Raw genomic sequence first — 71,252 nt, forward strand, 5'->3', positions numbered from 1 at the left:
GCGAATTGCATTAAAAATGGTCATCTGCACCGCTTACGAGAGCAGCAATCGAATATCCGCCGCTCTGTTAAGCCTAACGTCTGTAGGCGGACCTGTAGGCAGACCCGCCGGCTCCTCTCAGCGCGCGTCTCTCCACCCACTGTCTCGAGCGTCGCGCGTCGTTCTCTAGCCGCAGCAGCAATTTGCACTCGCGGCGCCTGCATCACGGCCACGGTCGCTTTTTAACTAAGCGGCTGACGAGATCACCACGTAGAGGCATTAGCAGAAACTGCAGCCGACGCGGAATCGAGAGTGCTACGGCAGCTCTGCTCTGTGATATCCGTCCGACGGCACGTGGACAGCTTTGTTTATACAAAATCCCACATTTGGCGGCACCTGCTGAAACCGAAACTGGCCGCATTAAAAAGTCTCTAATTAAACAACCGTCACACGCTGAAGCAAATGAGGTTTCTACACGTGATAAATAGGTCATCAGCTACCTATCGCAACAACAAAAAAAGCAGGATGGAAAATTTTTGTGAGTGCTCCTTCAAAAAAGATTGCATAATGCCTTAACATTCAATTTATGTGTTGAAAATAGTTATTAAACACAATAACAACAAAAGCATGTTTTCAGAACCAGTCTTTTTATTGTGGTTCTTGATTGTTTCGTCCCATGTATGAGTGTACAAAGTCTGAAAATGACCACTTTCAAGACACAAAGCTCAATTGTCGCAGTAGTTCAGTCTTCCCTGCAGTGCTGCAATTAGTCAAATTGGACATCATTTATGTCACATTCTGTACAAAACATCTGCTTAACGGTCACGTGATAACATGATCTGCTACCGCATTAGATCATCTACCCAAGGTACTCACAGAACATGGTTATAGAGGCCTTCTATAAAAATCAGTATTTGCACATCTGCAATAAATGATTTTTAGCCCAGACACTTAATAATTATGAGCCATTATGAACACCACAGCTCAGTTCACAAGTATGTGTCCACATGTATTGCAAAAATTAAACATAACCGCATATTTTAGCCCTGCTGGAAACACCAAAAAGGGTGTATTTTTGCACCTGAAAAATGAGAGAAAGAAATATCAGAAAAATAATTTCAGAAATTTAAGACTGTTGCAACACCTTATGAAGTACGCCTCCCACGTGAGCTGTCATAAATGTTACATGTAAAAGCAGGGCCCGCAAAGAACACAATTGCAGTGAGCATGGTGTGGGCAAACATGTATGGGCCAACAGATACCCAAGCGCTGTGATATCACTCAAGCAGCCTCACAGCATAGTCCGTGCCTTTCCTCGAGGTTTACCACCTACCCAATCATAAATTGCAAGGAGATTGAATAAATGTAAAAAGACAATTCCTAGAAGCTTGCAGGAAGGAAGACCTTTGGAGCCCTTGCAACAAGTGCATTCCAACCACAAGCACTCGACGATTCCTTCTAGCCTGATAAAAAATCTGTGTGCGGCCATTAACAATAATTTGAAACAAAAATTCGTTTTCTTGAACTGCAAGGTCTTCCACAGTTAGATGCCACAAAATAAAAATGATTATTTATAGCCTCCATTGTCAGGCATGACTTCCAAGTACATACATAATAAGGAAACAACTTTATATTAACTAAGGTAAGAGAATAGGTTTGGAATGAAACACTTTCTTTGAGAATAAGTGCTAAGAAAACATCACTGCGAACAAGAACCTGCTAAAATAGGACTTAGAATCTCTTGTCTTCACAGAGCCCATCAAAAAAAGGTTGACCGTTTCAAAACACCTACTTTAAAATACTAAACAACACCGAACAATGATGCAAAATGAGAAAAGTAACTACATAATGTACCATGTATGCGCTTGATACCAGCTGCTTCAAACTGAATCAAATTCACCTCGAAGTGCAACACTTAAAGGGGCACTGACACAAAATTTTGAAGGCGAGATAACTTCGGAGATAGATTGGTGGGAACACATATACATCATCTGCAAAATATCAGCGGTGAATACAGCCCAGAACATATTTAAAATCAATTTTGAAGTGAGCGAAACGCAACCGAGCGGCCAGCAGAGGACCACGCGCAAGTGTAAATAAACAACATCCAAACACGTCACGAGTTTGTGTTTGCCGCTTCCGTACTGCCGGCTCGCCGCTCCAATCGGAGGGCCGGAGGGCGGAGCTTCTGCTCTCGAGAACGAACGACCCGATCGTTGGCGGCGGAGGCGCCGTGATTTCGTCAGCTCATCGGGCAGCTGGCCACGACCAAAGTTCTACAGCGATTCCAGGCACTCTGTTTCTATTACTGTTTATTACCATTGGATGCGGAAACGCGCCGGAGGCACGGAAAGCCCACTGAGCAAGCCGCACGGTCGCTGTGCAGGCGGCGGCCACGGCCGCGAAGTGGCCCACGCCGGCGCAGGTAGCTCGAGTGATAGCTTGTTACCGCCGCACGAAATTGTCCCCAAGTCCCGACCATGGTGGCTTACATGAGAAAGGAGTTAATGATGCCATGCCGGGTTGCATTAAAAATTGTCATCTGCACCGCTTACGAGAGCGGCACTCGAATATCCGCCGCAGTGCTAAGCCGAACACATCTGTAGGCGGACCTGTAGGCAGACCGGCCGGCTGCTCCCAGCGCGCGTCTTGCCACCCACCGTCTCGAGCGGCGCGCGTCGTTCGTTAGCCGCGGTAGCATTTGCACTCGCAGCGCCTGCGTCACATCCATGGTCGCTTTTTAATTAGGCGCCTCACGAGATCAGTACGGGGGGGCATTCGCAGAAACTGCCGTCGATGCGGATTCGACAGTGCTACGGCGGCTCTGCTCTGTAACTGTGATATCCCTCCGACGGTCACGTGGTCAGCTTTGTTCACACAAAATCCACAAAATCCATCGTTTCGCGGCACTCGCTGAAACCGAAACTGCGACTGGCCGCATTGAAAATGCCTCTAATTAAACAACCGTCGCACGCTGAAGCAAATGAGGTTTCTACAGGTTATAAGTAGGTCACTAGCTACTTATCGCAACAAAAAAAACAAGATGCAAAATTTTTGTGTCAGTGCCCCTTTAAGTGAATTCCTATTGTACGCACTGTTCCATTAGCCCTGCTGCAATGTCATGACAATCTTAATTTAGACATCCAGGGGTATAGAGGCGATCGATTGCGAAACACAGCCAAAACGAGGAATCTCCACTGCCTGTGCGCGTGCGCTTGACTGAAGTTTCATCAACACTTTCATTATGGGGCAATAATGGGTAACAGATGGGTATGCCACCCAACACGGCTTCCAGGTTGGTGCACACCCCATGCCAGCAAAGATCAACCGTTCCTAATGGAGCTTGGCAGGTCGCTGAAGTACGGATGCTGCATGGCGTCATCTGCCGACACCCTCATGATGGGATTGCAGACTAGCAGTTTCTGAAATCAAGAAAAATAAACAAACTGAGAGGAGGTGGGGCCCACAAAAGCAGTGTGAGAACTTTTATATCCCACAAAAAGGACTGCAAAGGGACAAACGACTCAGTGTGACAAAATGGCAGCAGCGATAAATCGTGGCCTCATGCTGCCTCATGTTAAAAAAAAAAAAAAACGCAGAGGATGGGGCAGTTCGTTGACTAAAGTTGTATAAGCCAGTATTTTGTTTTTTTAGCAGACACTGGAGATAACATAAAACAAAGAAATGTGAAAATTAAAGTAGGCTCTCTTGGGTGGCTGAACACAACAAGAGTAGGAGTTCAAAAAGCAGCTAACTGGGCACACCACACTCCCACGCTCCCGTTTCAAGCACACGTACATTAATGATGTTGGCACTAAGGCCTCTACGAGGTTTTTCTATCAGGGAGAGTCTTGCAGGCAAGGTGTACCCAGAACTCTGGATTTGTAACTGTTGGCCATGAATGGTCCGACTTTAAGGAGACAGTGTAAAGTAACTTGTGGTTATATGAGCTGGCCGTAACTTGGCTGCAAAAAATGGCTTGAATGTCGCTACTTGTAGTGGTTCCCCCCTCACTGAGTCCTGACAGCCTAGCCTTGCTTTGTTGTTGCAATTCTTTTCCCACTTTTATGGGAAAAAAGGGAGGCAAAGAATGAACTTTCATGCTACTGCCCTTTCAAGGGTGAGACAAATGGCAGCAATGCAAACTACGGGAAACATTTAGTGCACCTTGTGTCAACAACACGAGATCCCTCGGTCTCTCTCCATTTCTGCTTTGCAAAGCCTCGCATCCAAAGGTATGGTGCACTTGGTAGGACTTGACTGCTGGCTAGTTGGTTCATGACGTACGAAGGAATAAGTTTGTGCAAAAGACAAGGATGAAGATAGAGAGGACAAGACGAGCGCGCCATGGTGCAACTATGAATGAAATCTAGTCGCTGCGAACACCAGTCAAACAAAATTCCCGAAACGTCAGAGGCATGAAACTGATGAGTAAGCTTTTAGGTTGTACCACTTTTTTTTCCACAACTGTCGAATAGTAACGGCCACACAGACTTGTCCCCGTTCACACAACCCATGTTGAACAGTGCCTTGAGACTGGACAGGGTGACTATCAAGCACCGGCCTAGCAAAGCATTGTAGTGATACACTGCTGCCTGGGAGAAGGCGTGGAAGATACGATGCAGTTGATGGAGAATAAAGCTGATGGCTGTCCCTGCAGCATAGTCAATTGGGCCCCGCACCACTGGCTGTTGTGCGCACATGCGCTGGTGGCAAGTAGGTAGTACAATATGCTTTTGCATTCACCCATAACAACCCTTTCACTGCACAGCACTCGTGCCGCAAAGTGGAACACTTCAGCAAAACCAGAACAAGTTACCTCCCTCGGTGAAATAACCTATTTTACAATATTTGGTAGCTAATGCTCGGTTCCTCTAAATAGAATGTGTGAGGCAAGTTTACATGTCCCTACTTCTGTGCCAAATCTAGAAAAATGTGTAGGCAAGCTCCACCAATCCTGTTTCACCATACACGATTTGATGATGATGATGGTTGGTTTTCTTTGGCGCAAGGCCGACTAACGGCAAACCAGAGAAGAAGTTATTTAATGGTTGATGAGACTGTAAATACTGAAACCTGTGAGTAGAAGTAAAAGTGACGCAAAACAAGACAATGGAGATGGCTGGTGTATAGGGCCAGGATGATTACACGTGATGACAAGAGCTGCAGAAATTTTACCTCAGCTAAAAACTTAAAAACACGTTGACTAGAAAACATTGGTTCGTCGGCTAAAAAGTATGATGGGTGCAGTGGAATGTGTCATCTATATAATTCAGGGAAATGTTTGTGCCGTGTTGTGTCAAGTGCCTTGCATGTGATTAGTATGTGGACTACGGATAGGCCCTTTCCACACCTGCTACACATGGGTCCCGAAGTTCCAGTGAGCAGGTGGGAGTGCGTTAGATGTGTGTGGCCTATCTGCAGCCTAGCCAGGGCGACTTCAGTGTATCTGTTGTGTGAGTCAGTTGTGTAGCATCCCAATTGTGGTTTGATTATATGTAGTTTGTTGTCTGTTTGTTGACTCCAGTGTAATTGCCATGTGTTACGAAGCTGTCATCTGATGTGTGTCTTCAGGTCGGTGTAAGGTACTGTTCTGTAGTCATTAGAGCAGCAGCACCAGACATTTGATCGGCGGCCTCATTGCCAGGGATTCCACGGTGCCCTGGTACCCAGCATGTAGTTATTTGAAGATTTGAGGCATATGCAGTCACTAGTACCTTGAAAAGAGCATTGATCACATAGTTTTTAGATGACTTTCCTGATGACAGTGCCTGTACAATGCTTAGGGAATTTTATGTTTTATGATGTGATTTGAAATGAGTAAGATGCCATATGCTTCTGCCGTGTAAATACTGTTATGAAAATTCATTGTTTTGCTAACTCTAAAACTTGGTCCGTGCGCTGCACAAGAGACAGTAGAAGCAGTTTTAGACACGTCGATGAAGAATTCTGCGCACCTGTACTTGTCCTGCAGGAACAGAAAGTGCTACAAAATCGCACTCCTGGGTACCCTATTTTTTTCTACTAGTGTGAATGACAGGTCGCATGATACAGGACGTAGATGCCATGGTGGAATTAAATTATGGATGGGTGTCTTGTGCGTGTCTAACAGAGGGACCTTGAGTGCAGAAGCCTCCTCCCTAACTCTGAGAGAGAAAGGTAAGGAGATAGATGGCCTGTTTAAAAAGAGTTGTAAATTTGATGCATCGTTCATAATAGGATTAAAAGGATGGTTGGTGAGAGATACGATCTTAGATGCATACAGCAAGTCAACATACTCCCACTGATGCCCTGCCACCATTTGTCACACTCGACATACAGACTCTCGACAGGGCTAGTGCGGAAAGCGCTGCATGAGAGGCGAAGGCCGAGATGAGGCACTGGGTTGAGCATTTTCAGTGCTGTTTTGTCGCCGACCCATACACGACACTGCCGTAGTCAAGCCGAAACCCTACGAGGGCCGTGTAGAGGCGCAGCAGGAGTTGTTTGTCGGCCCCATAGGATTGGTGTGAGAGGACCTTAAGAATGTTCATTGTTTTTAAGCATTTGCATTTGAGCTGCTTGATATGAGCAATGAATGTAAGCTTTTCATCAAATAAGATACCTAAAAACTTGTGCTCCTTGTTTACAGGAATCGACACGTTCTGAAGAGTGATGTCTGGGTCTAGGTGGACCCCATGCTTCCAGGAGAATACAACACAAGAGCTCTTTCCAGGTTTAATTTTAAAACCACTCTTATCTGCCCAGCCGGCAAGTTTCTTGACGCCGAGCTGGACTTGATGTTCGCAGATGGAGATATTACATGATTTAAAGGATATCTGGATGTCGCCTACATACATGGAATAAGAGATTGTAGGTGGCGATGCCTAGTCTGACCTAGTAGGTGGCAATGCCAAGTCTGACTCGCGGTACTGGGTCCTCGCCGAAACCAGACGCCACTCCGCCCCCCGGCGAGCTGCGTTGGCGTACCTCCCCAGGGGGAAAGAGGCGAACCTCTTTCGCGCCTCTGGGAAGGTGATGTTTTCAGTGACCTTCACATTTATGATCTTCTCCTGCTTAAACTTCTCGCATTTTCGAGAGTAGGCGGCGTGGGGTCCCTGCAGTTGGCACAGGTGAGGGTTTGTGATGGACAATTATCAGATGGGTGATCATGCTGGGCACACTTTGCGCAGGTAAGATGGCCACAGCAGGAGTTGGTTCCATGCCTGAACAGCTGGCACTCAAAGCAGCAGCGTGGGTTTGGAATGTAGGGCAGGATATTACAATGTACAAAACCTGCATTTACGTACTCTGGGAGTGCGGAACGGTCGAAAGTAAGGATAATGTGCTTGGTCTAGACTACTTTGTCATCCCTCCTCATAGTTATGCACCTCACAGCTGTCACGCCGTTTTCTCAGGACCTCCAGCAGGTCAGCATCTGTCTCATTCATGAGGTCTAATTCGGAAATGACACCTTGAGTACTGTTCAGGCTCCAGTGGGGTGTCACCCTGATTTCAAGATTGGCTATGCGAGTTCGTTCAAGGAGGATCTTGGCGTGCTGTTGGTTGTGCACTTCAACCAAGATTTCTCCAGTTCTTTGTTTTTTAGCCTTATATTTGTCACCAATGATGTCATCCAAAAATTTTGATATCAGGAACACGGACTGTGATGCAAGAGGCTTTTCTTGTTCAGTTGATTCCAACACCAAAAAACGGGGGTAGTTATCAAGCTTTGGAAAACTGAGGGCTGGGAGTGGCGGAAATGCACCTTCGGTGCGGCCCTTTTTCAGGGGCCGATCATGTTTGGGGGGGGGGGGAGAGGTTACGATTTACCATATGGCATGTAAAAGAAGCAGGGGACAGGGGTACTTTCTTCGTCAGCCTTACCCTGATAGCTGAAGAGGTCCCGGAGCTCCCTGCCTGGTAAACATACAGGGAGCCCATCCGCCGGAGCTTGACCTGGGCTCTCACGGCCACCGTTTGAGGTTTCTACCCTTCACTTTAAAACACATCGTCACAGTTGGTCACAACTTATGCATGGGGGCTCGGGGTCCGCGGTATCGCCAATACAGTCACCAAGATTGCTCAAGGTGCCCCGTGCGGGGACCATACAAGATTTGTGAAATGTCACAAATCCTGGCATGGAAAAGTGTACAAGGCGGCGATACCTGTTTTCACAGTTTTGGGCATTTTCCTCATTAATACACAACTGCTGTTGATGTGAGCGGTGTATTTGTATTCATGGCGCTCTAATCTACCGATTATGCCAACTTACTTTCGCACTTAATGTTCCTCTAATGTGTGAAAAAAATCTTGACAAATGGGGGTTTTGTTTTACGTTTCCACCAGAAAAGTGGCCACCGCAGCCGGGATCGAGCCTGCATCCTTGGCTCAGCAGCACAAGCTTGAGCCACTGAGTTGTGCAGCTACGAAAAGGAGAACAAACTGCTATTTCCAGATTAGCAGAACACAACGCAGCACCAACCTGCAACAGGTCTCGTCCTCTGCAGCTCAACTTTGGCACCACCTGTGCAAAGCTGGTCGTCGGGTGGTACAGCGGAAACGACTGCAGGCACACACGAGAGAGGGGAAAGAATAAAAGCTGGGTGAGTAAAAGCAAAAATACCCAAACATAGTCATCCCCTGTGTACCATTAATAACAACATTTAAATCTTCCATTTACAAAAAACAAATTTCAGCTTCGGGCTACATGTGAATTTTTTAACACAGTGCAACTAAAAAGATGGCGAAATAGTTGCAAGTGTTCCTGAATCCCTGATGGTTTTTTTTTGTTTTTTTTTTTCAACGAGAAAGCTTAGAAGTACCACATCTTTCTTAATTAAGCATTGTCTGGTGGCATAAACGGACATGGTGTTTGTAAACGAAAGAGACCGACACCAGCAACGGATGGCTGCAGGGAAAAGGTCTGGGCTCTAAGCTGTGCTGGCTCTGCAAAGGAGCTTGCACTCACACGTTTCCGAAGCTGTTGAACCATCAGGCTAGGATGCAACAGAAATCCCTGTTTGACGTTTTGAATGGCTGCTACTGGAGCCACTAAATAAGCTCATCGTCACAAACGCCAACATGGTTGTCTAAATAAGCTCAATGTCACCGAAGGGACATGGTCGTCTTTAGCAAAGAAGGGTCAAATGGCCTGTAATGACTGTGCGCTCCAATCCAATGGCACGTAAGGTATTAATTTCTGGCTGGAGATGGAAAAAAAGGGGGAGGGAGAATAAAGTAAAAGAAAAGGAAAAAAAAAATCCCGAAAGGGCCAAGACAAGATAAGACAAGACAAGAGGCAAGGCAGATTGAAACGAACAAATGGAGAGAAAAATGGAAGCTAAAACGTCGTTAGAGATGTACAGGGCTGAGAAATTGAACACCAGAAAGGAAAATTTCTACGTTAATTCCAAGGGCAGTGCTTTGCTTTTTGAGGCTAGAGCAGGTTGCTTGTGAACTAAGAGCTTTGTGGGGAAGTATTCACAAAATGATGGGGTATGCGTGGTCTGCGGAAAAGAAATAGAAACTATGCGGCACATAGTGTTAGAATGTGAGGGTATCCATCCAAATCTACATGAAGGGAATATTGGGCTTCCAGAAGCCCTAGGATTTACGGGTAGCACAGAGGAAGTTGAGGCGACGAAAAGAAGATTAGAATACTGGTGGACGAAAAGCAGAGCCGGTAATATTGCCTAGGAGAGTTACCACCTGTAACAGGAAAAAAGGTATTTTGTGCCTAACAAGCTTTTTGTGTCTGCCCTAAGCAGCGCTAGTATTAAACCAAGAGTATAAAACAAGTATATTAGTCCTTTTTGGTAAGATGACATGTCATCACCCCGCTACAAAGGGGACACCAATAGCACTCATCATCATCAAGAAACCAATTCCCTAAATACTTTACATGGCCTTTCTGCTGTTTTGTTCCCACTCCTCTTTCTTTTTCTCAAGGGCATAGCAAAATGGTTGCAATTCCATGTCTGCTCTGAGTGTTGTAGTGAGAGCAAAGATGAAAATGGCGTAAGCTTAGTGCACGGCTTGTGGCAGAGAAATAACGAACAGAGCTCTTTGCTTGGCGATTGCCAAGGTTCGTCGCCTCATCCAGTCCCCCCTCCCAATGAGTTTGAAAGCCCGTGGCCCTGCATGCGCCAGTAGCCAGATTTCATCGCGCAACAGCATTGGCCGATTGCGGCATGTTCCAACGACCTGTCGGCCTGTTCTCCCCCCCGCCCAGGTTGCACAGGGAATATCACGAGATGCAATGCATGCGCCTGGCTTCAGTGAGAAATTTGTCCACATGGACATCACCCCGTTCCTCCAGCTCAACTTAGTATGCCATCCATGCTGGCACCGCGGCTACCGTATTCCCTTGCAGCATGCCTCCCATCATACCTATTTTTGCTGAGACTTTTATGTGTCACTTCGTTTCTTATTAAGCATTGTTTTTTCTTCCCGCAGCCCCCCTCCTCCACAAGCACTGATGGCCAATTACTTTTGTCCACATCATGCTTGTCCAAACCAGCTGCTTTGAGATATGGCAGTAGTGCTGTTACTATTGCATTCAGAAACTATTCAGGAGCAGGACTGCATGTTTTACCACGTATTGTCGCGTGGATTGTGTGTTAAGCAGGGCAATCCCCTGTTTAAGGTATGTAAGGGTCATTGCACTTGGTACAATCTCCAAGTGATGGATACGTGCCGTGTTTCTAGGATAGCCATCTAGTACGAAGACGACTACACAAACGCGTGGCCCGGGCCCCCCGCGCGCTTCTTTCAGTCAGCCATTTTTGCTGAGACTTGACGTGCTCTCTCGCCTCCCCATTTTAGGCGCCCTGCCCCTAATAAATCGGTGCAACACCGTACAGCCGATTTTGCCTGCGTCTATCGGGACGCAACAGTATGCATGGCTCCGGGGCAAAAACTGGTCCCTCTCCTCAGCCAAGTGTCTTTCCCCTCGGTGTAGCCACCACAGCGGTGGTGTGTCTCAAGTCGAGAAACACAGCGGAGGACCGTTGCTGTGTTTTGAGGCTGCACAGGTCTCACGAATCCCACCCATATTTTCGGTACACATATTGGAGCATGCTGTAACAGTCACAATGCTTTGCTTTCCGACCAATTCCTTCCCGGGCAGGACTAACCCCGCTTTAAGCTTTTATTTCTCCCTTCATGCACTCCTCCCGGACAAACACTGCACTGCAACTTCCTTCCTTTTAAGATCTGCCAGAAGCTCTGGCAGAACAAAATCCCCATCCACGTCCCAACCTCAGTTCCCCTCTCTTCTGCACCCCTCTCCCTGCCACCACTGTCCAAAAGAACGTATCTTGCACATGCTTACCTTGTAGTCAGGCAACTGTGTCATTCCTGGCCACGTGTCTTCACTCGGTGTCCCCAGCAGCGTGAATAAAGGTTGTCAAGGGACATACTCAAAAAGTTTGAGCACGGTAGTTTTCGGCAGCAGAATGCACACGGTTTTCTTGGAAAGCCACTCTGCAGTAGCAGGTGAACAGTATAATAAGATCGACATGCATCCATACCTATCCAGTGTGCTAACGTGACTTGCCCCGAGAAAAGCTGCTCTAATGAGACGCCCCAATACTTTTGTGGGCATCACACCAATCCTCGTCATCTAAGTAGTTGTGAATGCGTGAGAATTACTGTCAGCATCTTCCCCACTACTAATGCGAAGTGCTTGCTAGAACTCGGCAAGGTAGGCCCACCCACAAGGTCCTCTTGAAACCACTCCCCATTGTAGTGCACTCTGCAACATGCCCCCTGTTGCAGGCAGGGCTTCTCCTACCACTGATTGCACTTGCCCTTTCTGGGCCTCCCCAAAACCGCTGATCTGGAGTTGTCAAGCTGCATGACTTAAAAAGCTCAAACCAGCTCCCGATATCACAAATCATCAACACAGAAGCAGGAATAGGCAAAGCTTATTTAAGTGCCTTCTTAAAACAAACAGCAAGGTAGGTGTATGCAAATGTAAAATACATGCACGCAGGAATTTCTGCTGAGCACGTGCCCTGTGAGGAGACAAAATTCAGCTCTCATTACGCAGGTACTGCATTGGTGCTTACACTAGAAACACTGGTAAAATTTGTTGGCTTCAATTTCAGTGAAACGTTTTGCAAAGTTGTACAAATACAGTCATGTCTCGTTAATATTGACCCCATTATTATGGACCCCCCGCAATATGGACGAAATTTTCGGTGACCGCTCTCTCGCCATGCAATTTTGCCCCGTTAATATAGAAACCCGCAGCCCTGACTATGGACGGCTATTTTGGGGACGAAACGGGCAAATGAATGCATTTTTGCCTCGTTATTATGGACACCGGTCCACAAAGCAAAAATTATAAAAAATGACTCGTGAGTCGTGACCACCAGAGGCCCCAGCACGTACCAGAATTCACTGTTGGCCGAAGCATACAAACCCGAGGCATGCATTTATCTCGGAGCGCTCTTCCCTCGAGTACCATCGAACTAGATCGAGAACATTCGTACACGGCGAGAACCACTCCAGGGTACGTAGGGTGTCACCCTTTCCCTATCAAATAAGATGTGCCAGCGCGGCATACGCCGGAAAGAGCCAGTCCTGTGGCTCAGGACAAGATAGCAGGACGACAATAGTTCGTGCCAATATTAGCTGCGCAGAATAGGGAATGCTGTACGCTTTTCTGGCTTTCTTTCTCTATTTCTCTGGTTCTGGTCAGTTCGGTGGACGCAATGGCTGCAGGTGTAAAACCTGAACAGACGGAGGTTTCCGCTCAGATGAAAAAAAAAGAAATGTGCCTATTCAAAAGTGAGACGCCTTAAGCATCTGTTCAGTGCGTGAAAGCTATCCTATGGAAGAGGGAGATCTGAAGGGAGGGAGCTGCTGCACAGTGCTAAAAAACAAGATGTAGAAGCATTAACCTTCTCCAACGATTATTCCTTGCTGTTTGTGTTTCTGACCTTGATTCGCTGATATGGACTCACATTATGGACCACTTTTCTGGGGAACGGAGGCATCCATACTAACGAGACACGACTGTACAGTCAGAAGATCCATGCAAATGAAGGTGGGCTCCGAGCTATTCCCACTCATCACTGTTGCTGTCCATTTATATGCGACAACCAGCAACCAAAGATAGAGATTACTAGTGTAACTGGCAACGCCACCTGTCCGGCAGTCAGCCACAATGCTGGGGAATTGCACAAATATTTTTTACTCATTCTTTAGGCAGCAGGATTTTACTTGCTTGAATAACTTTGTAGGCGACCCCTCTTCACGATGCTCTTTTGCATCGAGGAAAGATGGCAGGGAAACGAGTGATAAATGGCTACTTTATTTACTTCTTCCTAAGCAAAGCATCCTTTGCCACAGAGAGGAGGAGGCCGAAATGGCTCTGACGGGTGTGATCTTTAGGCTTAGTGCTCCTCTGAAATCTGGGCTTTCATCACTGTGCTCCCCCTCAAACATTGCACTGTGAGGTACTGCAAGTGTATTCTCCACTGGACTAGCTCACGGCCTGCCCTGACTTGTGCGACTGTTTCCTAACAACCGCCGTGGTTCGCCATTTGCGCCTCAATCCTTGACCTGCCACAAGCTTCTTGTGCCCAGCCTCTGTGACAGCAGACCGCCAACCCGGTTCCCCTGCTTCACGGCCACAGCCTGTGCGGGTTCCCACTCAGCCTGGCCCCACTACACCGAAGCACCTCTTGCTTTGCACCCCAGGTGCTGTTCCCAACGGATTTCACAGTTGGAGCAGAGAAGAAGAAGAAGAAAGAACACTGTTGATGCCCCCAAAGGATATTTGAATATCCGTTTCAGCTGGTCATCAACATCACTCCCTGGGAACAGTGGTCTCCCAGCATTTGCAAGCTCTGCAAGAAAAATTGCCACGCTGAGTGCATAATCTCACGATGCAAATCTCACAATGTGCCAGGAAGCAGAAATAGCAGCAAATGATCAAAAAATGGGAAGCCTTAAGGCAGTTGACGTTAATGTGGGCAGAACCATGCCAATAATGGAATCCGTACTAAAACTGGTCATTCATTGCAAGGTACAAGCAGAATCCATGGCACTCCTGTGCTCACAATTTAGTCCCCCTACTTTGAACAAAAACCACTCCTGCAATAAGCACAACCACAAATGTTTGACTAATTTCTTTGCCATTGGGGAAGGTGCTTGTGCGCAATGTGACATTTAAGTTTCTAGCTATTGATAAAATTACAGTACTGTAAAAGGTCAGTGCTTAGAATCATGAGAGGTTGGTACTTGTAGGAGGCAATACTAAATTGTTTGCTTGTTACAGTGCAGCCACAGCATTCTCCCACACACAGGCATGTGCACAAAGTACACTCATTTTCTTGTCACAGCTAATGCACATCACTGACGCGGGCCATGTGCTAGCCAGTGGGGAATAGACAGTGGGGAAGTCAAAGAAGCAGTAATGCAGCAGCCCCACCTGGTCCAAGCAGCAGACTTACCCGCAAAGATGCAGCCGGCCGACCACATGTCGATGGAGGTGGTGTACAGCTTGGCACCAAAGAGAACGTCAGGCGGCCGGTACCAAAGTGTAACAACCTGGGCATGGGAGAGGCCGACTGAGTGACCGGCTCAGTAGTAATGCAGCTGGGGGGCACTTGCCTCGGCTGAGTAGCACCGCACTGGAATCCCAAACGCCCTGGCCAGACCAAAGTCGGCAAGCTTGAGTTCCCCGTTCTGGAACGAGGGAGAACCAGCACCCATCATGGCTCCACTCGGGACGTGTTTGTGGAAAAGTTTGGGCATGGTTCATTGTACACAACACCCACGGTACTCATAGAGGCGGATCGGCCAAGGCCTGGAAAAATAGCTATTCAAATAAATGATTTCAATCAACCAATTACGATTAGTTGGACACCCTGCTCATTTGCTCATGGAATCAAGTTTAATCACCGCAGCTTGACGTCACTGTAATCCTCGGCCCCTGTATAGCTGTCCTAAAAATTTCTTTCAGTTACAATTACTGTTCATAATATTCAGGAACGGCAGATTTAGTATAACAAAAGTGACATAACCAGTAAGTGTAAGCCTTCTCAGGTACAGCAAAAACAATTTCAACGGCAACTTCAGTCAAAGCTGGCCCTGCTTAACACGCCAATCGAGCACTCCGCATGGGGCACTGGTGACAACCCGTACGTACCTTGTTGATGAGCAAATTTTGTGGCTTCAGATCACGATGGAGGATGTTGTTACTGTGGCAGAATGCAAGTCCACGGAGGAGTTGGAACATGAAGGACTGCAAAAGAGCAACCTATCAGCACCGAATGGCAGATAATGGCACAAGCTGGCCTAAGGCTTGTACTCTGCACTCGACAGTGTCAACGCTTTAAAGACCCTATTGTGTGACAATTGCTCGCGTCAACACCATCAGGCCAGACGGCAAAGTGTGGTTGGAGACTCTAGTTCACCGCTGACGAAGCACAAGGCCACTGCAATGCAGCAAGACGTGCAAAGTATTTGGTTCAGCGAAGCAACAGTCACCCCAACAAAAAAAGTAGAGCGAGGAAAAGTTTTGAAGGTGCCCCCGTCTTCTCTGTTTTTTTTTTTCCCACCTCGTCCTTGCAACGAAGGGGTGTCTTGACGGCAACACCGGCACGTGTGTGGAGGTGACGTCAAGAAGTGAGGGCCCACGGGGGCAGTGTGGCCGCTGGGCCTCTCTTCAGTCCGCTCATCGGGAATTCAGGGAGGCGTCTGATTGGTAGGTTTGGGGTGGCCCAACCAGCTTCATGGATTCGCTATCCTCTCGACCATCGTTGTGAACGTCAAGGCCACCCTGGCCCCAAAAGTGCTGCCTGGTGAAGCCAACACGTCTTTGCCACGATTTGTTCAGTTGTTATGGTGTGCATATTTGGCAGCGATCACTAACAACAAGTTGGTGGAGCATGCCTCTGTGCCAGAGCTGCTGTACCGAGGGTGGGTGAGTGGGTTTCCTGTGTTTGGCCAGAGCTCCAAGGGGAGCAACGGAGAACACCTTTTTGTTCTCCAGGGTTTCACTGCCAGTTGCTGGCACTGATACGTGACAGCCATTCAGAGCCCCTGCCGAGAGTGCATCGGGAGGTGTTCACGTAGGGTCACGGCCATGCCTAGGGTTAGCGTTTGAGTATTCCCTCTTAGACCTCAGTTCATGGAGGCTCTGCCCGGGAGGTAAGGCACCGTATTAATGGGTTGTAGAGCTCTGCACAGCGTATTTCTGGTAGTCCCCCACGTGCGTTAGCATATGCTTGGTGTGCCCGTGAGAGTGCATTAGCCACCTTGCGCACATGTTAAGTGTCTGTGTGCACAGACGGCTTTTTAGTGTAAAGCCTACTGCAAGTGTTTTCTTTCCTGCCTATGCGTTTCATGCATTTGTATTAGATGCTTCCTCTGTTCATCTGAACTCTGAGTAAGCGTGAATTCTACCTGACTCCAGCAACTCCGACACACGTGCCCACGCACAAGCCGACCGACCCCACAAAATGCTACGTAGTAACTGTCGTCCCGCCTCCCGGTTGCGCAAGCAAGCAAAAGGTGGTAACAGTAAACATTTCTCAATGCCCCCATAGTTTTGTCGTCAAATCTAAAGTTTGCTGTTCACCCTCGCTAAAGACTTAACCAGCACCATGTGGTATTCTCATGCCAATTCCACTGAGAGCCCCTATCCTCTTAAACGGAGTGCAGAATTAGTGCAAAGTGACGCGAGACTTGCCTTAACAACTTCGAGGTCAATTTCCCCATTGAGGCTGTCGAAATACTTCTTCAAATCTTGGTCACAGTGCTCAAAGACAAGGGTCAGCTTCTTTTCACTGTGAAGAACATCGTGTAACCTGCAAAAAAAGGACCGTGGGCATAAAGCTGCACACAAGCTCTGACCTCCATTAAAGGGACACTGAAACCTGAATGACTTTTAACTGAAAGACCACACCTTTAGTAGCTATTTCAGCTTTTGTTCGGAGACAAGCAATAGCTCATATGTTAAACAATTTAAGCTGGCAATTTTGTTTCTTTCAGTTCCCATTAGGACCACGTCACGCAGTGTTGAAAGCCTGCTCTGCTGGCCACAGCCAACCTGACCATGGTGCCAATAATATCAGACTCTGGCCACATGCTTTCCAACCGGTACCTAGTATACACTGAGTAGGGACGATAGCCATTGTATTCACTGCACAAACATTTTGACTTCCCTTGTACACCGAGGCAAAATCTTTGAAATAAAAACTTACACAAACTACAGAGCTGCAGGTGATAATGTGACAAGCTGTTTTATAATGCTTACCATCTAAAGTTTGTGCCTTTCTAACAAATGTGCTCAGCAGAGGTTCCTACATACTTGAATGTGCAAGTAGTTTCTTATCAATATAAGCACGCATTTTTTTCTTTCTCCTGGGAAACGCATAGATAAGCTTCGCCGATTGTGTGTCATCGTTCAAGCGCTGTGGCGTAGTGAACTGTGCTACAGAAAAAGATACCGGGCAGTGATACCTGTTTTTACTCTCTGAGCTTTTTCAGCATTAATAATTGACTGTTGCTGCTCATATTACTTGCACTCACAGCACTGTAATCTAGCAACTTAGGACAGCCGGTTTTCGCACTTTCACGGTCCTTTAAGTGTCGGTGTTTAGTAATAATGCACTGAAGCTACACTTACTACAAAAATACTGCACATCGGCAGTGCACAGAATATTTTTGTTCAGGGTCATTCCACGCGAAACGTCCCAGCCCAAAAATCGACCATCACCAATTTCATTGAAAAAAATTGTGCTAGGTGCCGATGAAGTGTAGGAAGTCGGCACGGAGTATTTCCCTTGAAAAAAATTTTTCGGTCGCGGGAGCGCTCCTTGAAATTTCTGCAAACACGGAAAATGTGGTTGGAGATAATAAATTTTAAATAAATAGTGAAACTATGTGTAATGACAAATATTATCTTGGATCATTCCCCTTGCATTGTTCTTTGATGTGGGACTGTGTCTGAAGCTGTGTAAGTATTTTCGGCGTTGTATTGGCTAAGTAAAACCACAAAAAATGGCACGTTTTTAGAAATTTTTTGCAAAGGCACCGTGAAAGTGTCACCCAAAATATTTCTATCGTGCATTGATGTGGCCTTTGAGTGTCGAGAAAAAATAATTTAAGCCGATTACAGAGCGTACTTTTCTATCAAATTGCTTACAAAGATGCAAGAAAATAAGTTTTTGCCGAACTTCACACCTAAAAAAAGCCCCAAGGCCCTCGAGGTAAAATTACATGTGATGGCTCATTATACGCACCAGCACCTTGCCTTTTAATTTAGAAAATTTGATTCGGGTAAATTTGTTTTGAGGCGAGAAAAAAATTTTTAAAGTTCACAATCAGCCGCACTTGTGTCCACTATGCAACTGCGCCCCCAACTCGGAACGCGTTCGTGCCGCCACCCCTTTTTGTGGCAGGCATGTGCACACGTGGCTCGATACTCAGTGAACATTGGTTGTGTCGCTTGACAACACAAAAAATACACCGTAAACAACATACTCCACTCTGCCACTTTTGTGGCGGGAGCTACACTACACTATCTCGGCAAGTCTTCGCAGGATGACCAGTTTTGACATTGAGCGCTAGAGGTCAACCCCCTTCCGCAAGTGCCCGGCACGGAGCAGCGGCCTTAGGGTAGGGACAGATAGACGGCAGGGGAGAGATAGGCGAGGAGGGAACGGGAATGTGCAAGCAAGCCGCCGCCGCCGCCGCTGTGATAAGCGCGCCAACGTTATATAAAAACGTTGAAGCGCGCAGCACGAATGGAGGCCAGGAGGCCACGTGCGGCGCAGAGCCGTGTGCGATGAAGGAAGATGAATATCCAGCTGTGGTCACTAATAAAGTGGTGAGGCTTAAACGACGCCGTGAGGTGGAAAAGAGGAAACACGCTGCTGTTGCGTACAGGTTCGCTACTTTCAAGTCTTGCGTGTTAGTGTGAGCTTCCGTCATTTTTATTTTTGGGTATTCGTACAGTGAACACAGCAAGTGAGTGTTTTGTAGTGGCAGTTATCAGCGAGCTGGACCTAATCTGTCTGATGCGGAGAAAGAACGATCGCAGAGTAATTTTGCTTGCGCACCACACTTCATATAGCCCCAGAAAATTCAACGCAGAATATTTTTCACTGCAAACATACCATTTCTTTCCACTTGTTTCTTTTGCCTACGGTTTTTTTTTGTTGTTGTTGTTCACAGATATTCATCGCTTCACCAGGTGAATAATCACCGTCAACGAAGTCTGCCTTGTTCTTCTTTTTTTTTTACCTTCATTTCTTTCTAGCTTGATTAGGATGCAATGGTAAAAAAAAGTGTTGAAAGAGTAGGTGGTCTGAAGTGATGAAATTGTCGCGCTCCTTTGACTGGGATTGCCATGGTGAATGTTGAACCAAGCTGTGCCCTTGTGTCTTGTATTTTAGAACTTGGAACCATTATTCCTTTGATATTGTTTTAGCCCCGGCATACAGGTCCTTTCGGGTCTCAATCTGATCTTGAGAAGGTGTCTGGAGAAATGATCTTTCCGTCAGACGTTTAAGTGCGCCGCCAACGCCGTGACATCCACTTTTGCCGTGTAAAGTGGCAAAGAAATTCTATTATGCCGACAGTTTATGGCGCCATCCTTGTGTAGAAGGGACTCACGAAGCTACTTTTTTTTTCTTGTATTGCGAAGAATCTCCGTCAAAGAAATAATGAATTTCTTCTTTTAGTTGAGGCTGATTTTGTTTCTGTATTCCGAGCACTGCGCTCTTAAATATGTAAACTGCAAGGATGGGAAGTGACTGGGCAAAGACTTTAAAATAAAAAAGTGGCAGAGTGGAGTATGTTGTTTACGGTGTATTTTTTGTGTTGTCAAGCGACACAACCAATGTTCATTCAGTATCGAGCCACGTGTGCACATGCCTGCCAAAAAAAGGGGTGGCGGCACGAACGCGTTCCGAGTTGGGGGCGCAGTTGCATAGTGGACACAAGTGCGGCTGATTGGGAACTTTAAAAATTTTTTTCTCGCCTCAAAACAAATTTACCCGAATCAAATTTTCTAAATTAAAAGGCAAGGTGCTGGTGCGTATAATGAGCCATCACATGTAATTTTACCTCGAGGGCCTTGGGGCTTTTTTTAGGTGTGAAGTTCGGCAAAAACTCATTTTCTTGCATCTTTGTAAGCAATTTGATAGAAAAGTACGCTCTGTAATCGGCTTAAATTATTTTTGCTCGACACTCAAAGGCCACATCAATGCACGATAGAAATATTTTGGGTGACACTTTTACGGTGCCTTCGCAAAAAATTCCTAAAAACGTGCCATTTTTTGTGGTTTTACTTAGCCAATACAACGCCGAAAATACTTACACAGCTTCAGACACAGTCCCACATCAAAGAACAATGCAAGGGGAATGATCCAAGTTAATATTTGTCATTACACATAGTTTCACTATTTATTTAAAATTTATTATCTCCAACCATATTTTGCGTGTTTGCAGAAATTTCAAGGAGCGCTCCCACGACCGAAAAATTTTTTTCAAGGGAAATACTCCGTGCCGACCTCCTACACTTCATCGGCACCTAGCACAAATTTTTTCAATGAAATTGGTGATGGTCAATTTTTGGGCTGGGACGTTTCGCGTGGAATGACCCTTCACTAAATCCCATTCTCTCTACTTACATGCACACTTTGGTGTGCAGTACAGTAAAAGCTCGTTACAAGAGACACTTGGTTATAAGAGACATTTGACTGAAGCCAGTTTGGTCGGTTTTCCTATGTTTCCCATGTTAGCAACATTGCTTCCAAGAGACCTCGGTTACAAGACACGTTTCCTGGGTCCCTTGAGTGTCTCGTGTAACGAGTTTTTACTGTATGGCTACTCGAGTTGTGCTTCTGAGCCACGCAATGTGCAATCCCTATTGGCTCTTGCAACCTTCCAGGCCTCTCTGTTTTCGCAATACCTTTCAAGAAAATACAAAACACATTTTTTTTCAAAACCTGTCTCTACTTTTAAGATATCTCAACCTCTAAGGCAATCTTTATTGTATAATTCCAAATGGCATTGCTACATTGCTATACTGGGGACAGTGTTGCAAAATCGACACGCAGAAAACAAAGAAACAAACTGCACACGGGTGAGAATGAAGGTGGCACTCTCGGATTGTGATAATTACCCTTCGGTGGACACCAAAAGCAGCAGTAAATATAACCACTGAGCGATAAAGAAAAAAAATCTCTGGTTGTTAAATTTTCATATAAATTGTCGTTTTGATGGCCTCTTAAAAATTGTCCAAACTCCACTGGGCCAGTCACTGCACCAGCACTATGCGAAATTTTTCCCCCTTCTGCTTGGGGAAAAACTTGAAACTGATGGCGCAGGTTGACACAAGAATAAAGTTTGCGGGTGAAAAAAAAAAACTTTTACGGCAAAGACCCTGGTTCTCGTGCTAGGCCGAGATTAGGGGTGCAAAGCCACCATCCTTGACTGAACATACCCAAGTCACAACCCTGTCTGAGCATTATACCGATACTGTGTGCACTTACAGTAAAGGTGGGGAAGATTAAAGGGACACTGAACAGAATTTCTGTTCTTGTTTGCAATGCATAGACTGGCTCAAAGGAACACACATTTCATCGTTTATGCAGTCGATAAAGCAGTGTTTAATTCACAAAGTCTGGAAGAAGAACGGCCGCAGAAACTAACAGCAGTGACACGTATTCGAGTAGCGCTGTGATTGGACAATGTCTTGGAATTCAAACCAGTTTCGGTTTCGGTTCTGTGCAACAAAACATTTGGAATGCAACGTTATTGTTGGCTGGGCATTCTCGATATCTCAGGGATCAACATACCGTGCTCCTGCCATGTTGTCAGCTGTGTAGAATGCGTCAGATAAGCCTACCGGCACCGCTTAAAATTGTAACGTTCACTAGCTAAGGCGTACGCAGTGGCTGAGCACCCTCCATGCCATCGGAGACGCTAAACTGCACGGCACTTTGCCCCCACCTTTGGAGATTGCTTGGCTCATCCCCGTGTCATTAAAAGGCATGTTCATACCAGGCCGAGAGTCAGCTGATTCGGCACTGTGCCGCCCACAAGCAGTCGGTGCATATTAAGGCAACACGAGGCCAACGAGAACTCGCCAGCGCGCCAGTGTCACTCTGCATGCAGTCTGCTAACTCCATCGTGGAGCAAGGAATGTTGCAGCACAAAATGGAGAATGCAGCAGAAAAAAGAACCTGCCTAAGCACAACCCCCCCTTCCAAAATCCAACTGGCCACTTGTGACATACAGCCCCAGTGCTTCAGACCACTCGGCCATGCCGCAAAAAGCGCAGTCAAGCGGAGCCTGCCTGGGTAACCGTCATACAGAACGTCACAGGAAATTGGCAAGGAGGATGCAGAGATGAGGACAGCCCTTTTGAATCTATTTTTCCACTAAATAAAGTCTCGTAAATGTACCAAGAGCGGTTGAAACATGGCCTAGGGACTCCAGACTACAAAATTCAGATGCCAGTCCAGACAAAAAGCTCCGGCCTCAATAGACACTGCTTTCTTTACAAACGCTGACGAATGCTTGCTGAACGTTAACAACTTTGCATCATTCAAAGCACTGCAGCTAACATTCAAGGCAATCTTAGAAGCGCTACTCCGAGTTTTGGGGGGTAGGAAGAAAGTCACCCACCCAGTGCAGGGGCCAACGGCAAGCTGAAGAGCGAGAAAAGCAGCGGAACCAATATGTTGCCCACATGAATGATGAGGAGCATAAGAATAAGGACTTCTGCTTTCCTCACGATATGTGTGAAGGAAGGTGATGAGAACCAGTGGCATTTCCCTCTTGATGCTTGTGAGGGACCCCAGAAGGTGAGATAAAGTGCCTTTGCCCCATTCGCATGTTTCCCAAGCTCCTCGTTGCCCCCTTGTGACGAGTGATGTCTTCTCGAATGCTAGTCACCTGAGCAAGTGCTAAAAGGAGACTGCCATTCGGCCTCTGTGGTCTCGAGGCACAGTTCTGGGTATTGGTGTGGATCACCTAGGTTCGAGCACCAGAAAGCCTAGCCATTTTTTTCATTCTTCATTGCATTTTAAGATCACCTCTACGCGATGTTTTCGTTAATAATAGCGATTTGGTTCCCCTTAAGTTGGCTTACGTTCAGAGCGCAGCCTATGACCTCGTTTAATCAATGTTCAGCATTGCGCAAAATGACATCACTCATTCTTTGCACAGCAAAGCGTTTGAAAACACGCGTCTCATTATTAGGATCCCCCAAGTAACGGGAAAATGCCCACAAGCACACAAAAATACAAGCCTTTAAAAAAGGGCACTGCAATACTTTTGGCACTAAATGAACAAAAAAAAAAAAAAAAAACTGCTGGCCGACAACAAGTATCCAAGACCACAACAGGACAGCATGGCCAGCAATGAGGCCAGCAACGAGCCTGCGTCACTACTACGTAGCTCTGACCTGCGCGGAATGTCCCACCATAACCAACAGTTAATGCCTTATTCTAGGGAAATTCACTAAGACAACTGCGTAAGACACACATTTCAGGTGACACCTGAGAACAATGCCCAATTCCATTCTGACCGGCGCGAGCAGTGGCAACTAAACAACTTGCGACAGAATCACAGCCTTGCCCTGTGCAATGAGACTGCACCATCTATCGCAGAGACCCAAACACTGACACTGAGGCACACAACAACACACCAGCTGCTAAGGCAGTTAAGGCATAAAGTTGGGCTAGTCAGTTATCTGACTGCATTTTACTAGCAAAAAATAGACACAGACAAAAAAGAAGTACACAGGACACTCGCTAGCGAGTGTCCTGTGTACTTTTTTTTGTGTGTGTCTATTTTTCGCTAGTAAAATGCAGGCACACCAGCTGCACCTGGCAATTTCTGTAAAGCTTTCTGTAGGCACAGACCTTGGGGAAATTTCTACGCAGCACGCAAGGTTTCAAATGAGCAGCACACACACCTCACAATGTTCTTGTGTTTCAGCTCCTTCAAGAGGCAGATCTCCCGCAACGCGGAGCTTGGCACGCCCTGGAATGCGAGGCAAAATTCAGATCAAAATGCACAAAGAAATTTCTTCTCACAGCACACACTCTCAAGCTGATTTCCCCTATGGTAGCACCTTGGCCTAATGACCTAAATTTCCTGTCCTCCATGGTCTACCAATGGACTGAACCCCATCCAATCTTGGAAAATACAAACCCACACTGAACCCACTGTTTTTGCAATTTATTACATAGCAACATGGAAGACATGGACTAACATCAGCCCATATAGTTACATAATTGACTGGCCGTCTCCAATAGGAAAAGAAAGCACACAACTGAAAGAAAGGTAAAAGATTATGCTTATCTGTTGTATTCCTGCTATTGTGATAACTACTCACTAAGTAATCTGCTCTGTGTCCACTAGAAGTATATAAGCTTTACACCGGAAACAGTGTAAAGTTCTACGTATTTCTGTGCAGTTCCGTCAAGTCTCACTCAAAAAATTACTTGATGTATTTTGGTCCTTTAAGTTCTTAAATCATAGCATATAAATAGTTTCAAGGTTTGAAGCATTTTTTGCAAGCACAAGTATATGAAGGAAAGTTGATACCCAAACTGGTAGTAACACAGTGCCCGTAAACCACTCGCCTAACACATGCTGAGCACGAGGTCGCGGGTTCGATTTCCGGCCGCGGCGGCCGCTTTTCTGATGGAGGCAAAAAGCAAAAACGCCCGTGTGTTCGAGATTTCGGCGCACGTTAAAGATCCCCAGGTGGTCAAAATTAATCCGGAGCCCTCCACTACGGCGCGCCTCATCGCCTGCGTTGCGTTGGCGCGTTAAACCCTACAATCAATCAATCACTCGTCTAACACAGAACAAGCAGCCAATTCTAAAATGATGTAATTAGAAAGTGAAAAAAAATAGCCACTCTTACACAAGCAGCGATAGACGGTTAGTGTGACTCCAGATGGGAAGATGGCTGTCAGGTGCAAAAATGCCAGCAGCTGTTTATTGCATGCCAATATATTTGGCACAACAGCAAATGCTGAAATGACAATCATTCCTATTGCACCTCTAGTTCTTATTAACTGCAAATGCCGAGTTTGTCAAAACCAGCTCAGAAAAAGCCCGGGCAGTTTGCTTTAGGTGCGTCTGTGGCACCAACACCACAGTAGTACAGTGGCGTCGAACGGAAATGCGCTGTTTTGATTTGCAATAACTGCATTATAACTCATCACTTTAACAAATTCTTGAAGGAGGCGATTACCTGAACATTGATTTATCCGAAAATGCGAACATGTATCGGCAAAACCTTTTTCAGTACCCCTTGGAAGTGTTTCAGGCAATGCAACACTTTCATAGCATTCTCCGCACCATTACGTAGGAAGATCCACAACAGGAACACACAAGTTGCCTTTGCATACTCTCAAAAAACCAGGGGCAGTGCACTGCAGGGAATGCATGATAACTGCTCGGTTGGTTGCCTTGAAAAAAATGGCCACATATCTGCTACTTTCGCTGCAAATGTCGACAAAAGACGACAGTCGACTGGGGCCGCTGGCAAGTAAATGCCTCCCTTCTCTTTCCCGCTCACCTCTCACGCTGTTCCTCTCCCATGTTGTTCCTCTCAAAATAACACGCTAGAGCTTTGCTCAAGTCAATTTAAATTTACCGCATTCCACTGCTCCGAGTCGGGTGCCTCAATGCCAGTGCTGCAGTAAGGTGGAGACGCGTGTGAGTCGAGGCATCCTACTACAACATTTACAGAACCACGTTGCCCCACTCCACGAGTGTTCCAGGCAGAACGTGGAACCTTTCGTTGCTGTTGCCGTTTGATTAAAAGCCGCAAGGAGCTATATAGTGACGCGGGCGACAGAAAACGATGGAGTGAATTTTTTTTCTGTAGTGCATGTAGTATTCATTTGCTATCCCAAAAATAAAGCATCCAATAATTGTTTTAACGAAGGAACACTGCAAATATCACTTATGTATTGACTTTTTCCCTAATATTTGCGCAATGTCTTGTTTTTGTTTAACAATGTTGACAAGCATGAACATTGACAGCGGACTGATTTAGACGTTTGGCTGTGGTATACAGGCTGCTGCGCAGCTTCTGTCTCTCTTTGGCCGCGTGGTTGAATCGAGTCACAGACAGACAGACACAAAAATTTCTGCGTTTGAGGTACTTAAGATGATTAAAATTTTTACCTCGTCGTCGTCGTCGAGTCTCACTCGCTTTAGTGCCACAATCTCTTGAGTTTCCCTATTTTTCGCTTTGAATACCGTGCCATAAGTGCCTGAAAAAAAAGATTATGCAGCGCGAAACGATTCACACTTCAGACACTTCAACGTCAACCGCTATCACAGACTACACCAAAACAAGAGCCCCAAGTAGTATTTCGAAGGAAATTTGCGGGTGTGAACGTACGTGCACTGTCCACAACCACCACAGAAAATCAGGTTTTAACGCGCACATTTTGTCGCTAAAAATGAAACGATGTGCAGAAACATTGTAGGGTATCATACCTTCTCCTATCTTTTCAAGTTTTTCATACTTCTGCATGGCACCTTCAGAATTACCGGGACATAAGGCCCGACTCGCCGATTACTGTTGACGCCGGCTTAGCGTCAGTCGAGATCGCAAGGCAGCGGCCATACCTGCAAAAAAAACAACAAAACTTAACAAGATTAGACTACGCTAGCCTTCACTTTAACAAATAATTTTCACCTTTTAGTGTTTAAACCATTTTCAACTATGCAATGATAGCGATAGCGCAACACGATGAATTTTAAACTTAGTGGCCAACGTCAAACCATCTATGGCCAAGAGATGCCGCTAGTGTTGCCACCTTCCCTACCCTCTTCCATGCCACGTGGGCCTGCCCACACCTCTGGGCAGGGGCCGAACACCAAAAGAACCCGCCACTGACTTCCCGTGAATCATGGGAGGCCGCCCTCGCCAGCCCCGACTTACAGATCCAAAAGGACCTAATCAGCCGGGCGAAGACGGGAGCAGAAGCCACTGGAGCCCTGGACAAAGGGTTCCACCTATGATTCTTTCATCTTTTTCTCCCCTTCCCCTTTCCTCCATCTTTCCTTCAATAAAGTTTATTCAGTCAGTCAGTCAGTCCCGGTTTAGGACCGGCCCGACCACAGCGGGCCGGTTGCCGGTCCATATCTAAAACCGGCCGTCATCAGCCGGTTTTTTGGCTTTTGTGCCGTGATTATGTCCGTTTTGGCGTTTTATAAGCGTCAATTCAACAACTAAGACGATAAGTACGTGTCGACAAGCTGCGCAAAGACACGCGAGCAGAGAAAATACGCGGGCGAGCGCGCTGCCTCAGATGGAGGGGGACCTAAGGGAAGAACAAAATAACGAAATTCTACCGCCGCGGTCAGCAATTGCGGTTACTTTTCACTGAAGCACATGCAGAGCGATTAACCAAGCTCTCAATCACTTTCAGTGCAAACGTTATGTTGATTTCTCTCTAAGAAAACACTACAATAAATGGCACTGCATGTTAAAAAAACATGGCGTCTTTTTTCAACACATATCCCCCCTTCCCCCCCCCCCCCCCCCCCGGAAGGCCCGTTTTTTTCTTCGGGGAAAGGTGGTAACCATGTGGTAACCCTAGATGCCGCTAACATACTTTTGTAGAGGGCAGCGTCTTCACAGTCAGTAGTATTAACTCCATGGAGGAAAGAAAAGGTTTCTTTCCTCCATGATTAACTCTATGGTCTTCACAGAACAGGGAGGCGTCTTGTGTTACAAGTGTGGTACAAGACACGCTTTCCTCGCGATGACTCCTGCCACATGTGACGTCATAATGACGTCATAAGAATTTTTTTGTGCTGTGTAGTACGAAATACACATTTTTTTTATTTGTAGTACAAATTAACGCGCCATTCAAATACAGGTAAAAATACGTTTAAAAATTACGCTGAAGCGTAAAGCTTACTAAGTGCACTCTATTGCTACTACGCGCTCAAGCTTTAGTGCAAAAAAAAGTGAACAAAAGAGCTACAAACTGCTAATTTTACAATTGTTCTCGTTAATACTATTTTTATTTTAGTTTGTTTCTAAAATACTCAATTTTTCTTTTGTTTTGTTCTTCAACTTTTCGCACTCCTTGCCATGGAGGAAAGAACCTCCTCATTCTCTTTTCTCCTGTTTTCTGGCTGCTTGTATGGACTGTGTCTGCCTTGCTCCCTTTAATTCTTGTTCCCGCTTTTCGACTTCGTTAGTTCTGGGTTTGTGCGCATTTGCAGTGCCTTGGTGAGCGTGCTCGCGATGGCGAAACTGTGTGCGTGATGCAGTCGTTTTCCCCCTGCGCTATCTGAAATGTGAACAATCGGCGTGAAGACTGCACCACACGCAAGAAATGATCCGAAACATCCTGAGGTAACGTAAGCGCCCCGCCTTCAAAGATGTCAGTTAGCGTACTGCTTTTCGACAGTGAACGGATTTGTGTATACTTGTGTCTGGTTGCAGCACGGTAAATGCTTAGCATCGCGTTTTCATACCGACATTTTCTTTTTCCGTCTTCCACCGTGGTGTGCATGTGCTGTACACGAAAGATCGGGCATGAGCTGTCGGCCCTTTCCTTGTTTCATTGATCACTGCCTGACAAGGAAATTTGGTTGTTCCGAGGAAGGTCTCCCTGGACGTCAAACATATAGTTTGCTTGACATCATGTCGTAAGCGGAAAAAACGGCCTCACGAGGAAAGGTGGCGACCCCCGCCCAGCCTTGTTAGATCACGTACAACGGTACAACTTCCACAGAACCGACTTATCCCCGGGCGGTCGACTGCTCAGGCGTTCGCATTCCACGCCTTCGAAACGGCGCTAACGGTACGAACAACTGCGTTGTGTGTCACGCAGCTTGGAAATAATTACTCATCCCCTCTGGGCTTTCGGCTGGAACCTGCAGAAAGTCGTTCTGTCTGCTCTTACATCTACACGGCCTGTGAGTAACGAGAAATGTTAATATTATTTCTTTTAAACAAGTCTCTGTGGCGAAACAAAAAAACGTGTACTATATGGAGTGGCAGTGAGCAAGTACAGGTGCCCCCAAAATTAAATGGAGCACGGGTTGGAGATTTTGAGGGGATATCTCCGCCATGCGCCTAGCACAGCAACCTCTAAGTGTCTTTTCAAAAATCGGGCCACACGTATTCTATTTATGCTGGCAGCCACATAAAATAGAAATTATTCAATTTTCACGAAACCAAGCTCCGTTTGCTTTTTGGGGCACCTGCTTGTCCTGCACGTTGAAGTTCAATTAGATCAGTGAGATGAGTAAACAAGGCGTTGCATGCCCCCGTCACATAGCACGTGGTAACGGCGCCACTGGGCTAGACCAACCGTTCTGACCTTTGAAAGAATTAGAGCTGGCAGGAAAAACTGATCGCTACACTTCAAGGGAAACCTTAAGTGCGCAGTTGTCCGCACACCTAGGTAGAGAATTCTGCTTCGCAGTTTCTGGACGGTGCTCACACAAACTGTTTAAACACTGAAGCAGTCCGCTTCTATTTCAAAGTGGTGCAGAAGTCGTGTCTTACCCCTGCCAATGCACAGAGGGAAGCACGATAAAGCTGGGCTTCTAAGCAAGTTTGTTGGTGGCGAATCAGCACTCATTTGTAGTTTAGGAGTGCCGTTGTATAACCTCGTGCCTTGCCAGTGCACGTATTGTGGATTCCTTCCCAACATTTTCATATGCCTTTGCGGCTTAATTTCTTTATATGACCTGCAGCATCCAGGCACAACTACATTGTGACCAATGGCCAACGTAGGGAATAGTACCCTGCGGAAGCTAGAGGTCAGGTTGGCTATGCCATTTAATTAGAGCTGCGCAAAAGCTCATTGCTAATCAAACAAAACCATCGCTTCCAGAGATGAGGTGCAGTCGATAACATTGTTTGTGGCGTGCGTAATTTTGTAGAGAAGCTGTGTGGGCCATGATTTCCCCATATAGCGTGCGTCCACAGAAGTCACCTCAACAAAGACTCACACACGTTTGCTCCCGAGTCCCGCGCTCGCTCCAAAGCTAGTGTAAAAAGCTCTGTAGCTCGTTAATATAATGCAGGTATCTTGAGAAACATTAAACTGAAATTGGCCGCTAAGGCAACTCTATCGTTACGCCGAGTTTCATCAGTTAGTTCACAGTGAAGTTGTGGCCGTTACAGAGTTCCTGTCTGCTGTCAATGCGTGGCCGTCCATGGAGGCAGAATCATTACAGAAAATGGCTGCAGCTTTATCCAAAGAACCCTGTGACAAATTGCATGAGGAATAGCTGCCGAGACGATGCTGTCATTACGCCGACGGGTCTCATCTACTTTTTATAATTATGTAGCTCACACGGTTGTAAATAACTGTCTACTGCCAATACATGGGCTTCTACGGGAGGGTAACATGCAGCACCATAATTGTCCGCTGCAACAAAACTAGCCCTTCCTCAGTTTTGCTCAGCTAACTGCTTGAACATATGTTAAATCGCAAATTACAAACAATTGTGTTTTGTTTCGTGCATTCTTCAAACATCACCCTGCTTCACTGGTCGTCCTTCACAGAATCAGAGGGCACTGAATTTCTTTTAGTTTGAGCAGATCTCTCTTTCTCTCTCTCTTTTTTAAAGAAAATATTGAGGTCAGAACAGTCAGTTCAATTTAATTTGATCATTTAAAAAGTCAATCCCGTGCCCAGTGGGACAAAAGGGTGCTCGCAATGTGACCAAAGCAGCAATTTTTTTTAACAGTGCAGCTCTTGTAGGTCGAGCCTTTTCATCCGTCTGCAGTCGGTCGTGCGTCACGCAGGGGCATGGAGGCAAAACAGCCCGTTGCGGCAAGCGCGGGCGAGTGACCAGGTAACATCACAGTGAAAACGAACATGGACTACAAAGCTTCGTAGCTGCGATAGCGAAGGAGAGGGCAGCGGCATCTGATAGACGAAATGATAGTGGCTGCAATTTATTCCAGGGCTGGGCAGTGAAATGCTGATCGCAGCAGCGGCACAGTTTCTTCTCCCGCGACAGATGCTGCTAGTTTAACCTGGGCCAAGCATTTGTGGCGTTATCTGGCCGCTCTCGGAAGCACTGTTTCCCCTCCTGTCTCGTCCTTTCTCTGCGCGCAGGGGTAGGAGCAGGTTCCCAGACCCACTGGTGGCCTCGCAGACACCGGTTCCCAGACCCTCCGATAGAGGGCGCAGTTGTCTCACAGGGGCCACTTACTCTCCCTCCTGCTAAGGGAGGAAGAGGAGAGGGAGCGTCCTGCCAGTTTCTTTGCACAAACCGTAGAATTTGCATGATGAGCGGCGTAGAATTTTCGATGCCACATCCCCACACCTGAACCACTAATTCATGGGTGTATACACAGCCGCCTGATGTGTTATGCGTGCAGAATACCTGGAAACGTTGCACGTTTGTACCGCTGCTAGCAAATTCTTTCGAGTGACCAGATCTCAGTCACATTTCGTACCCTGCTGACCAACTTCCCGTTTTGAGTCACTGCTCCCCTTGCATTGCTGCTGTTCCCTTTCTCCTGTGCCAGATGCCTAGCGCTGAGGGAAACCAACAGGGGCAGTTCCCAGGGAAAGAACTGCCGCAGCGTGAAATGCTCACCTGCCAGTGCTGTGCATGTGACTGTGCAAGCTGTAGCGCGCTTATCCGTACAGGAGCCGCTGTGTCAGTGCTGAGTGAACGCCTCTGCTGCTCATCGCAAGAAGTAATGACACCACTCTTTGGCACCACCACAAGGACATCACCATCGTGTTCGTTGACCTTCTGTCATGTTCTTGAAACATCATTCTTGGCTGGGACATTTTCAAAGACAATAGTCTTTCTTTGGCTACCTAAAGGCAAAAATTTTGGTCTGTCTGCCTGTCCCTCACTACAACTGCCAGGTAAAGGGAATCGTACATTGTACCAGAACATGTCTAGACCCGTTATTACTACATGGAATTTGAAGGAAAAATCAACGCCATGGTGTTCGAGCTGCTGCAAAGATAAGGGGATAAAACAAGGCTTGAACTGGCTCTGTCTCTTCTAATTCCCTTTTTATTTTTGTCGGGGCCAGATTGTCATGTACTTGATGGAGCGATGACCAATAGATACCATCGTTAAACTGTGCTGTCTGAAGTGCATGGATGTAAATGAATGCTAGGATAGGAAATAGGCTGCTGCTGAGCTTTGCAAAATGACGGGCCATTGTTGCACACCCTTTCTGTGCATTCTGCTTGGTGAGAACTTCTCTTTTTCTTTTTTTGTGTGTTTTCTTAGTTTCATTTTAGCTAGAGCTAGAGCCACAGCTAGACCTGCTAGAGCTTGCCCTGACCGCAAGAAGGGTCAAGCATCGTGACATCAGGCACAAGTGCCCTAACGGCTCACTATTAAAATGGCAAGAACCATCCATATTCTTGCAAATGAAGTGAGAATGTATTCAATGGGAGGGGCCTGCTTGTTTCTGTGCTGCAAAATTGCAGTTGGTGCGTGTGGAACACACTGTGTTCCCTAACATCAAACCTTTCAGGCCCTTTGGTCAAGGGCGGGTATCATCTTTGTTTATTATTGCCTCGAAGGCCCCTTGTGGGGTGTAACTTAGGGGTAGGGGGAATGGCAGCAATAAAAAAGCGTCAGAATGATGGTCGTATAAAAGGAAAAGGAGCAACAGCTGAAAACGACACTAAAAACAAGTGTACACAAAAAAAGAGGACAAGGAAAATAAAGCGAGAAACAGGCTATTGCATGATTGGTTGGGGATATGTGTAGTTATATATTTTCAGAATTTTGAGGGCTTTTGTTCTGCAGTAACGGAACAATAATGCAAACATTGAAAGAATGGTTGTATACAAAGTAACAACCGGAAAAGGCACTAAAGATATGCATAGAAAAACGTGGAAAAGAACAAGAAACAGGGTCTTGCATGATTAGTAAAGGATTCGGGCAGTTAGTAAATCTCGGAATTTTTAAAGGTTTATTTATTTATTTATTCATACTGTTAGCCCGTGAGGGCCGATACAGGGTGGAAAAAAAGGAAAAAAAAAACAACGCTGGGATATGCAGCTGACAAAATAAGTAACACTTCAAAACAGGCACTTCGAAAACACATACATTGAAGAAAAAAAGCACACATCGACATTTGGAAACACACAGTTCTTCATGCGCGAAACACTGATTGACAATACTCATAATGATGTCATATATATTCCCACCCGCTACGCGGAGACAGTGCTGCCAACTTGCAAGACAACGAAAAAAAGAAAACACTTCAAGGTACTCATTGATAGGCACCCGTTTAAGTGTACATTTACAGTATCCGTATGCACAAACCTTACCTAATTTTCAAGATTCACAGACAGGAAAGAAATAAAAAAAAACTCGAGGCTCACACTTAGACTGCGAAGGAAAGTACGGTGAAATTCCGTCCGTTCTGGGGAGCAGAGGGCTGGAAGGTGAACTTCAAAACTGTTGAGTTTTAAAGTTCACCTTCCAGGGATCGCTCTGCAAGGGCGGATTCCTGGTAGGGAGTCCCATTGATCTATTGCAACTGGAAGAAAATATTTGTTGAAAGCAGTGGTATATGCGTGAAGATGCTCGAAGAATTGAGCAACAATCCAGGAGAACAGGGACGGACGGCAGCACATTCACGGGGCCTCCTTCCCTTCGTTGCCCCTGTGCAGGAGGGTGGTGGGCCCCCTGCAGGAGGGCATGGCCTCGACGAGGGCCACGCAGCGAGCGGCTGCCAGCACGGCCGCCACCAGGGCCCTCAACCTGGAGCACTGCGACGCCACACAGGTCCAGCTGCTCGACGAGCAGTGCATCCTGGTCGACGAGCGGGACACCGCGCTGGGCTCGTGCAGCAAGAAGGACTGCCACCTCATGGAGAACATCAACAAGGGTACTACTCTGTGGGGAAAATACTGCGAGCGCAGTGGGAAAAAAAGAGAAAGATGGCGGATGCGGGCTCCCCTGAAATTCACTTTCCTTGCTTCTGAAGTGCTAAGCTCTTAAACCTCTAGCCCCCCATACTTTTTTTTTCTCAGTCTCTTTCTCATGCCGTTCAGATCTCGAGATTTTTCGGTTTGCGCAGTTGCCTGTGGTTACTTCATTCGAGTTAAGATGCGTGCAAGAACTCAAAAGGCCCTGAATTCTAACTTCATTATGGCAGTTCCACATGCAGAAATTTGGTGCTGTTCACCTTAATGTCATTAGTATTTGTGCAACTTGCCTGCGTACTGTCGAGCGCAATAGCAACGGGACAAAACCTTTGGCGTGACGGTGCCGATCAAAACTGTCACCCAGACAAGCCAAGTTTTTAGAATTTTGGAACGCGCTCTCTATCTTCCCATATTTTCTTCTCCCCTTTCTGCTCTTTGACATGCCGTTGGAATGGCACACCGTTCCCATGTGTTGGCAAATTTTCACCTTGTATGTGCAGCCAGCTGCTTTTGTGTGTGCATGTGTGTGTGCAAAGGTAGCCAGATGTGACCAAGGTAACAAGCGAATAATTGTTCCAGAAGTAGTCCTTAAATCACTGATCAGCTTTTGTGAAGTAGCCCAAAAATGAGTGGGATTTGTATAAATGCGCACACTGTTTAAACAAAGTTTCATAATTATAGTATGACAACAGACTCAATGAAACACAATTGGAAAGTAAGCATTAAATATTTTGTACCATGAAAATGTCCAGAAATATGATCAAAAGGGCTTATTGATTGATTGTAGGGTTTAACGCACGGCGCAATGCAGACGATGAGGCACGCCGTAGTGAAGGGCTGCGGATTAATTTTGACCACCTGGGGATCTTTAACGTGCACCGAAATCTCGTACATACGGGCATTTTTGCTTTTCTCTTCCATCAGAAAAGCGGCCGCCGCGGTCGGGAATCAAACCTACGACCTCGTGCTCAGCAGCGCAAAAAAAAGGCTTATTCAATTTTTATCGTAGTCTCCTTGGTAGTCTCCCTGCTCAGTTGGTCAGTAATGTGATCACGTCAGTGTGTGAATAACTTTGCGATTCCCGAACATGTTTCATTTCATACTTTGACTACAGCCACTCATGGTCGCATGCCTCCTATTCGTCGCGGAAATTCTCAGCCTCCGCTTCGGCTGAACCATGCACGTTTTTCGAATTGATCAGCTGGCATTTTGAAAGTTGGGGCCATAACTGTTTCGTTGTGGGTTTAGATATAGAACACTGGACTTTGGTTTTATTGGGTTAACTGGGTTTATTATAAAGTAGAAAGAGAAAGCTTATGCAAGCGACTACATGGCTGCAGCACAGAAGAGAAAGTGAAAGTGGCGGACCGGGCGCGGGCGTAACTCAATGCCGTCGTCTGCTCAAGGTTCACCGCGCTCCGCCGCTGGGAAGTAGAGAGGAATCAAACTCGTGGGGCCTCGTGTTGGGGGCTGTTCCCGCCGGCGGCTTTCATACACCGTGGGTTGGGTCCCACCGTCTACGCTCCTGGCTTGACTGCGTGGCGCCATCTGTTAGTTCCTCACGTAACAATAACGTATGTGCAGGATGCCGCTTAACGTGGGATAGCGCGACTTCACGACATTCACATGCGAGAACATGCACTCGAAGTTGGCATTGTGGATGGGGAGACCCAACGACAAAGCGGCTTCTGCTATTTCCATGAAGCAGTTTTCGCCAATTGCATCTGTGAAATCTAACTCTTCTACCCAGAATGTTTCCCGAGTTTCAAAGGTAAGGAACAGGCTAGGGAATGTGGCGAGCACTACAATGTTAATATGTATGGGTAAAACAGGAAGTTCGAAACAGGCAAAAAGCGACTGAAGAGATCTACAAGCAACTTGGTGGAAAAATAAACCCAAATCCCCTAATAATGAGCGGAGCGGGCCAGCCTGGTTTGTGCATGGGCCTCCTCGATTTTCCAGTCCTGGACAGTCCGTGGGCAGTCCAAGGACTGTGTTCGGACCGGAGGTCCCATAGGAATACGTGGGAAAATTGAGCGCCGGATCGCATCTCAGGCAGTCCGCGGACGATCCGGGACTGATAATCGAGGAGTCCCCATACTAGCGTGCATGTGTGCAAAGGACCAACGGACTATTTATTTATTTCGGAATAATGCTGGCCAGAATGGCCCTAGCAGGAGGGGCAAGGGAAGAATGCATAGATCATCAGTCAGTACAGTTAAACCTCGATATAACGAAGTCGTACTTGGGGGCGCAAATTTCGTAAAATTGAGGTTTCAATTTTACAGTTCTTAACCTGTTATTGAGGTTTCAAAACCTTGCCCATTGCCCAGAAACAACTGCTATGTAGTTAGCTCTCCACTTAAACCGAAATTTGTACTAAAACTGGCCGCGAAAATTGTGAATTAAGAGTTTCAGCACTTACGCAATGGAATTCGGATAGCCGGCGGTAGTTCACGCGTTGTCGTAAAACCGGTGCCTTTTCTGCAACGCCTCATTAAATATGATAGCACACTAGGTTTCCACTTTCTCTTCTTTTCATTTTGGTCACTACTAAAGGCCGCTGTTAGTCAATCGAACCCGCATCCATGCCCCGTGAACTTGACCCCGGCGAGGTGCTCGTTTGAAGTTACGCCTCTTTTCGTCCGTTAAGTGGTAGGCTTAGGCGCGGCATTGAGGGGTGCTGCCGGGCCAACAGCGGAAGGGTGCTATGAAACATTCAAAAGACTTTTTTTTATGTACAAAGGCTCTGCAGTATGACCGCGTGATGCAATCACGACACTCGAGACAAAGCCGTTATTGTGAGTTGAGCGGAGTGCACGCGGACCGCTTCACTGTGTGGAAGAGCGCTTACGTGCTCTCGCTAAAGTGGAAAGCTTACATTAAATATCTTCCGGCCAAATTCGATTAAGCAATTACTTTTATGCCCACTGAGCCCTAAAGAAACCGATTTCTCCACATCGCAGCTTTCTAATGAACACGGGTGAAACTAAGATGACAACGTTCAAAGAGCAATTTATTGCCACCAGAACTCGATGTTCAAGCTGTAGTGAAGTCCGTAAGCAGTGCTTGGCATTTCTTGACCAGGGTGGGCTTTACATGACGCTTGTATGCTGACAGCGCTGACAAGGCTTGCTTTTAAACATTCCCGTGCGCCTGCGTGCCTCCGCAGAACGTCGATGGCATCCATCACTTCGGTGGCCGTCGGTTTCACCGACTCTTCCTCTGGCTCTTGTTTGGAACATTTTTCTTTCCCTTGGAGTGCTCATGCTGCTTATAAGACTCACCTAATGATGCATGAACAAAACATTAATGTGGTTATCAGCGAGTACGAGTACTACCTAGAGCAGTAGCACCGTGAGCAAGGACGCATAGAAAAAAAAAAGCTTGAAGTAGGCTTCGGGAGCCTAAAAGCACAGAGGGCGTTGGCATAGGCAACAGTGGAGACGTCAAAATGGTGGATGCACTGTTAAACCGTCCATGACCGCTAGCGGTTTGAGCAGCTTCTTTCATCACTTTTAATTCATGTCAACCGCAGATTTCACCGCTTTTCTTTCATTTTAGCCTTTTAAGAATTAATGCGAGTACTGAATGTTTTCAATGTAGGCTCTGAGAGGCAAAATAAAACGTGCCTCGACCGGAATTTCGTTCTTCCTTTCTTGCCGTGACTTCGTTAAATTAGGAGCGCCGTACGAAATTACTTCGTAAAATTCAGATAAAAATACATGCATTTAGCAAAATTTTGATATAAAACGAAAAAATTCGTTATACCTCGAATTTTGTTATATCGAGGTTCGTTATATCGAGGTTAAACTGTATCAGCAAAAAAAAAAAACCTGCAACTGTATCTGGAAAACAACATAATTCAAAACAGCACGTGGACAATACAGATCACCTAGCCAAACAGATAGTAACGTCAATCTTACCAACACACTGATATGAAACTACCGTATAAACCGGATTATAGGTCGACCCGGTATATAGGTCGACCCCCTGCCTTGAGGTGGGAAAAGTTGACAAAAAAATAATTCGGCACAGAAGCGCACTCACAATGTCTATATTTATTTTCGACGCCCGTCCGTCACTGCCACTCACTATGCCTGCCGAAGTCACTAGTCCGAGCTCTCAGAGTCGTTCGAGGATGACTGCTTCGCACTGTCATCTTCCATGCCATCAGGCGCGTTGCTGATGGAGCACTTCCTGAACGCTCGTGTAACCATGTTGTCGGGCAGCGACTGCCCAGAGAAGGACACCCAGCTTGACACGGTCGCAACTGGCCCGTATAGGTCTTTTTGTTGTCGCCGGCTATCCACTCATTGTACAGTTCGCGGAGCCGGTCCGCGCATGGCCTCCGGAGCGATCGTGAGCGAAGTTCCCGGACGAAGTCCGCCACTTTGTTCTCCAACTCGGGTTGCACCGCTTGACGTCCACAGAACGATCGGTTTCGGGGGTTGCACGCGCACAGCTTAGCTTTCTGGCTCCGCCAGTACCGCACACTTTTCTCTGAAATGCCTAACTGGCGTTACGCCGCCATATTCCCATTCTGCTCGGTGACTCAATCGCCGTCAGCTTAAACGCCGCGGTGAGCTGGCGTCGACTGCCGCCACTCATCTCGGAACAGATACGTACAGAAATGTACCCACGCACGCGTAATAGACGAGTAAAAGACGAAAAACTACAGAAAAGTGAAATCAAATAAAGGCCTGATAGAGCGAGAGAGCAGTCCGACACGAATGCCGATGGTGATTGGCGACGGACTACGCTTTCACATTGTCGCCAGACAACGATTTACATTCTGCCAATGACCGCTATAAGACGAGGGGTGACTTTAGTGCGGATATTTTTGGAAAAAAACTCGACCTATATTCCGGTTTATACGGTAGATAACAAGCACTGTATTACATCAGTACTATCGGTTCAGCTAGACAAGGGCTGCTCCAGTACCCTAGCAAAATTTTCAGCTGCTGGAATTGACTCGGTAAGTAAATTCCAGTCTCCTATGGTACGCGGAAAAAAGCTATTTTGAAATGAACTAGTCCTTGCAAAAATAGGCTCTAAAGCATGTTCTCGTGTGTGACCTGTTCTTCTCGTGGTTAGTGGCTTGAGGAACAAAAGTATAGGGACCGGGCAGCTGGACGGGTGGCGCCACCACTCGGCGCTCCCCTCGTCAGTGGAATGAGCCGGTGCATTGGACTACACAGCCTCCCGTTGTTTTTGTCGTGTTTGCTTCGGTGCTTTGTATGTTTTGGTGGCGTTGTGAGCAGACATATGAGATTAAACGAAGTCTAAACAGATGTGTTGAGTTCTTAGATGCAGTAGTGACTACGTAAACTTGTCGGACGCGTCTAAAGTTGGGTATCGGCTGCAATGGCATGAGCGCTTTTTGCAGCGATCTGCGCTTGGCTCCAACCGTTCTGAGTACGAATAAAACTACTGTTATTAGTATTATTTTCTTCTTAAATGCACTAACGGCTACGCAAACTTATTGGATGCTTGTAAGGTTGGGGAAGGGCTACATTGACACGAGCGCTTTTTGCAGCGCTCTGCGCTTGGCTCCGCGCTATCTGAGTACGAATAAAATAAAACTATTAGCAATATTAGAATTCATTTCTACCCCTTTAAATTATCTTCACTGGTTTCAATGACTACGGTTTCCACGCCAGCCTTAGCGCTGGGATACCTCGATACGTGTGCTTTAAATAGAAAGGCACCTACATACGAGATGGATTACCGTGTAGCCGTAGAAATCTTGCGATAGTTTACACTTTCCGTAACCGTGAGCTTTGTACCTTCGATTTCGGTGAGCGACACTGTGACAGCATTGGAGCCTGAAAGCCGAAGTGGAAAACTCACGTTTCTGGTGGTCATTTTATCAAGAACCAAAGTTATTCACCAACTCAACAGCCCAAGCTAAAGACCATCCCTCCTCCCCCTCCCGCTTTACCCCCTGCGTAGAATAAAGGCTGGCACCGATAGTTAAAAGATGTGGCAGTGTTAACGTCAGCCGGTGTTTTTTAATGCTTAAGTATTCTTTACAGAGTACCTAAAAAATCGTGTAATGCCTGGTGAATTCACCGAAAACGCGCGATTAGTTGCCTCAAATATGGGTGCATGAGCCCGAGTCCTCCACCACAGACACATTTCCGACACACTGGAAAAAGTTTAGATTTGGAGAGGTGGCATGGAAGTTCAAAATTAAACAGCAAAATTGTCTAATGATTATGATGGTTGAACACAAAGCTTTCTTCGTGCGAAATCGAATGAGAAATGGTCAGTCAAAGACGCTGTGACCAAAAGACCAAACTGCGTGCTGGTCAAATTCGACGCTTAACTAGTCAAAGTTTAAATCCAGAAGGCAACCAAGGAAACCCATACGATAGAGCTTAGCGATAAACCATCGTCGTCGTTAGACGGAGGTGTGCATGATTTTTCAAGCGTAGGCGGCAGCTTGTAAACCGCCCGCAGCATACAGTTGTGAAGCTGAGTACAGGTTTCGGGCACCCACCTGTCTTGCGTCCTTCAGTCACGCAGGAATTGGTTTTTGAAAAACCATTTACCAACTAGCCAGAAACCATTGCAATTCTTGTAAAGCAATGCTTCTCCACGACAAGCAATAACATTCTACTATCATGCGGTATTTATTCCATCAACGATTCCCAATGGCTGTAGTAAGAGCATTTCTGTGAAATTAAACACATTTCAGCCGTAGGTAAGGAAGATACGGAAGCGTCATCCGTCACAATTTCTGTTTTGAGGTAAATCTTCGAAGGCACCCTCCAACTTTGTCGCTCGCTTGTGCACGACGTCGGCGCCGTTTCGTCATTAACTGCCAAGGGCCTTCGCCGCAGCATTCCTAGATCGGTTGCACACACCGGCTTTGTGTTCCCGGAACATTTAGCGGGAATATACTCCTCGATTCGCAAAACTGCATGCAGGCATTAAAAAATTGCATGAAGCAACGAACTTTCACTTCCAGCTTGACTGCCAGCTTGGCGCATTGAGCGTCGTCTGCTATTTGTAAATACTGAGTATGGGCGTAAATAACACTGATGGCATACCTTGTAAACGTCACATCCACACTCAAGATTTACCGATCTGAAAAATGCACGTGGGGTTACGTTCGCTTTGCAAGCTGCACCGCAGAAAAACGACAGAAAGCCATGCACAACTACGCTGCGCTGACCGCCACCGGCATTCCACTGACGAGCGGTTCGCCACAGGCGGCGCTGTTCGCTGAAACGACGGTGGTGCCATACAACGGCCGCCCGGTCCCTATAGGTAGCGAAACTTTTAGACAGTATATTGTGAAGAAGCAATAGATGATTCAGTTTCCTGTTTCTAGAGTGGGGTTATTATTATCCCTCACGAGCTGGGTGGGGGAGTCTTGTCTGTATTTGCCGTAAATGAAACGAACACATTTTCGTTAGAGCACCTCAAGTTTGTTGACATCTTTTTTTAGTTTGTGGGTCCCACACAACAGACGCATATTCAAGTTTTGATCTGACTAAAGGCTGATAAGCTAAGAGCTTAACATTACTCGCAACATGCTTAAGATTTTGCCTTAACAAACGTAGCTTTTTATATGCTGATCCGTATATGTCTGAATTATGCTGGGGCTGTGTCAAGTTATGAATAAAGGTGACGCCTAAATACTTGCAAGATAAAACTTCTAAAATTGTGGTGCCATGAAGGTGGTACTGGAAAACGCTGGGGTACTTTTTGCGGGTCATTCTTAAAAGTACTGTTCAAAAGTATCAGCATGTGTTGATTCGACTCCATAAACATAAAAGCATTGCTTCAAGTAACCACATGCTGGGATCACTAGTATAAAACTCCCTTCCTGTCGTCATTGCCAATGACTGGCTACATACGGGTGCCATAATATCCTTTTGTTCTTTGTCTTTTTATTTTTTTTTATGCGAGGACTGGTGTTTACGAAAGGTGACTTGAGTATACCATCACGGTGGCAGGATTGATACACTGGCTGCCGCAGAATAGGTGACCAGTAACAAGCGCAAAGGCTCATGGGTGCATTGTCTGCACCTGTGGAGCCCAGCCACTTCCGGTTCGAGAGCTTTCCTCGGCTCCCGTAGGTCGGCGGCTTTGATGCGCGTGTGTGCGTGTTTTTTATTTGTTTCCATCGAAAAAACAAACACTCATTCTTTGCACATTCAATGAATAACGATGATGAATCCTACTAGGGGCTCCTTTGAAAGGAAAGCACCCTGTGACAAATAAACAACACGCACACACTCGCGTGAAAGCCACCGGTGTGCGGGAGGCCAGGTGAGATCTCGAACCGGAAGTGGCTGGAGCAGACGACATACCCATGAGCCTTTGCGCTTTTTACCGGTCACCTATGTCAGGCTGGCATGTCTTCATTTTCACCGTTTAAGATTTGTTGCAGCTGGCACGTGACGACAGCAGCTGAATTCACTATTACAAATGGCATAGGTCATTCTGCAGAATATCTTCAACGTTGCTGTGGCACTTATTAATATTGTTACGAAAGGGATTTATTTGCTAGAGGTACAAGGTGTATGGCCAGTGACACACAAATGTGAGGGCGGTTCAAAAGTGGCCGATGCCACCTCATTCTCTTCTTCCAGCTCTGTAGGCCCATGGTTGCAATTCCTGGCTTGTAATATTTGCGTAAAAATATTTTATATATTCCCAGGGACACCTGTGTCAATGTTAAAGGCCGGCCAGGGCACTCAAATTTCTCCTCAGCCAAATTTACTTTGAACAAACAGTACGTAGCACCAAACCAACTGGCACATGACTGGTAGCCCTGTGAAATGCGTTGTTAATTAGTTAGACACTTAACGCTTTGAGGGTCAAATTTGTTCGCCAATGCGTGCGACCCCCTCAGGGTCGATTTTATTATTGCTGATTTAAATGGTTGAGAGGAATCTATTTTGAGAAAATATTGTAGTAATTCTTTTATGGTGACCATAAAGTAACAAAAATCGTTTGTGTTGTTACATACACATGGTTTATTCATGGGTAACCCAAGAATTCTAAAAAAACCTCATTCGACATCTAAATAATCATCAGTTTGGCGAGCGCAAGAAGCGAGAAGCGAAACCGAAACTAGCCACTGCGCGGCCGCACGTGACGCGATGCGCAAGCGATAGCTGGCGCACGCACCTCTGTAGTAAAGCATAGAAAAAGAAACGAAAAAATTTAAGGTATTTCCGCAGTGTGGCAGCACAAGTCCAGCGAGAGAAAAGATCAAAAAAGGCGCACTTTGTAAACATACAAGCAATGACGGACATGTACGTCATTTCCCCTTTTCAAGGTGTTTGCAGGAAACATACATGCATGTCATGGAACCTGAAAGGGTTAAAATAGCTCCGTTGGAGGCGATGATGCACCTGCCGGCGGATTGTGCGTGAAGCAGAAGTGACGTTGCGGCCGGCCGTGTACTTTTTCCTACGGCACGCTTCTCCTGGGACTGCAGCAAGGGCAGTGCGTTGCACCCAGATTTGTGACTGCACATATATTGTGACTGCACGTGCAGATGCAGAGATACTAGGGGCACATTAGACGGTGAGCTTTTTGTGAAAATGCTGAATCATAGTGAGCTTGCAGCTTGCCCAGACACCAGAAACACGGCAGCGTACCCCTCCTTTTGCTGCCCACCCGCTTGGGGTACTGCCCCTGAGCTCTGTGCAGTGTCAGCCTCGGCAGGGCTGCTTTCCTGCCTGGCCACTCGTGTGCGGTGCTTGCTTCCAGAGGCGGAGCAGCCGCCTTCCTCTGCTGACCCGGCTGTGCACTTGTGGGCCTCTCCCCACTCTCGCCCAGGTTTCCTGCACAGGGCCTTCAGTGTCTTCCTCTTCAACTCCAAAGACGAGCTCCTGCTGCAGCAACGCTCCGATGCCAAGATCACTTTCCCAGGTGCGGCTCTTGTGCCGGGTGCCACGAGCTCGTTCTCCCGTGCCCCTGTTACTGCACATCCCTGTGCGGGCTTGTCGTCTGCGCCTTAGGCCTCTCGAGCTGGAGGAAAGCTATATCGCTACGAGAAGGAAAGAAAAAGTAATGGTGCAAGAATGTGCGTGCACTAACGTTTGAGTATTTCTATCTCAGAAACCTAAACATTTGTGGAACTACCATATAGACTCATGCAATGTCCGCAGGCCTCATTTCTTTTTAATGATAGAATTAGTAGTTTTAGATGTGATGGGAAAATCAGGAGGGTAGGTTACTCTTTGGAAAATTATATTTTGTAGTCCATAATTGTCTTTTTGGTTAAAACTGCCTTTATTAAATGGAAGTGCTCTTGTATAATGGTTGCCTGCAACAAAAAGGAACCAGTTGTCGTCTTCTCTAGCATGAGCAGGGCAGGGCATTCATCCACATCTTCCTCCATTCTTCTGGTGTGGGTGGTCCCCAATTAGGCCTTTTTTCACCCTGTAGAAGTTGTTGCATTGCTCCCACTATCAGGCGCACTTTTAAACCCAATTTGTGACGTTCTATTTTACATTGTGAAAAGAAATGCTAAGCAAGGGAGAAAAACACTGGCTTTAATTATTGGGGTATGAATTAAGAAACAGCCAGAGGCGTCGGAACTATTTTTCGACTGGGGGAGCCAATGAAATTGTACCTACATCATCATCATCATCAATTGTCCTTGAGGACTCACGCATGTGCAATATTGCAGGTGAATAGGCTAAATAAATAAGCCTGATCACCGACATAAAACCAAATCCCGATAAAATTTTTATCCAACATTCCAGATGATGGAGAGCAGTAAATTTCTTAACACTCCGCGTTAGAACCAGAGCATCGAAAGCAAATTGAATATTTTCTGTAAATCTGAGGGCACCCCAGTGCTAACAGTTAATAGACATTATGAGGAGTCGTATTTACATTAAAGTGAAGCATAAGCAGTGATTTAGGAGCGAGTGAAAGAGACAGACACCCACTCTCGGAGTTCGCAATAGTGTGAAAGCGGCAGGTTGAACTGCAGAATTATTATATTTGTGCAAGCCACCATTTTCGGAATCGTTGGACTTTTAGCCAGCGAGCTCTTGTTTGATGAAGCATCAGCGGAAGTCTACGGGTGCCTTTTGGCAGGGGGAGCCGTGCTCCCCCATTTGTACACCAGGGGGAGCCATCGCTCCCCCTGCACCCCCTTATCCGACGCCCCTGGAAACAGCTATTTGTTGTCGAAGCAAGCAGAATGAGCAATGAAGAATGTGATCCTCCATTCAAAATAAGAAGTTATCGAGGCATTAGTGTCCCTCTTAGCCTGGAGTGGACACACTGAGTGGTAGCTAAAGAAGTTTTGGCAACAGTTTGTATCCGTTGTGGTGCACCTTCTTTCTGCCATTGTTTGTTTATGCAGCCCTGTACTACCAACCTTACAAACTACCAGGATATCTTGCAGGGTCATTGAATGTAAGGTGCACACTTCTGCTGAGGTTCTTTCTTTCTTTTTCTGTTTTTTTTTCCCTCTCCACCGTTTAGCCGTAGGTAGGCTGTAGAGAGGGGTGGGAGCAGTCAGTCTGTAGAATCACTTGGTAGGAAATGTTGCTTGTTGAAGTGACGTTAAAGCGCAGAAACAAATCGGCTTCTATAGGTAGATTGCAATGCCGTCGTGAATTGAAATACATATTCCACCCACATTGTTGGGGTGGTTGCTTGTCAACGCACAAAATGCCAAAAGGGAAGAAACATATATGGCTGCCCCACAGACTTGCCCACCTTATGGTTTGTGACGGCAGAAATTGTGAATGGTGAAATTGGATTCGTGGAGCTTGTCTGAACATTTTTTGAAACAAGTGGTAAGGCGGAGACTTGTGAATGCAAAATAAATACGTTGTTCCGTCTTGACAGGCAAGGCAGCATGGGCACTTGGAGAGAGAGAGAGAAAAGACTTTATTGAGCAAACAATGCTGGCGCCATTGGGCGCCAGAGGGAGTGGGGCCCTCTTCGCGGGCTCCATATCCTGCTCATGCCTCCAGGCCCCTGTCAACCAGTAGGGTCTGGTCCTCCAGGGCGGGGCTGAGCAGCAGTCTCCCATCGTTCAAGTGAGGCGTTGTTGGTCGGGGGGAGGGAAGGGGGACGGCGTGGGAAAAGTCGCACTCTCCAATTACGTGGCGGAGCGTGCCGAGTCGTTTGCAGAAAGGGCATTCCTCATCGTATCGCGGGGGGTAAATTTTGTTTTGAAGTACAGGGTGTGGAAAGGACCCTGGCGGCTCTCAGAAAAAACTCACTGGCCAGGTACACAAGCAAGGGGGCATGTGTCTTGGTGCTAGTGTCTTCGGCTTATTGGCTGTTCTTGATACAGGGCCGCATGTATCCCTCACTGGCAGATTGCACGAAGCATGGGGTCCTATTGCCGACATTTGTGGGCACACCTTATAAGGGTTTGCTCAGATTAATTGGTATCTACGGGAATATATGCAGGACTTGCTGCTCACCAGATAGGTGTGTTTTTTTTTTCTTCTTAAATTAAGGACACAAAATTGAACTTCTAAACATTATTAGGCGTGTTCTCACTACAGCTGGTGGCGAGTTTGGTTTCAGTTTAAACTTTGATCGCGTGTATCGCGTTGTTGTGCGAGTGTGGTGAGAACAATTTTTATGCGGGTTAACGTGCCAGATATTGCCCCTTGTTGCTGTCTAGTGTGTTTACCTATATAAGGCAGCAGCACAGATAAGGGGGAGATTACTGGCTCAGCCGCCATGCAGCCAGCCGCCATGCAAGGGATTGCAAAGGGGTTTTTTACACTTCCTTTTGGGGTGGCAGCACTGCCTTTTCTTGAATGGCTTTGTAGGCTGTGCTTCTTTTCAATGTGACTAGTGCTGCTCTGCATCACAGAAAGATGTACATGATACCAGGGAGAGAAATTCCAGCATTAATTAGTTATTAAACAAATTTCAAAGCATCATTTGTCGCCGAGCAAAAACCGAAAGTGATGTGATAGGTCTGAGATTTCACACAAAACAAGAAGTCAATCAATGCGTTGGTGTCCCTTTAAAAGCCTTGGGGTCATTTTTTTTGTCTGTCTGCCAAGGCGAAGATAGTTTGTATGCCCAAGCCCAACGTGTTTGGTGAGAGCAAAAAATTAGAATGACCAGGATTGCAGTGCAGTGGTGGCTGTTTGTACGGACACGTCCCTGCCTGTGGAAGCGGGTGCAGCAATTGCTGAAGTGCGCCCAGGGTGGCCACTCCTCCCCTGCCTAATTGGTGGATTGACACTGTGGGGTGCTGCCGCCTGGTGCAGGTCGCTTCACCAACACCTGCTGCAGCCACCCCCTGCACATCCCCGACGAGCTCGAGGAGACAGACGCCCTGGGCATCAAAAGGGCTGCGCGGAGGAGGCTCTTTGTGGAGCTGGGCATTGATCCCAAGGAGGTGGGTCACCATCACTCTTCGCCTCAACAGCTCGCAAGCGGAGGGGTGAAAATTGGCCCATGATTAATTGTGCTCGGCTGCTGAGATAAGTTGATTTGGGGCCTGACTCCACACCAGGAAAGGCACTACAACCATGGGTTCATCGGTGGGCATGAAGGGATGCTTGCTTTCAAATGGTGCAAGTCTGTAGAAAGCCTGTGGAAGATTACCCGTAGAGGGTCCTGTGTGAGCAGGGAAAGTGTGCGTGGACCAGCTTGTGCAACCGTGTCATGTGGACTGCGTCGTTTAGGCTGGTTGCATACTCACAAACGTTAGCATGGTGCAGGAAAGTTTCTTGGATTTGGTGGTGCTCTGGAATTGGGCTAAAGGCGCTTAATGGCACACAGTTAAATTGGGCAAAAGTGGGTTGGTGGCACACATTGTAGGGAAAGGCCCGTACATTTTCGAGCCAATGTTAGAGCACTCACTTGCTCCCACTGAAAGCATGTGCTGAGATCATACCAATCCTCCCCATCCTGTCCCACTTTGCACTCTGGGGAAAGGAGAGGTTGGCAAAATTTGGCAAAATTAAGGCTGCAAATCTTGGTGCTTGTCCTGTGAACTTCATTCCCTGTTCCAAATTTTCGGCAGCAAGAAGGGAGAGATAGATGAGGAGAGAAAAAGAATTGAGGATGTGAAGGGCCACGGAATGCCCTTTGTTGCTATTGTGAAAAAAATATACATATACCCGCTTCCTGCAGCACTTTGCCATTCACCTTCCCTTCCGTGGCAAAAAACTGCAGGTCCTCCACTGTGCGCCTTGCCTGCCATTGCATGTACAGCTGTTGTTGTGTTGAAGTGGTTGGTGCTCCTGCGACGCTGCTGGCCATGGGTACTTGTGCAGGTGTCCATCGACGACATTCGGTACCTGACGCGCATCCTTTACAAGGCCCCTTCGGATTCCACCTGGGGGGAGAATGAAATCGACTACATCCTCTTCGTGCGCAAGGATGTGGCCATCAAGCCCAACCCCAACGAAGTGAAGGAGTCCCTCTACGTGTCCAGGGGAGACATTCTGCCCTTCATATGTGAGTGGTCGTTGGGCCCGATGCAGCACTCCCGCAGGCACCCCAAGACTCTCGTCAAACTCCTCTGGTTTCGTTAACCTCATATTCCCACACAGTTCCCGATGCTTAAATTAAGTCGGCCTGTTTTGCTGGCACTGCCCTGTGGACGCCCCAACATCTACTGCGAGTCTTGGTTAATCGCGCTGCAGCGTGCACTGTTGTTCTTCTTCATTGGCCTCCACTGCAGACTCGTTAGAGCCCTCCTTGTTGCGCACCAAGTTGAGCTTGGACTGGGAGGAGGAATGCGATGAGCAGGAGCCCGCCAAAAGTGGGACCTCTCTTTCGAGCTGCTGCTCTGGAGGGAAGCAGAAGCACAGGTCACTTAATGGCATCCTATGACAAAGTGTGTGGGGAGACAGTTTTGCCACACCCTGTGTTAATGTTAAAGAAGTGGTGACACGATATTTCAAAGCTGCGATAACTGTAAAATGCTTCCTTTTTATAAGGGGATATCTCCAAGCGAGTTTCAGCAGTAACCGTTCAGCATAACATATTTTAAATTCATTTTAACCTTTTCCCGCATGAGAAAGCCCAGAATGGGGCAGCATGACATCATCTGCTCCTTGCCCCAAACTGCCGACGTCGGGGCGCCCGTGACGTCGCCGACGCACACTGGCTGCAGTTGGCATGGTTTTGGGACGGACGTCATGCTGCCCGTGCACATGGGTATGCTGAAAACCCTGGCCGGTCTGGGTGCGCGTGTGCACTCACTTGCGCGCGCATCCAGACCGGCAGCGGTGCAGCAAGAATGATGATGTCACGGGCGCCCTCCTGTCATGGCGACCGCTCGGCATTCGTTTTGTTGAAACCGAAACTGACACTTCGTCCCGTTGTCTTTCTGTGTCCGTGTTTTATTTCGCGCTGTAGCATCTTTTACAATGAACTACCAACTCGAGTTCCCAACAGTGCACTTTGTTAAACGAATAAATGACGCTGTAAATGATTGTTAACGCTGCAATCGACTGTCTAATCTGTCATTCTACGTGTAGCAGCGAAAAAAACGTAACACGAAAATTTCGTGTCAGTACTCCTTTAAGGAAAGGGTAAGGACAGCACTCAGTTGTAACTGGCAAAAAGGGTGAAATATAAACTGCATTTTTATTCTCCTTTGCAGAATTGCCGGGTGCGCATGTGCTTCATTCTTTCGTAGTGTCCTCATGGCCTTGCCATTGCGGACATCCGTAGCTGTCAGCAGGCCGAAGCAGCAGTAAATGATCTCTTGTTGCGTAGACCACCACCCTTGAGGTGGGAAGCAAGCAGTTTATCTGATGCTTCAGTAAGCGACAGTGGCCAGTCAAGGGTCCCCAAACACACGAGGCGTGCCTTTCTTTCCAGCTTCCTTAGAAGGGCAGGGCCAGGTGATCACGCCTTGGTTCAAGCTTGTGGTGGAGAACTTTCTCTTCGAGTGGTGGGCCAACCTGCACAACCTCAGCAAGTTTGAGGACCACACGACCATACACCGCCTGACCACCAAGAGCTCTTGAGAAGCCGTCTTCCTCCGACGTTTTTCTTTTTTTTAATTTTTTACCCAACTGATAATACCTCATGCTTTCTTGTTAATGTTTATATGGGAAATTTTTTGTTGTTGTTTATCTGTCGAAGCTGTAGTGCACGGTGGTTGTGTGCATTATGAGCCTCGGCCTGACATATACTTTGAGAATTGGATGCGAGCTGTGAGAAGGTGATCTGAGCCCCCGGTTCCGTAGCCAGATCTTACCCTGCTGTGATGCCGTTTTTTGCTTTGCTAGGGTGCCTGATTGTGGCATTTTTTCCCCCCACTGCCCATCTCCTAGATTTCGTGGTGCCTAAAGAGCAGTGGAACCCACCGAGACCATAGAGCAGAGAGGTGTCCACTTGTGCCTGATGAATGAGCAGGCAGTAAACGCTTCGAATGGTCGGTGCCATCCAAATCTATTTGGGGTGGCCCAGTGGCAGTGACGCTAGGCAGGGTGGAATCGCACCAGGGGAATCACGCCGGCTCAAAATTGTATTCAGGATGGGAGTGAAAATGACAAATGTACTGCACAATGTCTACAGTGGCAACATGGACTGCCGCACATTTTGAAATGTTTTTATTCGAGCATTCAGTTTTTTTTTTCCTGATGCTAGTCTTCACATAGTAAAATGGGATCAAGTGAGAATATGCAGCGTTATTATTCTGCTAATATTTGTAATTTTAGTGGGCAAGCAATGTACTAAGGTTGCGCTTACGCTTTGCAATTGACTTTCTCTTTAATTGTACGACGTTGACTAAGGTGTCTGAGTAGCAACTTGTGGAGCACAGCTCTTTCTAACCAAAGGAATATTTACCACCATTTTTTGGAGCATGCAGCCCCATAGCATTTGGCAGTCCCCATTGTACACTGGGGATGCCGTGCACATATTAATTTTTGTTTACTCGTGACAGGCAGTAGTGAGCTGCTGTTGCCAGCGTTGTGAAACCTTGACTGGTGCGGTCGTGTTTCAAGAAATAAATACTTGTTGATGCTCTGGTGCCCTCTCTTTTCCAACTACCCTTGCATCCATTTTTGAAATTTTGTGCATGTGAATGGACCAAGGAGTAAATATGATCACCAAACCCTTACAACTATGCTGCTTACCCAGTGGCAGCTCCTTACATGGATTGAACATAACTCTAAGCCTCGAGTCACACACAGTGGCTAAGTAAACCCATAGCGATGCACGAATGCAGAAGGTCCGCTTGGGGCATGTGTACATGTGAGTACAAGGCCATTTTGTTTAAGGGAGAGCTCAGGTCTGGGGTTTTCAACCTAAATATCAGTCTCAGTTTGCCCATGTGTGTGTGACACGTGGACCTGCCATATGATGTTCATGGTAAGTTTAAAACCCTGTTTGGATAAATGAGTGCGTGGGAAGTAAATAATTTACAGTGGTGTATGTGCATCTGGCTGCGTTTCATTGAAGGATGAAATGGTCCCTCCTGTCCAGAAGTGCAAGAAGTCTGCAATAATGTGATCACTGCCAAACTGCACTAAAAAGTAAATCCTTCAGCGTACTACTATATTTCCAGTAATCTGTGCCACACCTCGATTGTTGCAATGCATACAAATGAAAGTAAACCCACCAGTACTCAAAGCACCTTATTGGTCCAAATAAAGAGTGGCATCATTCATGGTGCACACGTCGATCTTCCTCGTGTGTACATGAAGGAAGGAAAGCCCTCCGAGGAAGTTAGCAGAAAATATGGAACAGAAAAGAGAACGTCGTAGTTGTGCCATGTGCCTCCTTTTTTGAATTGTCGCGTTCTTTCCACCAACTCAAAAAGTGCAATCAAATGCTGTGCATTACAAGAGAAGCTCCTAAACACCCTTCTCGCAGTTTCTGGCTGCAGAAAACTTGTCAAGTACACCAAACACACAAATGTGCTTATCAAACTAGACAAAAATTCCGAAGGCACTTTAGTGAGCCACTGCCCCCCCGCGGTGTCCAACTTGTGGGTAAACATCTGGAAGGGAGGTGACTGCATAAAGCTGAGGCCTGGAACTAGGACTTCTTTTCGTATTTAACATCTGGCCAAGTTCATGGCCTGTGCGAGAAGGGCTGAAGGACAAGGTTGCAGTGAGACGCAGATTTGCCGCTCACTTCGTCTGTGCCTGTTCGTGTTGTGCATTTCCCCTCCCTATTTTGCTCGTCCTGATTTTGAGCAGGTTCTGACATGCAGTGGAACCCGTGGTGCTGCACACGTTTGTGGCATAGTGACGTGGGGTGTCGTGTTAACTGCGGGCCATTCCGCATGAAACTTCCCGGGCCCAAAGGCAATCATCACTGATTCCGTTGAAAAAACTAGGCTAGTTGGCGACTGCACGAGTAAGGTCCCACCAAAGTGTTTTTTCACGAAAAGAGAAACATACAGGCACGGGAGTTACGAGAACAAACTTGCGAACTTAAACAGAGAGGAAGAGAGTGCAGACATACCCAATGACAACCCAAGGTAATTGCAGAATCAGCAGTAGCTGCAGGAGGGCGAAAACTTGGGAAAGAAACTGGTAGGCCAGCTTGGAAAACGAAGTAACTAATCAAGAAATGCAGCAGTATGGAAGTGTCAAGACTCAAGCAGAAAAGTAAATCGGCAGAGGTCTCAAAATTGATTCACAGAGCTAGAAAAAAAAAAGTATATACATAAGAGTTTACCGGCCAATTTCTTCCCTTGGCAACACTGAAAACCATCATGAGCGTGCCCACCATGTCTGCGGGCGCATCCGCATCTCGCAGGGAAAAAAAATACAGGCCCCGGCGTCTGCGCCGTTACCACCCGATTCTCGGCTGTGGCGTCAACAGATGGGAATAATTGCAGTGACATTGCGTGGTGATGCTCTACTCTCCCTTGAGAACTCCTCCCCACCACCAAAGAATGGAGCCGCTGTCTCGAAAGAAAGCGGGCACGACGCACGGAATGCGTACGCTGCGGCACAGTTTCCTGCGAATGCGGATATGGACACGTGCTCCCGCACCTTGCCCGCGGCAGATTCGTTCAATACAAAAACAAAATACTGCTTCTGAGGAAGTTGAGGTTCACGCTCACGGCGATTGATACGGCGGTAGCGTGAGTGCATTGTTAGCTGGGAGACCAGCGACAGCTGTCAGAAAGTGGCCGAAAGGGCAGAGAGAAAACTTTGATTGAGCCGAGCTAATTACGACGTCCTCTTACCCTGAATCCTTGCTCCTTGAAATTGATTTCCTCATGTATAAGCATTGCGGAATCCTCCCCTCAGTCGAGTGGAGGAGGGGCTCAGAATCGATGGAAGCGGTTCCCTGTTCACGGGACCCATATGCTTTCCTGACCCGGTGCGGACCATTGGGGCGGAAACTTGGGGGCTTACTAGTTGCCTTGAAATAAAATTAAGTTTGGCCCAGTGAGTCGTGGAGAGAATGACATGAGCAACGTCCAGAGTGTGGAATATCGTGGGGTTCTTAGGAGCGACCTAGCCAGTACTCAGGCGTCGGCCACCACGCTAGCTCCCGAACCTACGGCAGCCCAGCGAGGTTAGACAGTAGTGCCGAAGCACAGCCGTTTATTCGGGGACTCCCAAAGCATGCGACCACAAGGCTCTACGGCGTTCATGAATCACGCCGTCCGGGTCGTGATCGCGACCGGGAGGCAGGCACTCATGGCGCGCGACAAACAACAGTTCCCACCTGAGATGCACAGTATCCGCAGTATCCGCCACCGCCGCGGTGTTCCGCCGATGCTACCGGACCTCCGGCGAGACTCTCTCCGTCTTCCGCGCGCGCACGTTCGCGCCGCCCACACGCCTATGCCCCGCACGGACCGGTGGTGCCATCTCTCGGGGGGCGCCGACGAACCAGTGGAGCGCCGGACTGGTTTCAGCGCAATGCGTCTCCCGAAGCGCGCGCCGGCTCGTGATCGCGGGCCGCGGTTTTCCACGATTCCCACAAGAGGTAGAAAACGAGCCTGTTGGATTTGCGAGCAGCACACTTGGGTTGAAGACATACTAGCTGACATTAGGAGGACGATATGGAGTATGGCCGGGCACGTAATGTGCAGAACTGACAACCATGGACCACCAGGGTAACGGAAGGGATGCGGCACAATAAGTAGGACAATGCCGGAAGCTCGATGAAGGTTCGAAAGAAAAGAATTTGCCAAGAGGGTTTGGATGGCGCAGGATAGTTGAAGGTTAATGGGAGAGGCCTTTGTCCCGCGGCGGACAACCCAGGCCATCTCCACTAACGTGAAACCAGGGGAGGCGAAGCATGTAGTGTACAAGTGTATTCTTGGCACCTTGGCGTTTTTGCACACGGAGATTAAACCGTTGGCTGTAAGTTTCGTGTCTTTGAAGCACGAAGCGTTCTAGCACGTGGCGTTGAAAAGCGAGTGTTCCGGCGGGTGTTTTAGTACCGTGACTACATGAGACAACGACTCAGACGCCGACAGCCCGAGCTCCTAAGGGGCCTGGCCCCTAAAATAAGTAGCATTTGCTGCTGATGATGATGATGATAAACAAATTGCTCGGGGCACTTAATTGTGCTTACGTGGCTTAATTGGATGCAGAAACACAATTTACTGCATAATTACAGAAACATAATTTGTAAGGTATTGTACGCCTCCTGCGCGTCGGCCTTGTTGGCGTACGTGCATGGTAGAGCGCGCTTAGTCTGCGTAGAAGCTGGCAGTACAGTCGACGTTCCCTTCCCAGGAACGGCGCGAGAGACTCGGGGTAGGGTGGCTAGAATTCTAGCCACCATACTCGGGGGCTCCGCACGGAGCCCACCATACTAGCCACCATACTCGGGGGCCCCGCACGGAGCGCCGAGTCGCGCGATATCGTGCAGCCACAGAGGGCTTGCGCTTTTTTTATGTTATATTTCTTCTCTTGGCACCCCTTTGTTCGAGAGCCGTATTTCATGTGCGCACGTGGAATTGCGCGCGTGGAATTTTGAAGCCATCCGCTGCTTTCAACGCCGGTTACTCATATTTTCACCTTATGGGGCACATAAGGCTTGCGCCTTCATAATGAACATTTCCAAGCATAGGTCGGCAGGCTTACTCACGAGTGCACTCTCACACCCCCACTCACGAGTGAGTGGTGAGTGAGCCTCGCCATCGTTTTGGACTGGCGAGTGGAAGTGAGTGCGAGCGCCACTTGCGGGAAAGCTCCCTTCACCACTGGCAAGTGCGAGCGCCACTCACCGTGAGCCCCACTCACCGCTCGCAAGTGCTGAGCCCCGCTCACCAATCACGAGGGCCGTGTGCACTCGCGCTGCTCGCGCGATTTGCGGGGCTTACCGCGGTGAGCGCCGCTCTTGCGCTTGTACTCGCTGTTGGCTATTCGTTGCGGAAGCCGCTCGCTGTGATGATGGTCTTTCATGGCGCGATCGCGTTAACTTCGGGAATATGTCGCCACTACTGGGGCGCAGTGGAATTAACTGTTTGGCAGCGTGTTGATTTAGGAATACGGTTTGGACGGACTTCTGTCGCCGCAATACTTTGATACTTTTCCGTGTCGTAAGTCAAGTAGAAACTGCTGCGCACACTCGCGTGCGAGTGGTGATGACGAGTGGCGAGTGCGAGCGCAAGTGTGTGCGAGTGGTGAGGGCGAGTGGTGACGGTGAGTGGTGAGCGTGAGTGCGAGTGGTCACGGCTAGTGATGAGCGGTAGTGAGTACGAATGGTGACGGCGAGAGATGAGCGTGAGCGTAAGTGAGTGCGAGTTGCAAAGGCGACGGATCAGCGTGAGTGTGAGGGCGTGTGTGAGGAAAAATATTTTTTTCCTGCGTGTGTGTGAGTGAGCGGTGTCCAGTTTTGCCGAGGTATGTTTCTAAGTAAATTGTCGCGACCAGGGATACTTCCCCTCCAAGCCATGCTGTAGCTTTCCCTCAATGATGGTCTCCTTGCGGTGAAGCACGCTTTCGGTCTCCAAGAAATGCGTGTGTGGCGTGGAAAGAGGGTGGAATAACTTTTATTAACATGAAGGGTTAGGGCGCGGTGGGCACGACCCGGAGGGTCGCGACGACTTCAGCCGCTCGAGTCACAAGCTCCTTCTGGAGCTGGGGGTCCGAGCGGCCCAGCGCCTCCATCCACTGGGCAGGAGAATTAATTGGAGGGAATGGGACCTCTGCACAAGCCCACAATTGGTGCTGGACCGTGGCCTTTTCACCGCAGCGGGGGCAGAGTGAGGATTGGTAGAGTTGGTAGAGGGAGGGGTGGACATGATGAAGGACGGCTCTGCAGGGTAGAGATTCTGTTTGGAGTTGACGCCAGAGGCGTTCCTCCTCCAGAGTGAGGGATGAGTGAGCGGGGGTAAGCTTGCGGCGGGAGAGGCGGTAATGCTGTGTGACCGAGACGGTCCCGGGTCGATCTGGCTCCATGGAGGGAAGAGTCCACATCGTACGCCCGGGTGACAAGTGCTCGGGCTGCCGTGTGGGCCGTCTCTATCCCTCCAATGCCCGTGTGAGTCGGGAACCATTGGAGTTCGACCGTGTCGGATGGCGAATTTAGACAGAGAATTTTGTGTGCCGGGGTGAATATGAGCCCTTTGGCAAAATTTTGAACGGCCGTTTTCGAATCCGAAAATACAATTTCAGGGGTGGGCTTTTGGGTTAATGCCAGTGCGATTGCCGCCTCTTCCGCGACATGCGGGTGACGGGTGTGAATGGTGAGGGTTGCAAGAGGCGGAGACGACGTGGAGTGAATTACGGCAATGGCGAATGCATCTTTACGCCGATATTCTGCGGCATCGACATTGAAAGTCGCTCGGGAAGGTGGAAATTTTTTATCTAGTGTCGTGGCTCGATGAATCCGCCTTTCAAAATGAAATTTTGGGTGCATGTTTTTGGGAATCGGTCAAACGATATGATTTCTGATTGATGATTTGGTGCAGCACACAGACTCAGGGCTTTAAGCTGGGCCGATCTCGAGTCTCTGCAAGAGGAGTCTGCCCGCGGAGCCGCGCCCTAGCGGTTGACTTGGCCAGTGCGGTGGCCTTCGATTAGTTCCGCTGCCGTATTGTATGCCCCTGTTGCCTCTAATCTGGCAGTGGATGCGTTCGGGGGTAACTGCAAGGCGGCTCGGTATGCTTTGCGGTTGAGACCATCTACTTTCCTCATTTCGCTGTCGTTGAGGGGAAGATAGGGAAGAGCATATGTGAGTCGGCTGATAACAAACGCTTGTATGAGTCTCAAGCGGTCTAGCTCTTTCAGGCCGTGCCCTCGGGCAACGATCGGGCAACATGCGCGGAGCACTTTTTGATTACATCTGTATTGCGCCGATTACTCTGTAGCATAAGTCCTAGAATTTTGAGGCTCGTGACCCACGGCACAGGCTTCCCGTCCACTAAGACATGGATGGAAGCCTCTCGCGAAGGTCCAGATCTTTTTGCTGGCAAGACAAGCATCTCTGATTTGGTGGGAGAGCATTGCAGGCCCGCTACTCGGGCTCATTGCACGACGGCTGTAGCGCCAGCTTGAAGGGTTTTTTCTATGTATGCATCGCTTCCTCGAGTGACCCATAGGGTTATATCGTCTGCATACATGCTGTATTGAAGACCGGGCACTCGATCCAGAGCACAGGCTATGTGTGACACGGCTAGATTAAACAGTAGCGGGGATATGACCGACCCCTGTGGTGTGCCGCATGACGGTAGCTGTATTTCAGGAGATTGTAAGTCACCCAGTGTCAGCGTGGCTGTTCTGTGTGATAGGAAGGCGCTAACATAGTTGTACGTCCGTACGCCTGGCCCTATGCGCTCTACGCCTGCCAGGATGGCTGAGTGAGATACCTTGTCGAATGCTTTTGTCAGGTCCAAGGCTAGAATGGCCGCTGAGTCACGTGAGGGAGGGTCCTTCAGCAAATCAGTATAGCCTCAGGTGGACATCGTTTGTAGCAAGTCCTGCCCTAAAGCCATACATGTTGGGCGACAGTAATTCTTTTTCTTCTATTAGCCTGTTTATTCGTGCCATAATTTTTCGTTCCATTATTTTTCCTATACATGACGTTAGCGATATCGGCCTGAGATTTTCTGTAGAAAGCTGTTTGCCCGGCTTAGGGATTAGGGTAATATTCGCATGATGGAACTCTCGAGGGAGAGTGCCCTCTGTCCAATGCTTGTGAAATAACTTGGTGAGATAAGATATCGAGCCATCGTCGAGGTTTCTGAGCATCTTATTCGTGGCTCTGCCTTGCCCTGGGACGGAAGACGTTCGCACGTCCTGCAGCGCTCCCCTGACCTCTGCCTCTGTGATATCCTCGTCCAAGGACGGGTTAGGCGGCCCAGAGTAGTCCCGGGGCTGTTGTTGTTCCCCATCTGGTACATATCTATTGATGAGGTCTCGTATTGCCTGGTACGGATTGGTCGCAAGCTGTCGGGTAAGTCGGGTAATTTGGTTCGCCTGCTCCTTTTTAGAACGTGATGGATCGAGTAGGTGTCTTAGAAGGGACCATGTCCTCTTCATGCTCATAGCGCCCTGCAACCGATCGCACAGCTCTTCCCACCCTGATCTCATTAGTTTGTTTGCATAACATTCGATTTCCTTGGCTAGGGTGGCTATTCGCTTTCTTAGGCGCCTCTTATGCTTTTGAGTGCGCCATCGCCTTTTAAGGCCTTTGAGCCCACATATGCTGTAATTTAATGCCGACGTGTGGCGTCGGTATTTCGGGATCTAATTCTTGTTGGTGATTCCGTAAATCCCCCAAGAGGTGCTCCATCTATTGAGCTAGGTCAAGCGTTGGGGAGGAAGGCAGGTCCTCAGCTTGTCGTGCCTCCCGGAAAGCGTGCCAGTCTGTGATGACAGTCTGCATGCGCTGTGGTGGTGTGGGGTTTGAGTTTCGTGTGTTGCTGTATTATGCAATGATCACTGCCGAGGGTGTAGTCTAGCCTACTCATTCTGTATGGCCCACTCTGTGGGTGAAGGTGAGGTCCGGGGTGGTGTCCAGTTGTACACTCGTTCCCTCCCTAGTTGGTAGATCCGGTGGAGTTTCGAGCGTGAGATTCTGAGACTGAATTAGATCCCAGAGCAGCCTGCCCTTTTTGCTGTCCCTAGGATGACCCCATGCCGTGTGTGGAGCGTTAAAGTCTCCAGTAATGATGAGGGATGAGCCTGAAGCGGCTTGTTTAGCGGCTAGGACCAAGGACCGAAAATTATGTGTGTTGCTTGGGGCCACTGTAAATGTTTAGTAAATGAATGACCTGTTCTGTACTACGCTTCGGGTAGACCGCTACAAAGTCATTGGGGATGCAGAAGCTATCATAGTGCGTGTGTTGTGTTGATATGTTTCGCTGTACTTGGACTGCAGTGTCGTGTTGTGTTTGCAAGGACTGATATCCTAGACACCTGACACGCTTTCCGGGTTCCTGCAGCGAAATTATGTCCGGGGGTCCTCTACCTCTTCTAGCAGTAGCTGCAGTCCCGCTCGTTTCCGAGCGAAGCCCCGGCAGTTCTACTGCCAGATCACGAGTCCCTTAGAGGCCTTCATCGGTGATACCATTAATTGGGACGTTTTGGGGAATTGTTCGTGCGGCCAGGTCTCTGACACTTGACAGCATCTCCCGAGTAATGTTCTCAAATCGGGCCTGCATTTCGGCCTGGGTGCTGAGGATGCTGTGTACTGTTTGGCTGTATTCAAGCTTCTGCTCCGCTAGCACCTTTTCTATGCCCTGCAGGCGCTCCTCCGAGGGGGACTCGGGGGAGATATGACCCTTCCCATTGGGTGGGTTTGGTGCTCTCCGCTTGGGCGGGGGCTCCTCTCGCTGCTTAGTTCGTAACTGAGTGATCTCCTTTTTGAGGGCAGCATTCACAGCTCGTACCGCGGCTATTTCGAGGCGCATGGCTTGCGATTCGCGTGCTATGTCAGATGAGAGGGAAGGGGTGGGTTGGATGGAGTTGAGTGATGAGAGGGGGGATGATGGAGTGCAGGTGGAGATCCTGACCAAGTGAGTAGAGGCGTTGGGGCCGCTCACCTGTTGCCGTGGTGGTCTGCCGTCTTGTAGGAGGGCGACTTTGTTTGTAGCTGGTATTGAGTTCCGTGCCGTGCTGGTTTCGGGGTGGGTGCTGCCCCGCCTTGCGCTCGTTTCCCTCGGGAAGCTTGTTTCGGTTCTTGGCGCTCCGGGCCTGGCGCTCGAGGTGGTCGGTGCGGGTTGCGTGATGGAGTCCAGGGAAATCGGAGGCCGATCGTACGTGGCCTTGAGCAATTTTCCTTGCTCCGAGACCACCTGGGCATACGAGGGGGATCGCTTGCGTGGTTGAAAGCGTCTTGGGCAGTCCGCTTTGCCCGTGGGGTGAGGGCCCTCGCACACTATACACCGGGGGGTGTATAACGAATCAGAGGGATTCGTTATGCCGCAGCTGGAGCAACGCTTGGGGTCTCTGATGTTCGGGCACATATATTGCCGGTGTCCGGCTTGCCAGCACACCGTGCATGCCTCCGTCTTGCGGCGAAGGGGCTTGCACCGGTACATCGCTGCCCTGTATCTCACCCAGAAGGGTACCCGGTGGCCGTCGAACAAGATTTGTGCCATGTTGGAACTGTTCAAACGTTTGGCATCAAGGATTGGTAAGCCCGAGTTGTAATTACAATGCTGTCGCGCACTTGTTCCGGGGTGTCTTCCTCTGGAATATTGAAGATGGTTCCCGTGCTGGTATTTGCTGGAGCGGACACGTGAGCGGCTATTTCATATCGCTGACCGCGAAGCACGAGACATTTAATCCCGGCGTATCTGGTGGCACGGTCTTCGGAAGGTGTGCTAATAAGCAGGTAATCAGCCACATGGTGTATCCTGATTTGGTCCTCACGGTTCGGCGCCACTCCCGCTTGGGCCAGGATGGCGCCGGCTAACGTGGCTTGCGCTATGGACGAGAGCGCAAGTCCTCCTCGATGGCGCAGGACGATTTTTACATCAGAAGGTGGGAGAGGCGAAGCCGGCGGCGGGCGACGCGAGGAACGCTTCTTGTTTTGCTTTGGAGCACGTGCAGAGCTCGAGGTGTTCGTGCCTCCAGTCGACGCACGTGCTTGATCGCGCAAGGCGTGTTGCCGGTGGCGAATCGTAGCCCACCCGGGCTGATGTAGCTCCTCGGGGTCGATGTCCTCCCCTTCCACGATGCTTTCCATCCCGGGTATTGGCTCGCGCGGCCGCTTTCACATGTTGCGCCGGCGGCCACGGCGACTTCCCTAGGCCTGATAGGCCTAGCGAAGCTGGTAGCGTGGCAGATCTCTGAATCGCTGTAGCTGACCGTTGGTGTGGTCCACGGCTGCGATGTTGGCGTCCTCGGTGTCCGTGTGACTTGCCGGTTCTCGTGGTGCACAGATTGACGACGTCAAAATAAACTAAACAGCAAGAAAGGGGTCCAAAAGCGGAGCCGATGAGAAGTGAGTTCGCATCGTGCGGCCCCCTAGCGGCGAAAACTGCGGCTTGGGGGACAGTTATTTTTCGCAAGAGGCAGCATGGCAAACAAATAGCGCCGAGGAGAGCAGGAGTGACTAACTCAGCTAAGTACCGCTCTTTATTGTGAAATCGCATTATTTGGTTTCTGCTACCTCCAAGCAGAGGTCGGCGGAGTCACTCATGAATCCACCTATCACTCAGTCTCATTTGGGCTCGAACTCACGCGTGAGTTTGGGTGAGACTCAGTGAGTAGGCTCATGAGTTTGTGCCCGAGTGTTCCCGAGTGAGTCTGAGCCCGAGGGATTCCGAGTGAGTATGAGCCCAGGTAAGTTTGAACTCGAGTGAGTCTGAGTCCGAGACTGCATGAGACCGCTTGAGACTGCGTGACGCTTAGTCGGTGTAAGATTGGCAGAGCTGAGCCGGCATTCGCGTAGGTATGGGCATCAGTGATTTTGCTCCGGCGTCAATAAGGATTCGATATTATAGGCGAAGTAAATATATCAGTTCAAATGATCCAATCAGATTATTACATAGCCGATGGCTTGCTGCTCATCTTGTCTATAATGAGGTCGTCTTCAAGCGAAGCTTGAAATAACTGACGTGAACGTGTGATGTGCGCATGCTAAATGACAGTAAAGCCCACCCTAAGGAGCTCTGACGATGATGATGATGATGATGATGACGACGACGATGACCTGAATTCAAGTTCGCAGTACTATGGGTAGGCCACGGGGATTCGGCTGGTCGAAGAGCTGTGTGCTAAACGCAATACAGTAAAGCCCACTTTAAGGAGCTCTGGTGGTGATAACCTGAACTCGCATTCGGTCCACGGGTAAGCCACGGAGGATTCATTAAGTTGAAGAGCTGTATGCTAAACCTTAGGAGCTCTGATGATGATGACCTGACTTCGTGTTCGCAGGTCTATGGGTAGGCCACGAAGATTCGTTCGGCTAAAGAGCTGTATATGCTAACGCAGTACAGCAAAGCTTACGTTAAGAAGCTCTGACGATAATGAATCTATTAATGATGACCTGAATTCATGTTTGGTTTATGTGCAGGACATGGGTGATTCGTTCTGCCGAAAAGCTGTATGCTAAACGTCATACAGTGAAGCCCACCTTAAGGAGCTCTGGTGATGATGATGATGACCTGAATTCACGTTCGCAGTTCTATGAGTAGGCCACGCGGATTCGTTCCGTCGAAGAGCTGTGTGCTAAACGCTGTACAGTAAAGCCACATTTAACGAGCTCTGGTGGGGATGACCTGAACTCACGTTCGCTCTACGGATAAGCCACAGGTGATTCGTTAGGCTGAAGAGCGTATGCTAACTTCACAGAGTAAAGATCACCTTAAGGGGCTCTGATTATGATTACCTGAATTCACATTCGCAGGACTACGGGTAGGCCACGGGTGGTTCGTTCGGCCGAAAAGCTGGAGGTTATGCAGCCATGCGTTCGTCAGCGCAATCGCGAGCGTGATCGTAAGCGTCATGCGGATCCCGAAGTTCGTCAAGCGGAAGTGGAGGCCAGCAAACGATGAAGGTCTCAATCGTCATTGTGCATTACGTGCTCAACATCAAACTTCGCGTGTTTTACCTTTTCGTTTAGGAAAGAGATGATTTTTTTTCCATTTTGTTCACGTTTCATAACGGCTTTCTCGCCTGTTCCACGCGTTTCACAGTATTTTTAGGGTGGTTTTAGTTTTGCTAACTTGGGGACACTTTCAATAAATGAATGGTATGTATTGTTTCCTGTCAGCCTTTTCAGGTTTTATGAGTTTTTTTGTTTGTTTGTTTCAATTGATCCTGAGCAGATACATCTTCGTTTGAGACAGTCCGAATCCGCAACTACTATAGGGGCTGCAGAAAGCTCCAACTCCCAAATTGGTGTTCTCAAGGAACCCGTATGAGTGGGCAAATAAAAGTGAAACATTTGAAACAAGTGAAACATCTTTCAGCCTGATTACGAAACTTCAACTACGATGCAACCTTCCGTACTAAGTTACCAATAATCATTATTGCATGCGAGCACAGGCCCGAATGAGACGTCTACGCGCCGTCGACTCTGAAGTATAAGCCCGCAACGTCACAACATCTAGAAATTTTTAGCGACACTTAAGTATTCTCCCGTGATTGGATGTCGAAAGCCTGGCGACTTATTATCAAAGGCCCCTTTTAAACACACTTCGACACGCTATTTTTCCGTCCTTAATCCATCTAAATCCCTCCTTCAAAAAAATAGGTGCACCATACTAAACTTTTTTACACCCTTTTAGCCAAAAAGGGTGTAGCATAAGTGGAAAAAGTGTGTTGGGAGGCCTTTACACCCTTTTTCTTGAATTTCAACACCCTTTCCTAGCTCTACACCCTTTTTGTGTGAAAAAAGGGTGTTGATAAACTTCAACACCCTTGGTTTTTCTTAGGGTGTTGAAAGTGTGTGGAAAAGGTGTTCAGTCGTTCATTGAATAAGGCCATGCTTGGATGCATAATAGCACTGTAAAGAAGAAGACATCCCCTCATATACTTTTCTACTCGCAAGAAATTTTCAAACGCAAAAAAAAATAATTGCTCGTGTGCAATGATCGCTTGTTTCCATATGCGGTGCATGTCATGCCCCAAGTTTGGCTTTGGCACGTGAAACACCGATTTGAACCTTCAAAATTAAAAAAAAAACTGGAGTCGTGTGGCGAAAAGGGTGTTTACCGACTGCAACACACTTGGCTTTCTGTAGGGTGTTGAAACGGTGTGAAATAGGTGTTCAATTGCAAAAAAAGAACAGCGGATCTGGGGGTCTACCTAGTTTCTTCCTGTGTTGCTAAGTTTTGTTATGTTTTGCTAGGCTTTGCAATGTTCTTGCTAAGCTAGGATGACCGCTGAGTGGTGAGGCCAAGTTTAACCGGATTTTGCAAGGCTGTTCCAGTGTTCCCCCCCCCCCACTCGCATTGCCAAGGGATCCAAGGGGGAAACAAGCTAGATAGGCCCCCAGCTATGCTGTTTCTCCAGCCTTGCACCACTATTGCAAGCTGCACCAATTTTCTTGCCTTTTAGAATACAAAAAATACTAGTACCTTTGAAATGGTATAGTAAGAGGTGGGCATACGCATACACTCCTTGTGCTCACACTCTAACAAGCTCGAAAGCCGACTTCACTGTTATAATATCCTGTCTGCGGTGGTGCACCCTTTACAGGTGCCGCAGTTCTTTTTCTTTTATTTTTTTGCTAACGCTACTGAAACTAGTTCAAGCTTAGAGCTTCACTGGTAATAAATTATGCAAATTCACATTGCTTTAAACATCGTGAGGTACAAACCACCTCCACCCCTTGTAGAATATGTTCAGTCCACCCGTGTAAACAGGTACAAAATGCCTCCAAAGTTGGAGGTCTCTTCACCTATTTTCTTATTTGGCGGTCTTTTCTTACACCCTTTTTCTTACACCCTTTTATCTTTACGCCCTTTTTCTTAGTTTCGTACACCGTAATTTGTAGCTTTACACCCTTCTGGGGAAAGGGTGTTGAAAAAATGAACACCCTTTTCGAAGGGTGTTGAGGTGGCGGGGAAGATTTGTTTGGTATTTAATAAAATTCTATAAGTTATGGAACACAAAAACTACCCCGTGATCAAAAAGTATTTGCAAATCCGCGTCTTGATTTGTATAGCCTAAAAGTAAAATCCATACTTTCAAAATTAGCGCGAAAATATGTTTTTTTTTGCGACAAGCCCACCGACTCGATCTGGGGGGCTTTTTTCTGCTGCATATAAAAGCAAGAACAGCACATGTATTACTAAGTAAGTATGCACTCCGTGTACCGCTTGTATCCCGTTGGTTTTCCTCAATTCATTTGTGTTCCAAGTGTAACTTGTGTGTATTGACTGTTTATGTTAAATGCTGCGCGCTCCGCCGATTCAAATTGCCACTGCGCATGCCATCACCTTAAAAAAAGGGTGTGAGGATGCTCAACACCCTTTTTTTAGGGTGTTAAGAATCCTCAACGCCCTTTTTAAAGAGTGTTGAGCTCAACACCCTTTTTTTATCCATACACCCTTTTTGCCAAAACACCTTTTAAGGGTGTTAGCCATGGGACAAGATTCTTACACCCTTTTGGGCCAAAAAGGGTGTAAAAAAGTTTAGTGTGGCCCTCCTTCCAGGGCTCCAGACTCTTGTGCTCCTCGGAGTCATCGGATGGAGAGAGTCATCAGCGGGTGGAGAGAGAGCCTTACTCTGATGGCTCCCTCCGTAGGAGCCATCCGAGTAAGGCCCCATCCGAGAGCGCTCTCCCGCATCCCGGCTGTGATTGAAACGACGGCATCGCTGCCTCCCTCGTACCTCACCGACGTAGACCAGCGAGCCTGCAGCAGCACCTTAAGTTCGGCCCACGGCCCTGCGGCGTGCGTGGACACCACCACGCCCCGGAGCGAGGGTCCCTACCTTCCCGCGCCAGCAGGGCAAGCGCACCCCGTGCACCCCGACCCCAGAACGAGGGGCCCCGTCCCCGATGTTCAGCGCCAGCCGCCTTCCTGACCCGCTCCTACGAGTCGCATCATCTCGCGCGCGTCGGCACCAGCCCAAATTCATCATCATCATCATCATCATCATCATATCTACACCCACTGCAGGGCAAAGGCCTCTCTCATGACCCGCTCCTACGAGTCGCATCATCTCGCGCGCGTCGGCACCAGCCCAAATTCATCATCATCATCATCATAATCATATCTACACCCACTGCAGGGCAAAGGCCTCTCTCATTAATCTCCAATTATCCCTTTCCTGTGCTAACCACGACCAATTTATCCACGCAAACTTCTTGATCTCATCTGCTCACCTAACTTTCTGCCGCTCCCTGGCACGCTTTCCTTCTCTAGGGATCCACTCTTTTACCCTTAATGACCTACGGTTATCTTGCCTTCGCATTACATACCCTGCCCAAGTCTATTTCTTCTTCTTAATTTCTACTAATATGACCTTAACACGCGTTTGTTCCCTGACCCACTCCGCTCTCTTCTTGTCCCCTAATGTGACATCTATCATCTTCCGTTCCATTGCTCGCTGAATCGTCTTCAATTTAAGTTGAACCCTCTTAGTTAGCCTCCAAGTTTCTGCCCCGTAGTTGAGTACCGGTTAGACTCCAGCTGTCACATACTTTCTTCTTCAGGGACAATGGTAGGCTGCCATTCATTATCTGAGAATGCCTGCCGAATGCACTCCACCCCATCCTTACCCTTATAATTATATCTGCCTCATGGTTGGGATCCGGGGTCACTACTTGGCCTAATAGATATATTCGCTTACCACCACCTATGTCAAACCGCTGTGCCCTGCCGAGGTTATTCAGCACCACTTTAGTTTTCTGCATATTAATTTTCAAGCCCGCGATTCACTCTGCTTGTCCAGTGCGGTAATCATGCTGTGCGATTCGTCCCCCGAAGTACTTAGCGAGGCAACGTCACAGCAAATCAGCAGCTACTGAGGTATTCCCCATTAACTCTTGCGCCCACCTGTTCCCAATCCAATGTTCTAAATACCTCTTGTAAACTTAATTGCTAATGAAGTTTAGCTCCACTTCATGAAGCCCAACTTCATTGCCAATTAAATTTGCCGTATCCAAACCTGTTTTGCCTCTTTTCCCCTCGACTACATGTGGACCCACCTAGTGGTTAGCGTGACGCCATCCCCCTATCGGAGGGAACATTTTAAATGGCCGGGAATTGTTTGGGGGAGTGTCTGTATTTGTCTCAGTGTTCGAGCTTCCGCGCCAGAGAGGTTCTTCTCCGGCTTGGGAGGACAACGGCGACAGCTCTTTCGTAATGAACTTTTTCTATCTCTCTCGCTCATGCAATCTTCATTCGTCATAATCCAGGATAACCCTCCTTAGTCAAACCGTAATTTTTTTAATCTATGGTAATTCACTCTGATTCACCTTACTCCTACCCTAATGTATCCTAATTTATTCTAGTAACCTTAATTCCACCTTACTAATTATTACTCTCAATAAATAATCAATCACTTGGGTGTTTGCATCATTCGTTCCGAGTTATCCGAGGTATTATTCGCTTCGAGTTATTTGTATCAGGTTATTCGAGGTAAACCTCCCAATCAAACATACGAGGCTTTAGCCTTAATAATGCCACAAGTGCGACGGAGAAAGACCAGCCCTAACAAAATAACTATGCGTCGGAAAAAAAAGCCATTCCACCGTGTGAAAGTGGATGACCAGCGAAGCTGAGGTGACACAATGTTGAACAAAGGCGCGCACTATTGGCGGAAGTCGTGCTGCGACTAGCCGTTCCTCGACGCCATTCAATATCGGTAGGTGGTCTCAAACCGGGGGCTTTAGACGCATCAGCTCGTGGTGGAGAATCGGGGCACGGCACCTTTAAGCAGAGAGTACACACGTCCCACGCAGTTGCCGATTTTCGACGTCCCCGGCGTCTGGAAGTCCGGACTGTGCTCGGCCTCCAAAATACGACGACAAAGGAGAAGTGAAATTTGAAATGTGGAACTGTAGTGCATAGCGGAATGCAAGGAAGCAAGCATGCACGGATGCACGAGAGGACGGACGGACGGACGCGCGAGCGAGCTAGCGGAGATACTGAGGTCCCGAGCAAAGCGCCGTCCACACCACCGCGATAACCTGGGAGATTAGACGTATGTTCGCTGTAAAATGTTTTCGTATATCATCAAAATTCAAGCGAAGCACAGAGGGAGCAACGGCCACGAAAACACAGGTGACGGCGCGTTGACGGCGCGTTGACGGCGCGTGCCAGTACTGGGCGTGCAGCCTGAAGACATGGCGTTGCTAAAAATAAAACACATAACCATGGAATTCCCGAAAGTATGACTAGAAATTCAGGCAAGAGTCCGTGTTGCGTTGGACGCGTTCAACCTACCACAGTAACACGGCGCACACTTTTACTGCATGCAGCGATGCCGCGGGGCCTGCGCCACACTATACACGCAAAGCTTGTGCAGCCGCCAGAACCACGCAAACGCAGCAAACCAGCCGTATTTAAAAAATCACGATTTGTTCACTCTGTGAAGGCGGATCGCCAACAAAGCTGAGGGGACAAAGAATTTTAAACAAATGAAATGGTGCTGCGACTAGCCGGTCCTCGCCATCATTGAATCTCGTAAATGGTCTGTAATGAAGGGGCAGAAACAGCCGTTTGTAGGGTAGAATCGGAGGACGGCAAGTGTTCCGCGTACTCGGGTATGTTCGGCGTCCTCAGCGTCCTAGAATCCCAACTATACGCCCACCCCCCTTATTCCGACGATATAGAAGAAGGGGAATGCAAAACAGGGGACGCCGTTTTTATAATTTCCTCTCACGTGCTCATCCGACGGAGCTAAAGCCCGGCGGAGGCCGTTTTTCGGCATCAACCGCCTATGAGCAAGAAAGCGCGCAAGCAAAAACCAAGGCACACCCACGAGCGCCTCCCGCTTCAGAGACTCTTGGAAACACTTGGTTTTGCCGCAAGACGTATTTTGAGGATGCAGAACGAGGATGCAGGGGAACCCAGCCATGAGCAGCTTCGATGTAAATGAACTGAGCGGTCGTCACCTTGCTCAATTTACTTTGTTTCTCCCCCGGCACACCTTCGAGCCTGAATCCTCTCTGTCATGAACACGCACTCCACATCAATGGTTTGGTATTCAATACATATATTTGCTTGTAAGCGACGCTAGCCATCATGGCCTAGCAAGTATAGCTTTATTAATTCTGGAGCGAAAATTGGCGCGCCCTCACTGGAGTTACGAGATCCCTTCATACTAAACGCAACGAACAGAGCACGCAACTTTGAGCCCGTTTGATTTGTGAACCCGCGTGAATTTTTGACTCCATGAATTTTGGAATACATTTTGAATTTCGAGTCCATTTGAGTTCTGAGTCTATCTGAGTCAATTTGAGATATGAGCCCGAGTGCGTTCTAAGTTTATTCGAGTTCTGATCCCGAGTGAGTACCGAATCCATTTGAGTTCTGAGTCCATTTTTAGTTCTGAGTCTATTTTCAGTTCTGAGCCCGAGGGAGTTCTGAGTCATGCGCTCGCTGTGAGATTGAGTTTGAGTGAGCGTAGATGAATCGCTCAGCAAGAGTCTGAATTTGAGTAAGCTGTGATTCCAAAAAAAGAAAAAATGTGAGTGAGTTTGAGTGAGCTGGTTCAACTTGGCCGAGGTATGACACCAAGATTATGTTCCGGCCAGGCATACTTCCCCTCAAAGCCATGTTGCAGCTTTTCCTCAATAGTGGTCTTTCTGCGGTGAAGCATACTTTCAGTCTGCAAGAAACGTGTTTGTAATGGGCAACTAGTTTTCGCGAGACGATGCATGATAAACAAAAAATCCTCTAGGATATCAGGGATGATCAACTGAGATAGATACTGCTCTTTATTATGAAGCAGTGCGGTTTGGATACTGCGACCTCTAAGATATAGTAGCGGTCTGTCCACAAAAATGAGGAACATGCATAGTCAAATAAGCTTGATAAGAATAAAACCATCTAGTCATCCTCGCTAATTTACCGACAAACAAAGAGTGTTCTTTTTCCGCATTGTTTTATCACAAAAGGAAGACAGTTTGCGAGGCAATGTGATGAGATGGGCGAGAGCTGGCGAAGGACTGCATGAGGCCCGCGTACAGTACGATTTCCAGGGGCGGAGTTCGGAAAAAGGATCGACATTTCAGCAAGTTCGTATTGGTTAAACATCTTGAACGGCAGCGTAGTAGACTCAAAATGAGAGAAAGAAGACTTCAGGACGACGCTGTGCTCACAACTAACTTTATTTAAACCGCAACGCATACATAAGCACTATGGCGTGATATGAGGACACGTGGGTTCGGTCGCAGTACTTGTGTATGTGTTGCGCTTTCAATCAAATTAGTTGTGAGTAGAGCGTCGTCATGTCGCCTTATTTCTGTCGTGTTGCGTCTACTACGCTGCCTTTCAAGATGTCAGCGAAATTTCGACTTGTTTCTGCTTCGAAAATTCCCCATTTCGCTACATTTCAACCGTGACGTCGTTGCACTTCCGAGGCCTCTGACCAAAAATATCCAGACAAATCGACAGCTTTCCTTCCTTGTGCAGCATTACACCCGGTTGAATGTTTTCAGCCAATTGGGGCTGTCTCAAAACGGAAACTTTGAAACGGACATGAAATGAAGAAAGCGAACAAGATTCGTAAGTAGAGTGAGTGAGTTCAGCGACGTCCCAGTCATGTTAACCGGCCGCATGGGGTGGAATAACAGGTATATCTGAAGACTGGCACAGGTGATCGCGTCGTCAAAAGGAGGCAGTCTGAAACTTCGGCTACGCTAGTCACAGGACGGCATAGACATCGCGAGGTGTACGTACTGGGCGGAAAATAAATTTAGGTCGAGGCAATTTGTGGTGAGTGCCAACCCACAGATTCATACAGTTATAAGTCGGCGATAAAAGTGAGTTCCGCTGTTATTGCTCCCGAAGCTTATGCCAGGACCATATTAAAGGCGGCCTACAAGAATGCGTTTGTAGCCGAAAATTTTGGAAGGTACAAAAGTTTACCGGAGGATGCCAGACACTACATCGTTTGTAACACCATCTAAATGCGCTATTTTTTGTTCTTAAAGTAAATTCTGTCTCAGTGGCACGCCGCCTTAGCTTTGAAACACTGGCACGAGTCAAGGTAACAATCATGGCAATTCGAGCGCGAACTTCAAACAATTAACTGACGGTAATAAGGGAAAACAGGTGAAACAGTGGCGACTCACTACCTGCTCTGCGCCACTGGCCGTGTTACGTCACAGGGACTAGCCTGTGCTATGGGCGGTCACCGAGCAAAGCCACAGCCAACAAATATGGTTGCACATTTGTTGTCTGGCCTCTGGTTGCGTTTGATTGTCCCTCTTGAATGCTAGCACGCAGTTAGATTTATGGCTCTATTTTGGCACCTCCAAAGGACGACACGGCTGTCGTTGTGCAGGGGTAAACTTTAAATCCTGCGAATATTGTTACACCGCGGCACGACACAAACCATGGTGCATGATCGAACGATTTATTTACAATATTTACGAGCGTGT

At 47.7% G+C, this 71,252-nt stretch overlaps 2 protein-coding genes across 5 annotated transcripts; one reads left to right on the plus strand and one right to left on the minus strand.

Moving 5' to 3' along the window:
• Positions 1 to 606: 606 nt before the first annotated feature.
• On the minus strand, positions 607 to 26,816 carry Cdk5 (Cyclin-dependent kinase 5). The gene is made up of 12 exons (XM_077700859.1): positions 26,669 to 26,816; positions 26,467 to 26,598; positions 26,149 to 26,237; positions 23,915 to 23,982; positions 16,670 to 16,787; positions 15,125 to 15,220; positions 14,587 to 14,661; positions 14,427 to 14,523; positions 13,751 to 13,820; positions 11,294 to 11,354; positions 8,444 to 8,524; positions 607 to 3,401 (listed from the first exon to the last, which is right to left on the minus strand). Exons 2-12 carry the CDS (start codon positions 26,501 to 26,503, stop codon positions 3,303 to 3,305), a joined length of 891 nt encoding a protein of 296 aa, XP_077556985.1. The 5' UTR covers positions 26,504 to 26,598; positions 26,669 to 26,816; the 3' UTR covers positions 607 to 3,302.
• Positions 26,817 to 28,076: 1,260 nt separating this feature from the next.
• Positions 28,077 to 50,832, plus strand: Idi (Isopentenyl-diphosphate delta isomerase). 4 transcript variants are annotated; one of them, XM_077700862.1, is made up of 7 exons: positions 28,077 to 28,342; positions 31,611 to 31,706; positions 33,615 to 33,832; positions 43,680 to 43,772; positions 47,108 to 47,238; positions 48,122 to 48,305; positions 49,680 to 50,832. In XM_077700862.1, exons 3-7 carry the CDS (start codon positions 33,643 to 33,645, stop codon positions 49,826 to 49,828), a joined length of 747 nt encoding a protein of 248 aa, XP_077556988.1. In that variant the 5' UTR covers positions 28,077 to 28,342; positions 31,611 to 31,706; positions 33,615 to 33,642; the 3' UTR covers positions 49,829 to 50,832. The 4 variants fall into 4 exon arrangements, with proteins under 4 accessions (XP_077556988.1, XP_077556986.1, XP_077556987.1 ...); XM_077700861.1 differs by lacking the exon at positions 28,077 to 28,342 and adding an exon at positions 28,354 to 28,908; XM_077700860.1 differs by lacking the exon at positions 31,611 to 31,706.
• The last annotated feature ends 20,420 nt before the right edge of the window (positions 50,833 to 71,252 follow it).

The sequence above is a fragment of the Haemaphysalis longicornis genome, unplaced genomic scaffold, assembly GCF_048455015.1.
Source record: "Haemaphysalis longicornis isolate Haplotype H1 unplaced genomic scaffold, Haemaphysalis longicornis Haplotype H1 scaffold_2, whole genome shotgun sequence".
Lineage (NCBI taxonomy): Eukaryota > Metazoa > Arthropoda > Arachnida > Ixodida > Ixodidae > Haemaphysalis > Haemaphysalis longicornis.

Bases quoted from the DNA above. Each gene is read 5' to 3' on its own strand.
- Cdk5 (XM_077700859.1), bottom strand. From the start codon at position 26,503: ATGCAGAAGTATGAAAAACTTGAAAAGATAGGAGAAG. The intron at 8,525-11,293 runs GTAAGCATGTGC...GTGTGCCTGCAG, and splicing joins CACAGTTGCCTGACTACAAG to TCGTTTCCGCTGTACCACCC. The intron at 3,402-8,443 runs GTTGGTGCTGCG...TCTTGATTTCAG, and splicing joins GAGGACGAGACCTGTTGCAG to AAACTGCTAGTCTGCAATCC.
- Idi (XM_077700860.1), top strand. From the start codon at position 28,323: ATGATCCGAAACATCCTGAG. The intron at 43,773-47,107 runs GTGCGGCTCTTG...CGCCTGGTGCAG, and splicing joins TGCCAAGATCACTTTCCCAG to GTCGCTTCACCAACACCTGC. The intron at 47,239-48,121 runs GTGGGTCACCAT...GTACTTGTGCAG, and splicing joins TGGGCATTGATCCCAAGGAG to GTGTCCATCGACGACATTCG.